Raw genomic sequence first — 72089 nt, 5'->3', positions numbered from 1 at the left:
CACTCGGACCCCAGGCCCCACAGAGCCCACGGAAGTCGTCCTCGAAGGACGTGGGTCTGGGGCTGAGCTGGTGGAGGCTGGGCCCCGTTCATAAGGGTTTACAGTTGGAGTTAGTATTCCACCGTCTGAGCCGCTGTATTCACTGGAATGGGACAAATGCACCAGTAGAGTGGAAGGAGGAATGTGTGGGACTGGGATTAGTTGGAATAGATTACACTCACGTAGACCAATCATTACTAAACTTTACAGCTGGTCTCAGGAGTGACCTCACATCATACTCACCAAATTTCGTTGAAATCTGTAAAGGCTTTACAGAGATAAAAAATTCACATATTAGCAGCACCCAATAGAGGCTAACATTCATCAAATTTGGCTCATACCCTCACAGTGACATGTTAACCAAGTACCTACTATTTGGTGTTGATAGCATTTAATTTGTCCGAGATATGTAATAGTTAACATTTTTTTCGCTAGCTACAGAAATTTATTCATCAATAATTTTCAAATTTTTTGACCGAACAAAATTCTATTGATAACTTAGTATCATGTCGATGGGAAGAGCGTACATGCTAAGATTCAAGAAGATTGGACCAAATCCCAAGTAGGAGTTTGAAAAAGTAGGTTTTCCAGTTTTCGCATTTTTGCCGGTTTAAAAGTCATCCCCCAAATCTGCCTGACCACGCCCATGTGATTCAACCCTATTCAGGGAATCTGAGGATATGAGGTTTTTTAATGTGTGATATGCAGTGTGGGAGTTATAGACCAAAATGCATATGCCTTGGTTCTATGGCCCCCTGCTGGTGGACATATATAATTGTTTGCGTCTCAGTTCCGTGCAGGGGTCTGGACCAACCCTCCAAATGTCAGCGCTCTACCATGTACGCTTTAGGCTGCAGGAACAGTTGGAGCCGGATTCCCTGCATTCACTGGAATGGGACCAATGCATTAGGAATGCAAAAGGAGGAATGTGTGGGACTGGGATTTGTTGTAATAAATTACACCCACATTGACCAATCATTACCAAACTTTACAGCTGGTCTCAGGAGTGACCCCACATCATGCTCACCGAATTTCGTGTGAATCGGACCAACTTTTTTGTGACTTGGTTTTTCTCTGCTTATAGCGCCACCTATTGTCCGATTTTCGCCAAACTTGGTACAGAGCTTCTGGTTGACCTTTAAAACAAGTATCTTAAGTTTAATGTGGATAGCATTTATTTTGACAAAGATATGCAACAATATGTGTTTTTTCGCTAGCAAAAAAATTTGTACATTTATCACTAGCGCATTTTTTACAGCAGCAAACTGATTGTAATAACTTTAGATCAGAAGCCTCTGGAGATTGTCTGTGCAAAGTTTGAAGCCAATGGGGCTTAAACCCTCATCGGAGTTTGAAAAAGTATGTTTTCGATATGTAGCAACTTAGAAAGAAAAATATGCAGTGGAAGTGGGCGTGGCCTATGTCAGAAGACTCACCTCTATCCAAGGAATACAAAGATGTAAAGTTTATGAATGTGTCATTTAAAATGTGGAAGTTAGAGGCAAAAACGCGTATTTGTCCGTTATAGCGCCACCTAGTGGAGCACATCCACAGTTTTTGCTCTGGTAGATCTGTGTCCTATTCTATAGGGTCCATAGAAATTTCACAGCCCTCAGCAGAACAGTTCAGCTGTAGGAAATGTTTGTTGTTTAACTTGTAATAAGCCACGCCCACATTGTTAAGCCACACCCATCTTCAAGATATGGCCTCAGGAAGGGCCCTTCATCATACCCACCAAATTTCATAGAAATCGGTGTTGCCGTTTAGGAGATATAAATTTTTCATATTTGCAGTGCCCCCTAGTGGCCAACATTCACCAAATTCGGCTCATACCCTCACAGTCACATGACAACCAAGGATCTAAGATCTGGTGTTGATAGCTTTTACTTTGACTGAGATATGTAAGAGTTAGCATTTTTTCAGCTAGCTACAGAAATTTGTTCTTTAATTATTTGCGCATTTTTCGACCAAAAAAAATTCTTGTGATAACTTTGGATCAGGCTTATGAGAAGAGTGTATGTGCCAAAATTCATGCAGATCGGACAAACTCCCAAGTCGGAGTTCGAAAAAGTAGGTTTTTCAGTTTTTGCCATTTTGCGGGGAAAAAAGTCATGGCGGAAATGGGCGTGGCCTAGCTCACTTGATTCAGTACTATTCAGGGAATCTGAGGATATAAGGTTTTTGAATGTGCGACATACGGTGTGGGAGTTATAGGCCAAAACGCATTGTCCTTGATTATAGCGCCCCCTGCTTGTGAATATATGTGCATTTTTGCGTCTGAGGTCCCTGCAGGGGTCTGGACCAACCCTCCAAATTGCACCACTGTACCATGTATGGTTTAGGCTGCAGTAACAGTTTTATCAACGGAAGAATAAAATAATAATATTGATGATGATGATGATGAATAAAAATCCATACAAAAACAATAGGGTTCCACAGCACCGCTGGAACTGGCATACGCGTCCCCCAGTCCCCGCGGGCTTGGCCCCCTAATAAATAATAATAAGATGACATTTACAGATGGCAAACAATTTTATATATATATATATATATATATATATATATATATACATATATATATATATATATATATATACATATATATATATGTGTGTGTGTGTGTGTATATATATATGTATATATATATATATATATATATATATATATATATATATATACACACACACACAGGGTGGGGAAGCAAAATGTACAATATTCTGAGGCAGGGATTGAAACACAGTGTATGACCAATTAGTTTATTGAAAGTCATGAGAATTTATTTGCCACAAGAAAATGTCCATAATAGAAAATGTTTTTATTCTATGTGTCCTCCTTCTTTCTCAATAACTGCCTTCACACGCTTCCTGAAACTTGTGCAAGTGTTCCTCAAATATTGGGGTGACAACTTCTCCCATTCTTCTTTAATAGTATCTTCCAGACTTTCTGGTAATAGTTTTGCTCATAGTCATTCTCTTCTTTCCATTATAAACAGTCTTTATGGACACTCCAACTATTTCTGAAATCTCCTTTGGTGTGACGAGTGCATTCAGCAAATCACACACTCTTTGACGTTTGCTTTCCTGATTACTCATATGGGCAAAAGTTTGTGAAAAGGTATGGATAATAGTGTTAGGTATGATTATGACATCAGTATATGTTTGGGTTCAAAACAACTGACGTAGTGTCTGCTGAGAAAAAACAACTAAATGTTCATTATAAATTTTGCTTCCCCACCCTGTGTACCTATATATATATATATATATATATATATATATATATATATATATATATATATATATATACAGTCCCCTCCTGATAATTTAATCCAATAGACTATACAGTCGTAGAGCAATAACACGTAAATCTCATTTCAAGTCAGAGATCTGAAAACCACACAGCTCTAATTTGACCAAACTCCATTCAAACTTTTGACAAATTCCAAACTGTTCCGAATAAACTCCCAGCAGGAGTTCAGGAGGCCTTCCATGTCTTTACCTGCTGATGAACCTGCCTTTGTCTAAAACACTGGTTGGAATTGAATGACGCAGAAGACCTGATACAGGAAGACCTGATCCAGAAGACCTGATCCAGAAGACCTGACGGAGAAGACCTGACGCAAAAGACCTGACACAGAAGACCTGACATAGAAGACCTGATACAGAAGACCTGACGCAAAAGACCTGACACAGAAGACCTGACATAGAAGACCTGATACAGAAGACCTGACGCAGAAGACCTGATACAGGAAGACCTTATCCAGAAGACCTGATACAGAAGACCTGACGCAGAAGACCTGATACAGGAAGACCTGATCCAGAAGACCTGATACAGAAGACCTGACACAGAGGACCTGACGCAGAAGACCTGATACAGAAGACCTGACGCAAAAGACCTGATACAGGAAGACCTGATCCAGAAGACCTGACACAGAGGACCTGACGCAGAAGACCTGATACAGAAGACCTGACGCAGAAGACCTGATACAGAAGATCTGACGCAAAAGACCTGACACAGAACAACTAATACAGAAGACCTGATACAGAGGACCTGACGCAGAAGACCTGATACAGAAGACCTGACGCAGAAGACCTGATACAGAAGATCTGACGCAAAAGACCTGACACAGAACAACTAATACAGAAGACCTGATACAGAAGACCTGACGCAGAAGACCTGATACAGAAGATCTGACGCAAAAGACCTGACACAGAAGACCTGATACAGAAGACCTGATACAGAAGACCTGATGCAGAAGACCTGACGCAAAAGACCTGATAAAGAAGACCTGATACAGAAGATCTGATATAGAAGACCTGACACAGCAGACCTGACGCAGAAGACCTGATACAGAAGACCTGATACAGGAGACCTGATACAGAAGACCTGGCACAGCAGACCTGAACCAGAAGACCTGATACAGAAGACCTCATACAGAAGACCTGATCCAGAAGACCTGATACAGAAGACCTAAGTAAGTAAGTAAATTTTATTTATAGAGCACTTTTCACAGAGTCACAAAGTGCTTTATCAATTCAAATCAGAATCAAATCAAATGTCGCATTAACCTGACGCAGAAGACCTGATACAGGAAGACCTGATACAGAAGACCTGATACAGAAGACCTGATGCAGAAGACCTGATCCAGAAGACCTGATCCAGAAGACCTGATCCAGAAGACCTGATGCAGAAGACCTGATACAGGAAGACCTGATCCAGAAGACCTGATACAGAAGACCTGATCCAGAAGACCTGATGCAGAAGACCTGATACAGGAAGACCTGATCCAGAAGACCTGATACAGAAGACCTGACACAGAGGACCTGACGCAGAGGACCTGACGCAGAAGACCTGATACAGAAGATCTGACGCAAAAGACCTGACACAGAAGAACTAATACAGAAGACCTGACACAGAAGACCTGACACAGAAGACCTGATACAGAAGACCTGATACAGAAGACCTGATGCAGAAGACCTGACGCAAAAGACCTGATAAAGAAGACCTGATACAGAAGACCTGATATAGAAGACCTGACACAGCAGACATGACGCAGAAGACCTGACACAGAAGACCTGACACAGAAGACCTGATTTGGAGACCTGATACAGGAGACCTGACGCAGAAGACCTGATACAGAAGACCTGACACAGCAGACCTGACACAGCAGACCTGACGCAGAAGACCTGACAAAGAAGACCTGATACAGAGGACCTGATACAGAAGACCTGGCAGAGCAGACCTGAACCAGAAGACCTGATACAGAAGACCTCATACAGAAGTCCTGATCCAGAAGACCTGACACAGAAGACCTAATACAGAAGACCTGATCCAGAAGACCTGACGCAGAAGACCTGATCCAGAAGACCTGACACAGAAGACCTGATACAGAAGACCTGATCCAGAAGACCTGACACAGAAGACCTGATCCAGAAGACCTGATCCAGAAGACCTGATACAGAAGACCTGACAGCCCAGACCAGAGTTTATACACACACTAATAAACACTGAATTAACACTACAGAGTTAATAGAGTTTACACACACACAAACAGACCGGGTTCTGAGCCCTGTGGATCCAGGCTGGGCTTCAGTGGATAAAGGGGGGCAGATGGTCCAGAGTCCTGGGGCGGGGCTTCTACGTTGGACTCACCTGGTATCAGCTGATATGACGAACACAGCCGACTGTTGACGGACGTCCAGGGCCATTCCTACAAAAGACAAACAAACATCAGCTGTTTGTTAGATGGAAACACCCGTTTATGAACACTGAACACATGGGAGGCATGTTATGTTTATTTTCATTGTGATTTGACAAGAAATACATTCAAAAAGGTTCAATAAAATGCTCTAAATCAGATTTATGTTTAGTGACATCATGTCTCCTCTAATTCTTTGGATTCCTTCTGGATTTTTCTGGAATGAGTCCGGAGTTTCACAATGAACCAGAGCCAGGAGTCGAACCCTCAACCACAGCTGGACTCACACAGGCCTTTTCCCTCCATATGGTTCAGTCCTCTGACTCACACAGACCCAAAGCTGTGGACTGTTTTTTTAATCGTCTCTGCCGCCGACTATGACAATGAGTCATCACACTGTGCAAGTGAAGGCAAGGACTAACATTTAAATATGGGGGTGGGGGTGGGGGTGGGGTGGGGGGGGGTGGGGGGGCTTGTTGGTGTAGGTGATGATGCACCCACTCACATATGTGACAAACATGATTAGCATAAATGCACAGATGCACATGCACCTTCCACTGAAGGCTAAATGCAGATTTCCCATGAGCCTCTGCTTCTGTCTGTGAGTTCCTCAGCCTTTCTCACCTGAATCCACCAGGAGACACATCATCATCATCGTCGTCGGCGTTGTCATCATCATCATCTAGGTAACTCTAACCCTAACTCCAGTAAACTGGAAAAACTGTACACACGTTATACAGAGACGGTTCTATTTTTAAAAATATTAAGACCGCTGGCATTTGTACATGTCCCACACAGCCTCCTAAGTGCTTCTTAATATTAATAGGACCCACATACCAGCTCAGTGGGTCACATGATCTAATGGGGGCGTGGACAGGCAGGAGGGGTTTTGGGTCACATGATCTAATGGGGGCGTGGAAAGGCAGGGGGGGATTTGGGTTCCACCGTTGTTCCTAATGTGGATCCATTCAGGAACAGTCCACTGTGAGGACCAAGGCTCCTGTAGTCCAACAGCATACTGAACATCACTAAAGGTCAAAGGTCATGGCACCAAATCAAAGCCCATATGTAACTCCCTATCTATTATCAACAGTAATTATATCAATATGTTCAACTGTTTTCAACTGATAACACTTTGAAATGTGTCCCATTAAAAACCAACAGGATTTGGAAAAGGCTAAAAATTCATTAAAAAAATTCAAAAAACAATATTTCACAATTCTTTGAACAAACTTGGTATATTTTACCCCAAAGATGAGGACAATAATATACTAACCCTAACCCCATACTGACAACGATAATACAGCCCATCTGGACCCAGTCTGGACCTCCAGTCCAGACTGGGTCCAGATGTTCTCTACCTGCTTCTGCCACTTCAGTTTTGTATTCTTTACTACTACAACATTCCAGCTGATTTCCTCCTAAACCCATGGAACCAGAACCAGAACACACATATCAGTGGATGTCAAAGGTCACAGGTTCAGAACACACAACAGAACATCTACAAGAACACACATTAATTCTATAAATGTGTGTGTTCTGGTTCCGGACCTCTGATCCAAACGGTCATTCTGGACCTCTGATCCACACAGTCATTCTGGACCTCTGATCCAAACGGTCATTCTGGACCTCTGATCCAAACAGTCAGTCTGGACCTCTGATCCAAACGGTCATTCTGGACCTCTGATCCAAACGGTCAGTCTGGACCTCTGATCCAAACGGTCAGTCTGGACCTCTGATCCAAACGGTCATTCTGGACCTCTGATCCAAACAGTCATTCTGGACCTCTGATCCAAATGGTCATTCTAGACCTCTGATCCAAACAGTCAGTCTGAACCTCTGATCCAAACGGTCATTCTGGGCCTCTGATCCAAACGGTCAGTCTGGGCCTCTGATCCAAACGGTCATTCTGGGCCTCTGATCCAAACAGTCATTCTTGACCTCTGATCCGAACGGTCAGTCTGGACCTCTGATCCAAACGGTCATTCTGGACCTCTGATCCAAACGGTCAGTCTGGACCGCTGATCCAAACGGTCATTCTGGACCTCTGATCCCAACGGTCATTCTGGACCTCTGATCCAAACGGTCAGTCTGGACCACTGATCCAAACGGTCATTCTGGACCTCTGATCCAAACGGTCAGTCTAGATCTCTGATCCAAACGGTCAGTCTAGATCTCTGATCCAAACGGTCATTCTGGACCTCTGATCCAAACGGTCAGTCTAGATCTCCAGATCTCTGATCCAAACGGTCATTCTGGACCGCTGATCCCTCATTTACAGAATTAAACCAACAGCGCTGATCTGGGCCAAACCCTGAGGTTCAGATTCGGGGGGGGGGGGGGGGGGTGGTCAGCTAATCCCTGACACTATCCTGACTCTGAAATGGACTACTGGAGTACTGGACCACTGGCCTAGGGTTAGGGTTCTGGACCTAAGGTTAGGGTTCTGGACCTAAGGTTAGGGTTCTGGGCCCAGGGTTAGGGTTCTGGACCTAAGGTTAGGGTTCTGGACCTAGGGTTAGGGTTCTGGACCTAAGGTTAGGGTTCTGGGCCTAGGGTTAGGGTTCTGGGCCTAGGGTTAGGGTTCTGGGCCTAGGGTTAGGGTTATGTCTTTAGGGTTAGGTCCAGAACCCTAACCCTAGCATATATGTGTGTTAGAGGGTTAACCCTAACCCTACTAATAGTCTCCTCAGGTCTACAAGGGTCCAGGTCAGACCACCTCAGTCTGCTCAGGTCTACAGGGGTCCAGGTCAGACCACCTCAGTCTCCTCAGGTCTACAGGGGTCCAGGTCAGACCCACCTCAGTCTGCTCAGGTCTACAGGGGTCCAGGTCAGACCACCTCAGTCTCTTCAGGTCTACAGGGGTCCAGGTCAGACCACTTCAGTCTGCTCAGGTCTACAGGGGTCCAGGTTGATCTGGATCTGGTTTTATTTGAATCCTTTACTTCAGTTCAGTCACATGCCTTCCACCCAGCGCAGACTCCCATCATGCATTGCATTTGACCTAAATACTGTCTGATGATTCTGCTTTTTGACAAACACACACTAATCTGTTCCAAAATGCACCGACTGTTTAATGAAGCACCGGGGGGGGGGGGGGGGGGGGGGGGGGGGGGTTGATTAGCTTCATGTGTTGGATAGAGTGGATCTGAACACCATCATAGTGGTGTGTGTGTGTGTGTGTGTGTGTGTGTGTGTGTGTGTGTGCGCAGTGGTGGGGGGTGTTCAGTCCAGGCTGTGTGTTGTTTCTTCACTTCAAAGCCTTTGTTCGCTTCAGTCTCCTGGGAACCACTGTCCTGGTTTAAGGGTTGGACTAACACACACACATGCACACACGCACACGCACACACACACACACACACACACACACACAGGGGGTTCAGGTTCAGCCTGGATCATTGGGATCCTGTTCTGGTCCTGAACTACAACCCAAACCCAAACCTGTTCTGTTCTATTCAGTTCTATGTGTTCTACCTGTTCTGTTTCTGTCTGACAGAACACACATGATCAGGACGACGACCACAGTATTGTGTGTGTGTGTGTGTGTGTGTGTGTGTGTGTGTGTGTGTGTGTGTGTGTGTGTGTGTCTAACCCTATGGATCATGGGCTTAGTGTCCATATGTGGTTTTATTTATAGCTGGTGGATCGGCTGAGGCCCAGAGGGTCAGCTGACAAGGAATTAGACAAACTAGACCAGAGTCCAGACCAGCACACACTGACACCTAACTACTGACACACAACCAGTGACACACAACTACAGACACACCTACTACTGACACACAACTACAGACACAACTACTGCTGACACACAACTATTGGCACACAACTACTACTGACACAACTACAGACCCAAATACTACTGACACACAACTACTACTGACACACAAATATAGACACAACTACTACTGACACACAACTACACACACACACAACTACTACTGACACACAACTACTACTGACATACAACTACACACACACAACTACTACTGACACACAACTACTACTGACACACAAATATAGACACAACTACTACTGACACACAACTACACACACACAACTACTACTGACACACAACTACACACACAACTACTACTGACACACAACTACTACTGACATACAACTACAGCACACAACTACTGACACACAATTACTACTGACACATAACTACTGACACACAACTACTGACACAACTACTACTGACACACAACTACTGACACACAACTACTACTGACACAACTACAGACACAAATACTACTGACACAAATATAGACACAACTACTACTGACACGCAACTACACACACACAACTACTACTGACATACAACTACAGCACACAACTACTGACACACAACTACTACTGACACATAACTACACACACAACTACTACAGACACACAGCTACTACTGACACACAACTACTGACACAAAACACACTCAATTGTTATTTAATCACAACAGGATCTAATGTTCTATCACAAAATTGTTCTAATTCTCCTCGTTTCCAGAGGAACTCCCATCTGCCTGTCAGTTAAAAGTGTTTTTAGGATGATTCAAATAATCATTATTTAATAAAACAGTGTTAAATATATATAATAAATACAATTTAAACAAGAAAGAAAAACAAGAAAACAAAAATGAAAATACACAATATGTGCATTTGAATAAATACCTAAAAATATCCATACAGTTCTTTTTAATATCCATATAGTATATGTGAAAAGAAGTGTCACCATATATTGCAGAACTGATGTTTTCGAACAGCCTTATTCGTGTCTCTGTGCAGCAGTCGGTCGGACTTATTTGTCTCCAACAGTCCGACCAAACAGCTGCGCCTCCTCCTCTTCCTCCTCCTCCCCCCTCCCCCCCCCCCCCCCCCCCCGTTTTCCATTTAATACAACTGTGATATAAGTGAATCATAACACTGACAGTTTTAAGCTGTGATTACCAGAGGATTACCAGTTTCACTGTGGCACTGCACTCAACCATGGACGCTGCTGAGGTAGATTAATGCCCCCCCCCCCCCCCCCCCAGCCCTGGCCCCTCCCAGCAGTCATCTCTAACATGACAGCAGAATATGTGTTGGAGGTTCATGCTAAGTCTATTAGGACACGGCTCTAATCCTGTGAGCCAAAGGTCATTTCTAAGTAGACAGAGAGATTAAGGACGAGGGTTCTGCCACCGCAGCGTCAAACACACACTGCACCTGCACCTGTCCGTCAAACACACTGCACCTGCACCTGTCCGTCAAACACACTGCACCTGTCCATCAAACACACTACACCTGCACCTGTCCGTCAAACACACTGCACCTGCACCGGTCTGTCAAACACACTGCACCTGCACCTGTCCATCAAACACACTGCACCTGCCCGTCAAACTCACTGCACCTGCACCTGTCCATCAAACACGCTGCACCTGTCCGTCAAACACACTGCACCTGCACCTGTCCATCAAACACACTGCACCTGCACCTGTTCGTCAAACACACTGCACCTGTCCGTCAAACACACTGCACCTGCACCTATCCATCAAACCCACTGCACCTGCACCTGTCCGTCAAACACACTGCACCTGCCCGTTAAACACACTGCACCTGCACCTGTCCATCAAACACACTGCACCTGCACCTGTCCGTCAAACACACTGCACCTGCCCGTCAAACACACTGCACTGCACCTGTCCATCAAACACACTGCACCTGCACCTGTCCATCAAACACCTGCGCCTGCACCTGTCCGTCAAACACACTGCACCTGCACCCGTACCTGCACCTGTCCGTCAAACACACTGCACCTTCACCTGCACCTGTCCGTCAAACACACTGCACCTGCAGCCATATCTGCACCTGTCCGTCAAAAACATTGCGCGTGCACCTGTCCGTCAAACACACTGCACCTGCCACTCAAACCCACTGCACCTGCATCTGTCCGTCAAACACACTGCACCTGCACCTGTCTGTCAAACACACTGCACCTGCACCTGTCCATCAAACACACTGCACCTGCCCGTCAAACTCACTGCACCTGCACCTGTCCATCAAACACACTGCACCTGTCCGTCAAACACACTGCACCTGCACCTGTCCATCAAACACACTGCACCTGCACCTGTTCGTCAAACACACTGCACCTGTCCGTCAAACACACTGCACCTGCACCTATCCATCAAACACACTGCACCTGCACCTGTCCGTCAAACACACTGCACCTGTCCGTCAAACACACTGCACCTGCCCATCAAACCCACTGCACCTGCACCTGTCCGTCAAACACACTGCACCTGCCCGTTAAACACACTGCACCTGCACCTGTCCATCAAACACACTGCACCTGTCCGTCAAACACACTGCACCTGCCCGTCAAACACACTGCACCTGCACCTGTCCATCAAACACAGTGCACCTGCACCTGTCCATCAAACACACTGCACCTGCACCTGTCCATCAAACACTGCGCCTGCACCTGTCCGTCAAACACACTGCACCTGCACCCGTACCTGCACCTGTCCGTCAAACACACTGCACCTTCAGCTGCACCTGTCCGTCAAACACACTGCACCTGCCACTCAAACCCACTGCACCTGCACCCACACATGCTCCTGTCTGTCAAACACACTGCATCTGTGCCTGCCACTCAAACCCACTGCACCTGCACCTGTCCGCCAAACACACTGCACCTGTCTATCAAACACACACTGCACCTGCACCCACACCTGTCCATCACAACCACTACACCTACACCTGCACCTGTCCGTCAAACACACTGCATCCGCACCTGTCCGTCAAACACACTGCACCTGCACCTGCACCTGTCCATCAAACACACTGTACCTGCACCTGTTCGTCAAACACACTGCACCTGCACCTGTCCATCAAACACACTGTACCTGCACCTGTCCGTCAAACACACTGCGCCTGCACCCGCACCTGTCCATCAAACCCAGTACATCTGAACCTGCAACTGTCCATCAAACCCACTGTGCCTGCACCTGCACCCGCGCCTGCACCTGTCCGTCAAACACACTGCACCCACACCTGTCACTCAAACCCACTGCACCTGCCCATCAAACACACTGCACCTGCACCTGTCCATCAAACACACTGCATCTGCACCTGTCCGTCAAACACACTGCACCTGCACCCACACCTGCACCTGTCCATCAAACACACTGTACCTGCACCTGTTCGTCAAACACACTGCACCTGCACCTGCCCATCAAACACACTGCACCTGCCCGTCACACTGCACCTGCACCCGCACCCACACCTGCACCCGCCCGTCAAACACACTGCACCTGCACCCACACCAGTCCGTCAAACACGCTGCACCTGTCTGTCAAACCCACTGCACCTGCCCGTCAAACCCACTGCACCTGCACCTGCTCGTCAAACACACTGCACCTGCCACTCAAACCCACTGTACCTGCACCTGTCCGTCAAACACAAATACCCATCAGTCCCCACTGCACCTGCCACTCAAACACAAATACCCATCAGCCCCAGCTGTGGTCATGTGACAAGTGATAGGCAGATGCACACCCATGAAAATGACAAATGAAGCCGACGCACAACTGACAGAAACTACAGCTCCTCAAATGGTCACTGAAGGCCAGTCTACGTAAACCCACACAGACCCCCCACACACACACACACACACACAGACCCCTCCCATATGAAAATGTACAACACCGGTCTAAGTAAACCCACTCAGAACCCCCACACACAGACCCCCCCCCACCCCACCCCCCATGAAAAGAATGAAGCTTATGTGGAAGTGTCCAGATCTGAACTGGGATATCTGCTGTAAACAGAACCAGTAGTACAGGGTCCAACAGTACCAGGATCCAACAGTACAGTGTCCAACAGTACAGGGTCCAACAGTACAGGGTCCAATAGTACAGGGTCCAACAGTACCAGGGTCCAACAGTACAGGGTCTAATAGTACAGGGTCCAATACTACAGGGTCCAATAGTACAGTGTCCAACAGTACAGGGTCCAACAGTAACAGAGTCCAACAGTACAGGGTCCAACGGTACAGGGTCCAACAGTACAGAGTCCAACAGTACAGAGTCCAACAGAACAGGGTCCAACAGTACAGAGTCCAACAGTACAGAGTCCAACAGAACAGGGTCCAATAGTACAGTGTCCAACAGTACAGGGTCCAACAGTAACAGAGTCCAACAGTACAGGGTCCAACGGTACAGAGTCCAACAGTAACAGAGTCCAACAGTACAGGGTCCAACAGTAACAGAGTCCAACAGTACAGGGTCCAATTGTACAGTGTCCAACAGTACAGGGTCCAGCAGTAACAGAGTCCAACAGTACAGGGTCCAACGGTACAGAGTCCAACAGTAACAGAGTCCAACAGTACAGTGTCCAACAGTAACAGAGTCCAACAGTACAGGGTCCAATAGTACAGGGTCCAACAGTACAGGGTCCAACAGAAACAGAGTCCAACAGTACAGGGTCCAACGGTACAGAGTCCAAAGGTACAGAGTCCAACGGTACAGGGTCCAACAGTACAGGGTCCAACAGTACAGAGTCCAACAGTACAGAGTCAAACAGAACAGGGTCCAACAGTACAGAGTCCAACAGTACAGAGTCCAACAGAACAGGGTCCAACAGTACAGAGTCCAACAGTAACAGAGTCCAACAGTACAGGGTCCAATAGTACAGTGTCCAACAGTACAGGGTCCAACAGTACAGAGTCCAACAGTACAGAGTCCAACAGTACAGAGTCCAACAGAACAGGGTCCAACAGTACAGGGTCCAACAGAACAGGGTCCAACAGTACAGAGTCCAACAGAACAGGGTCCAACAGTACAGAGTCCAACAGTACAGAGTCCAACTGGGTCCAGATCCATGGGGGACCGTGGGATTCAGATTCAGACTGAAATGAGGACACATGCTGGGTCCAACTGTAGTCAACTGTAAGTAATATTATTATTATTATTATTATTATTATTATTATTGTTATTATTATTGTTGTTGTTGTTGTTGTTATTGTTGTTGTTATTATTACCGTCATTATTACTGTTGTTGTTCTATTCTCAGTCCCTTTGGTTCCCACAGACAGAACCTTCTGATCCAAACCTCCAGTCCAGTTCCTCCTGGTTCCAGGACTCGGTTCTCCTCCGGTTCTTACCTGGTGTAGTCGGTGTTTCAGTCGGTGTGTCTGTCTGTTTCTGTCGCTGCTTCCGTCCGTGTTTCCGTCGGTCTGTCCGTCCGGTACTCCAGCCGGTATCACTCCCACATTAAATCCAATCGGTCGGTTCCATTTCCCTCTTCGTCGTCGCACTCACGGAGACGCCTGGATCTCGTTTCGCTTTTGCGCGTCAGAAGGCGCCGCTCCGCCGATGACAGCCCCGGTGCGGACACGTACACCGGCGAGCATCCACGGAGCATCCACCGATAATCCACCGCGTCTGAATCAGCTGCCGTTTGAGTTTGAGAAGCGGTGAGACGTGTCTGAACTTTACCGGAGTCAGACCGTAAATATCCAGATGGTCAGAAACCCGGTGCAAACCCGTAGATCCCGGTAAAATCCTGCCCACACGCGGTGACGGTGTGTGTTGGTCCGGACTGAGCGGCTGTTGTCTGCGATGGGATCTGAAACCTGCAGATACAAGACACGGACAGACACTGCGCATGCGTGGACAGAGGAGAAACAGCAAACGGAGGCAACAGAGAAAACAGACAGACAGGAGACAACAGACAGACAACAGACAGACAAAAGAAAACAGACAGACAGGAGACAACAGACAGACAAAAGAAAACAGACAGACAGGAGACAACAGACAGACAACAGACAGACAAAAGAAAACAGACAGACAGGAGACAACAGACTGACAAAAGAAAACAGACAGACGGGAGACAACAGACAGACAACAGACAGACAGACAAAAGAAAACAGACAGACAGGAGACAACAGACAGACAAAAGAAAACAGACAGACAGGAGACAACAGACAGACAACAGACAGACAAAAGAAAACAGACAGACAGGAGACAACAGACTGACAACAGACTGACAAAAGAAAACGGACAGACGGGAGACAACAGACAGACAACAGACAGACAGACAAAAGAAAACAGACAGACAGGAGACAACAGACAGACAGACAAAAGAAAACAGACAGACAGGAGACAACAGACAGACAACAGACAGACAAAAGAAAACAGACAGACAGGAGACAACAGACAGACAACAGACAGACAGACAAAAGAAAACAGACAGACAGGAGACAACAGAGATAACCCTTACCAAAAAGAAGTATACCTCAAGTATAGTTGATTAAGTATACTTAAGTTTTGAAGTATACTTCCCAAAGTATACTTTTATCTATCAAGTATCCTGATACAAATATACTATTAGTGAACTTACAAGTAAACTTTTTGGGACTAAATTGGCCCAATTTCAGTTTATAAAAGTACACTTTCAAGTATACTTAACAGTAAACTTCTAGGTTTACTATTAGTTTACTGGGAATAAACTTGTAGTCCACTTTCTAGTTCATAAAAGTACACTTTGAAGTATACTTAAAGTTAAGTTTTTGGTAAGATATTGGTATCTTGAACGCTTATGCCACGTAACTTTGCTTGAGTGTGACCTGTGAGATAAACAGAAACACACACACAAAAACAAAGAAAACATTTAAAATAATAATTCTACCCACAGCTGATATTTAAGTAAAAATGTAAAGATATCAACAACTTTGGGGCCACAATCAAAATGTAAAGTATCAAAGGTACTTAGGAAAGGATTAAGACTTCAGTTGGATATTGGTTGTATGAAGAAAACAATGAAATGAAATTGCTTCATGTGCATTACAAACAGTGGTCTGACTGTTTGTGTGGTCTGACTGTTTCTGTGGTTTGACTGTTTGTGTGGCCTGACTGTGTCTGTGGTCTGACTGTGTCTGTGGTCTGACTGTGTCTGTGGTGTGGTCTGACTGTGTCTGTGGTCTGACTGTTTGTGTGGTCTGACTGTTTGTGTGGTCTGATTGTGTCTGTGGTCTGACTGTGTCTGTGGTCTGACTGTTTGTGTGGTCTGACTGTGTCTGTGGTCTGACTGTTTCTGTGGTCTGACTGTTTGTGTGGTCTGTCTGTTTGTGTGGTCTGATTGTGTCTGTGGTCTGACTGTGTCTGTGGTCTGACTGTTTGTGTGGTCTGACTGTTTGTGTGGCCTGACTGTTTGTGTGGTCTGACTGTGTCTGTGGTCTGACTGTGTCTGTGGTCTGACTGTTTGTGTGGTCTGACTGTTTGTGTGGTCTGATTGTGTCTGTGGTCTGACTGTGTCTGTGGTCTGACTGTGTCTGTGGTTTGACTGTTTGTGTGGTCTGACTGTTTGTGTGGTCTGACTGTGTCTGTGGTCTGACTGTTTGTGTGGTCTGACTGTTTGTGTGGTCTGATTGTGTCTGTGGTCTGACTGTTTGTGTGGTCTGACTGTGTCTGTGGTCTGACTGTGTCTGTGGTCTGTCTGTTTGTGTGGTCTGACTGTGTCTGTGGTCTGACTGTTTGTGTGGTCTGATTGTGTCTGTGGTCTGACTGTTTGTGTGGTCTGACTGTTTGTGTGGTCTGATTGTGTCTGTGGTCTGACTGTGTCTGTGGTCTGACTGTGTCTGTGGTCTGACTGTTTGTGTGGTCTGACTGTGTCTGTGGTCTGACTGTTTGTGTGGTCTGATTGTGTCTGTGGTCTGTCTGTGTCTGTGGTCTGACTGTTTCTGTGGTCTGACTGTTTGTGTGGTCTGATTGTGTCTGTGGTCTGTCTGTTTGTGTGGTCTGACTGTGTCTGTGGTCTGTCTGTGTCTGTGGTCTGATTGTGTCAGTGGTCTGACTGTGTCTGTGGTCTGACTGTTTGTGTGGTCTGATTGTGTCTGTGGTCTGTCTGTGTCTGTGGTCTGATTGTGTCAGTGGTCTGACTGTGTCTGTGGTCTGACTGTTTGTGTGGTCTGATTGTGTCTGTGGTCTGTCTGTGTCTGTGGTCTGACTGTTTGTGTGGTCTGTCTGTTTGTGTGTTCTGATTGTGTCTGTGGTCTGTCTGTGTCTGTGGTCTGATTGTGTCAGTGGTCTGATTGTGTCTGTGGTCTGTCTGTGTCTGTGGTCTGATTGTGTCAGTGGTCTGATTGTGTCTGTGGTCTGTCTGTGTCTGTGGTCTGATTGTGTCAGTGGTCTGATTGTGTCTGTGGTCTGTCTGTTTGTGTGGTCTGATTGTGTCTGTGGTCTGATTGTGTCTGTGGTCTGACTGTGTCTGTGGTCTGACTGTTTGTGTGGTCTGACTGTTTCTTTGCAGCAGTGACAGTAGTTTGTAGTTTGTATTTCCTCTTGGGGATTACTACAGTAAATCTATCTATCCATCTATATCCAGATCACAGAGCCACAGGCTTTATCTGCTTTTATGGAGCGTCTGATCTGCACTAACTCTGTTCCTGTGCATTAGAACATAAGCCTTCAACAATAGAGAGGATTCAACAATAGAGAGGAGCGCACAGAGACTGAGTCTGATCCACCATCTGGGATCAGGACATCAGAAGGGCCATTAGAACCGACACAGGTGGCACCACCAAGGATTAGAACCAACACATGTGAAACCACCAAGCACTAGAACCGACACATGTGGAACCACCAAGCACTAGAACCGACACATGTGGAACCACCAAGTATTAGAACCGACACATGTGGAACCATCAAGCTTTAGATCCGACACATGTGGAACCATCAAACTTTAGATCCGACACATGTGGAACCACCAAGCATTAGAATCGACTCGTGGAACCATCAAGCTTTAGAACCGACACATGTGGAACCATCAAGCTTTAGATCCGACACATGTGGAACTACCAAGCATTAGAATCGACACGTGGAACCATCAAGCTTTAGAACTGACACATGTGGAACCACCAAGCATTAGAACCGACACATGTGGAACCACCAAGCATTAAAATTGACACGTGGAACCATCAAGCTTTAGAACCAACACATGTGGAACCACCAAGCATTAGAACCGACACATGTGGAACCACCAAGCATTAGAATCGACATGTGGAACCATCAAGCTTTAGAACCAACACATGTGGAACCACCAAGCATTAGAACCGACACATGTGGAACCACCAAGTATTAGAACCGACACATGTGGAACCACCAAGCATTAGAATTGACACGTGGAACCATCAAGCTTTAGAACCAACACATGTGGAACCACCAAGCATTAGAACCGACACATGTGGAACCACCAAGCATTAGAATCGACACGTGGAACCATCAAGCTTTAGAACCAACACATGTGGAGCCACCAAGCATTAGAACCGACACATGTGGAACCACCAAGCATTAGAACCGACACATGTGGAACCACCAAGCATTAGAACCAACACATGTGGAACCACCAAGCATTAGAACCGACACATGTGGAACCACCAAGCATTAGAACCGACACATGTGGAACCACCAAGCACTACCAGAGGAGCAGAATGTATGTCCAATACAACAGCTGATCACCAGGAGGAGATGGAGACACTGTGGGTTTACACTGACTGTAACCATGACTGCACCTGTGGTCGTCATGGTTACCATGATGCACCACAGAAAGAGGAGGAGGAGCCATAACCCTCACCTGGAGGAACCAGACAAAGAGAGGGTGGAGGAGGTAGAGGAGGAGAGGGTGGAGATGGTGGACTGAGGCGGCACCAGGAGCCAACAGCCTGGGTTTTTCTTAGTTTATTTTTTTCGTCACCCAGTTCTGAAGGTGGAAGGAGTGCAGACAGTGCAGTAAAAATAGAACAGCCTCAGTTGTTGTTCTAGTTCCAGTGTTAGTAACAGTCGACTGATGAAAGGACTGTGCATGTGGACTGTGAACACAGACAGAGGAGAGGAAACCTAGAGACTGAGAGCATTAGAATTTAAAATGAGCATGGAGTGTCCAAATGAGATGAGTGGAAATAAGGTTCAATGTGAGCAAGAAAAGACAGCAGAAGGAAAAGAAGAGAGCAAAACAGAGCAAAGACCAAACAAGGAGAGAAAAGAGACACTCAGACCAGGGTCTGGACCGAAGGAAACCAGGGTCTGGATGGACTGATGTGGACCGAAGGAAACCAGGGTCTGGACGGACTGATGTGGACCGAAGGAAACCAGGGTCTGGACAGACTATGGTGGACTGAAGGAGACCAGGGTCTGGACAGACTATGGTGGACTGAAGGAGACCAGGGTCTGGATGGACTGATGTGTGTAATAATAATAATAATAATAATAATAGTGGTGTTGGTCCGTGTGTCCTGTTCTTAATCATACTAACAGTAACCCCTCTCCTCGTCTGTATTTTCCTGTATGTGTGTGTTCATGTGCATCACCATGAGTCCAGATGATCCACTGTGACATCATCCCCAGGCTTTAATCCACTCACATAATGCATTTCCATACAGTCCAGTATAAGCCTGGACCAGGTGGACCAAGGTCAGGGGGACCAGGGTCAGGCGGACCAGGGTCAGCTGGACCAGGGTCTGAGTTGTAATGGACTGGAATCCACTGTGTGTGTGTGTGTGTGTGTGTGTGTGTGTGTGTGTGTGTGTACCATCTGTCACTGGGGTCTATACTGTTCTACTGTTCTCCGACAACCCCCCCGCCCCCCCCCAAGATAAAAGGACATAAAAGCACGTTAATGCTTCCATCCTGTTCCTGCAGCTGTGGGACATGTCCTGTTGTTTTCCTGAAAACTCCTGAATGATAGAAGATCACATGACATAAGATGACATGATATAAGATGACATGATAATGACTTCTTCATTAATACTAATAGCACACCAGACATAAGTCATAGTCTACTATGGGAATCTCTGAAGTGCTACCTGAGAGGACAAATTATTTCATATGTTTCTCTGCAAAGGAAAGTATACCTAACTTCTATTAGAAATATAACAGATAAGATCTCAGACTTAGACCAGTTATATTCTATTGCCCCATCTGATGATCTGTATAAACAGAGGCTTCTTCTCCAAACAGAATTTGATAATTATTCTACAGTTCAAGCAGAAGACATGCTCTTGAAGTCTAGACATGCCTATTATTAATTTGGGGACAAACCAAGTCAACTGCTGGCACAACAGCTGAGAAAGTCCATGGCTTCGAAAATGATACATGAAATTCAGGTGGGTGACACACTTACCTGTGACCCTGGTGAAATCAATAACGCCTTTATGTTATTTTATAATTCACTGAATTCATCTGAAGCAATCTATGATAAAGAGGAATTACAAGGCTTTTTCAAGGATCTTAAAGTTCTCCAAATTAATACTGATAAGGCTAATTTGCTGGAAAGCCCAATTACTCTTCAAGAAATTCAAAAGGCCATCTTTAAGATGCAAAGTGGGAAAAGTCCAGGTAGAGATGGGTTTTGTACTGAATTCTATAAAAAATTTTCAGACCAATTAGCTCCTCTTCTTTTGAATATGTACAGTGATTACCTCCGCCAAGGAGGTTCTGTTTTTGCCAGGGTTTGTTTGTTTGTTTGTTTGTCTGTCTGTCCGTTAGTGTGCAACATAACTCAAAAAGTTATGTACAGATTTGGATGAAATTTTCAGGGTTTGTTGGAAATGGGATAAGGAAGAAATGATTAACTTTTGGGGGTGATTCGGAAGAAATCCTGGATTCTGAAATTTAACTCAGGAATTGACAATGGGGTCCTCTATCACATTTCAAAGGCTGATCCGGATCTGATCCAGAAGGCGGATTTTATTTAAAAAAATAAATGTAGGATTTGTATCACCGATTATGTGGGGAATTTTTGCGCTTGGCGGAGGCCTGCGCTCTCCGAGTGCTTTTCTAGTTCATACTGCAATAAAAAAAACTTCCTCCCACATTACTTGAAACTCAAATATCCCTCTTACTGAAGAAAAATAAAAACTGTCAGCTCTGTACTTCCTATCGCCCTATTTCATTGCTAAATGTTGACATCAAAATACTAGCTAAAATCCTTGCTACTTGTTTGGAAACAGTAATGCCTGAAATTATATCTCCTGATCAAACTGGTTTCATTAAAAACAGGTTTTGTTTTTTTAATCTAAGACGTTTGTTCAACATAATTTATCATCCAAATAATTCTGCGGTTCCTGAAATGGTTATCTCTTTAGATGCGGAAAAAGCATTTGACCGCGTAGAATGGAACTATTTATTTTGCACACTTCAAAAATTTGGGTTTGGTACGATCTTTATTTCTTGGGTGAAACTATTATACACTGCTCCTGTCTCTTCAGTTCGCACAAATAATACTTTTTCCAGTCAATTTCCTGTCAGCAGAGGAACGAGGCAGGGCTGCCCCTTCTCACCCCTTCTTTTTGTGTTAGCTATCAAGCCGCTAGCATTAGCTCTGCGTCAAAATACTGGAATTAAAGGGATCACAAGAGAGGGCCAAGAACAACATGCGTCTCTTTATGCTGACGATTCGCTTTTGTTCATATCCGACCCACACACCAGTTTTCCACAGGTTTTTAATACTCTCAAAAAATTTGAAAGATTTTCAGGATACAAGTTAAACCTTGAGAAAAGTGAATTATTTCCAGTTAATGCTGCAGCTTGTAATTATCCACCTGACTCACTTCCTTTTAAAACAACCAACCAGTTTGATTATTTGGGCATCATTGTTACTCAAAAATATTATGATCTTTTCGCCGTTAATTTTCAAGTTTTACTAGATCAGACAAAGTCCACCCTACATCGTTGGTCCTCTCTTCCTTTATCTGTTGCTGGTCGTATAAATTCTGTCCAAATGAACATTTTACCTAAATTTACTTATCTTTTCCAATGTTTACTCGTTTTTATCCCCAAAACATTTTTCAACTAGAAGAGAGTGCAGACCTCCGCCAAGGCTGATCAGTGGCCCCCCCCCGTGGGCCCCCCCACCCCCGATCACCACCAAAATTTAATAATTTCTTCCTTATCCCATTTCCAACAAACCCTGAAAATTTCATCCAAATCTCTCCATAACTTTTTGAGTTATGTTGCACACTAACGGACAGACAAACAAACAGACAAACAAACAAACAAACAAACAAACCCTGGCAAAAACATAACCTCCTTGGCGGAGGTAATAAACTAAACGGCATCTTATCAACTTTCATTTGGAATGGCAAGCCACCACGGCTTTCATGGTCTATGCTGCAACAGCCTAAAAAGTTGGGAGGAATGGGTGCTCCAAATTTTATCTATTATTATTGGGCTGCAAATATACGACCAATTGTTTACTGGCTCTATGAACATCCGGGAGCTGATGCGCCACCATGGTTACAACTGGAGGCAGCATCTTGTCACCCATCCTCTCTTTAAGCTCTAATTTTTTTCAAATGCAGTTTCTCCAACTGATTATACTAAAAACATTATTGTAAAATGTACTGTTAAAATTTGGATTCAGTTCAAGCATCATTTTAATTGGACATCAATTTGTCTAAAAGCGCCTATCCAATCAAACCATCTCTTTAAACCAGCTCTATTGGACAAAGCCTATTCTGTTTGGAAGGACAGGAGGATCAAGACATTTGCTGATCTGTATGACAACGGCATATTCATGTCTTTTACCAATCTTATTGATAAGTATCAGATCCAAAACAGAGACTTTTTCCGCTATTTACAGATTCGTGACTTTTTGTCGAAAATGACACCTCAGTTCCCTAATGCCCCAGAAATAAATCCATGTGACTCAATTTTAGAACGTCCCCAAGCACTGAAGGGAATCATTTCAATGCTATATAATAAATTTCTAAATTTTCATTTTCATGTTCATATTAATTTTCCTCAGTTTTAAAAGGAGAATGGGAAACTGAGTTAAATTTAACAATTTGTGAAAGTCTATGGTTTAGCATTTTAAAGAGGGTTCACACATCTTCCGTCTGCGCTAAACAGTCATTTATGCAGTGTAAAATTTTACATCACTGTTTTTGGACCAATCAAAAGATGGCAAAGATTTTCTCTGATGTAAATCCGAACTTTAACCGGTGTGGTGCTGCTCCTGCTAATCATGTTCACATGTTTTGGTCTTGCTCAAAACTTAATACTTTTTGGAATGATATTTTTGCTCTGATTAGCACTGCTTTGGGTAAATCAGTGCAACCATGCCCCCTACCGGCAATTTTTGGAGTTTCCTCTCCTGCACTGGGATTATCCAAAGCCCAAAGTGACTCGATAGCTTTTTGTACGCAATTAGCCCGTCATATGATTCTGTTTAAGTGGAAGGAACCGCTGCCACCCACTTTTGTGCAATGGGTGCATGATTTACTTGTCTTTTTAAAGCTGGAAAAGATTAAGTTTTCTGTTTGTGGACAAATTAATTTGTTTTATCAACAATGGAATCCTTTTTTCTCTACTGTCAACACGAGTGTCCTGCTGTCACCTACTTCCTTTTGATGGAGAAATGTGTTGTTGGTTTGCATTGTACTGACTCAGCCCTGAGTATTGTAAAGAGGAGTTGATAATGTTATTTATCTTGTTGCTTTTTTTGGGGGGGTGGGGGGGGGGTCTGGTACGTTTGTTGTATGGTTTGTTTGTATATGTTGTGTCTGTGTAGTTCCCTGTGTATGGGTACATGTTTGTGTAAATATATAATTTGAAATAAAGGAAAAAATTAATTAATTAATTAATTTTTTTTTTAAAAATCACATGACAGAAGATCACATGATAGAAGATCACATGGTATAAGATCACATGGTATAAGATCAAATGACATAAGATCACATGATAGAAGATCACATGGTATAAGATCACATGGTATAAGATCACATGACATAAGATCACATGATAGAAGATTACATCATAAAATATCACATGACATAAGATCACATGATATAAGATCACATGGTATAAGATCAAATGACATAAGATCACATGATATAAGATCAAATGACATAAGATCACATGATAGAAGATCACATGATAGAAGATCACATGATGTAAGATCACACGATGTAAGACCACATGGTATAAGATCACATGATATAAGATCACATGACATAAGATCACATGACATAAGATCATATGATAGTGTCATAGAATTAATTCACTAGCAAAACATGTGTGCTGTCACTCAACCCAGACGAAGACGCCACTGTGTCTTTGTTTTGGTGATGGAATTATCATTTTTAACACACAGCTGTTTGCTGTCAGTCACTGAACTGCTGAAGACTGAAAAAGAATGCTGAAGAATGTATCAGTCCGTGCTCATTCTAAAGGTCAAATTAGATTTCCATCATGTAACTTGTAACCGTTGAAAACAGTATATAAGCTTTTTACAGTATTTTCATTTCTGGGCCCCTCCCCTCCTCTGCCCATGGTGTGGGCGGTTCAGCCGACTCCTCAGCCTGAACACCTGGCTCCAGTCCGCCTCTACTCTGAACGACTTCAGTTTTATTGATAACTGTAACCTGTTCTGGAACCGCTCCTACTTTTACAAGTCTGATGGTGTCCACCCCTCTAGACTGGGCAGCAGGGTCTGGGCTCAAAACATTCAACATGCTGTCCAGACTAAAACCACTCCCACACCTATGTGACTATGCCCTCCCTCTTCTGCTGCAGTCACCTGCTCCCCCTGCTGGTCATATCAAACATCACCACGTTCAGAGTCTCCTGTACAGTCTGTAGTCAGACTGAACACCACCCCAGCTGTTCTCTCCTCCTCTCCCAGCCCCTCACTAAAGACAGTTACACCCCTCACTCACACCAGCTCACCTCTGAGGAACCATCTCTCCACTGGTCACCATCCCATTCCTGTTATTTTCGGTTCGCGTATGGGGTTTCACACTGCTAAAAGGCATCGTAATATCACCAATCTCCGCCCATTAATATACACCTCAGCCACTGGTGCGTCCTTCTCTGTAGGGTTATGGAATTGCCAATCTGTGGTGAACAAAGCAGATTTTATTGCTGCCTATGTCAACCACCACGCACTGGACATCCTGGCTCTCACTGAAACCTGGATTACGCCTGAAAACAATGCAACCCCAGCCGCACTTTCTACCAACCACACATTCTCCTACACCTCTGGTCCGTCTGGACGAGGAGGTGGCGTGGGTCTGTTAATTTCCAACAAATGGAAATACAATTAACTCCTACCTTCAGTCAAATACAACTCCTTTGAACACCATGCCATCCTAGTGACAGCACCAGTCAAACTGTACATAACTGTCATTTATCGTCCACCAGGACAACTGGGTGATTTTCCTGATGAGCTGGACACTCTGCTTTCCTCCATCCCAGAGCATGACTGCCCCATGCTAGTCCTCGGTGACATGAACATCCACTTAGACAATCCCAGCTTCTCAGATTTCATGTCACTAATACTCTCTTTTGAGCTACAGCGGGTTTGCAGTCCTCCAACCCACAAAGCTGGTAAAGAGCTCGATCTCATTTTCACCTGAAACTGCATCACAGATGCCCTCACAGTCACACCTGTACACCTGTCTGACCACTATTTCATTCAGTTCAGTGTGTCTCTCCCTGAAAAACACTCTGCTCCCTCCCCCATGGTCTGTCCCCCACTCACTTCTCCACCGTCGTAACCTCCGCTCTCCCTCCCCCCAGCACTTTTTCCTCCTTAGAGGTTAATGATGCCACTGAGTCTGTGTGCTCTACACTTAGCTCCTGTCTGGATAATCTGTGCCCTCTATCTACTAGACCCGCTCCATCCTCCCAGTCCCACCCATGGCTCAATGATAACCTCCGGTCGCTGCGTACCAACCTCAGAGCCGCAGAGAGAAAATGGCACAAAACAAAAAGCTCTTCTGACCTGATCTCATTCCAGTCACTATTAGTATCCTTCTCATCCAGTGTCACTGCTGTGAAGAAGGTTTACTATAATAACAGAATTCATTCTGCCACTGACACCAGGAAACTATTCTCAACCTTTAAAACACTACTCAACCCTCCGCCTCCACCGCCCACTACCAACCTGACAGCAGACAATTTTGCTTCATTTTTCACAAATAAAGTGTCTACTATCAGCAGTCAGTTCACTGATCCACCCATAGACTGCACGCCTCCTTCTTCAACATCATCATCATCACACACTGCTTCTTCTCCCCTGACCATGGGTACTACTAACTCAACTGACAAAAGCCCAACTGCGTCATTCCCCTCATTTACTCCCCTCACAGAGAACGAGGTGTCTAAACTCCTTTCCTCTAGCCGTCCTACAACATGCCTGTTGGACCCTATTCCATCCAACCTCTTACAGTCTGTTGCCCCTACTATCACAGCACCAATCACACATGTGATGAATGCTTCACTGACATCAGGAACATTTCCTACAGTATTTAAACAAGCGCAGGTAACACCACTTCTCAAAAAACCTTCCCTCACCCCCACTCAAGTGGAGAATTATCCACCAGTCTCACTCCTCCCATACCTTTCTAAGACCATCGAAAGGGCGGTTTTCAAACAGGTCACAGAATTCCTCTCCCAAAATAACCTCCTTGACATCAACCAATCTGGCTTCAAAATCGGCCACTCCACTGAAACGGCTCTGTTGTCTGTGACAGAAGCCTTGAAAGAGGCTAGAGCAGCAGCCAAGTCCTCAGTACTCATTCTACTGGACTTATCAGCAGCATCTGACACTGTCAGTCACCATATCCTGTTATCCATACTCTGGAACATGGGCATCACAGGCCACGCCCACTCCTGGTTTCAATCTTACCTCACTGGTCGGTCCTTCAAAGTGTCCTGGCTAGGGCACACATCTGCAGTTCACCGCCTCACCACGGGGGTCCCCCAAGGCTCAGTGTTGGGCCCCCTCCTTTTTGCCATATACACCACCTCACTGGGTCAGATCATCCACTCACACGGCTTCTCATATCATTGCTATGCTGATGATACCCAGCTCTATCTGTCATTCCCACCTGATGACTCCACAGTCTCAGTGTGAATCTCAGATTGTCTCTCTGACAGATCTGCATGGATGAAAGCCCATCACCTTCAGCTGAACCTGTCCAAAACTGAACTGCTGCTCTTCCCAGCTAAGCCAACCATACAGCAGGACATCTCCATCACTATTGACTCCATACCTCTGGCTCCTACCAGTGTAGTACGTAACTTGGGAGTCATGATTGATAATCAGTTGACCTTCACAGATCATGTTGCCTCTGTCATCCGATCATGTCGTTTCACTCTGTTCAATCTAAGAAAGATCAGGCCATACCTAACCCAAAAGGCCACCCAGCTCCTGGTGCAGACTATGGTTATCTCCACCCAGCTCCTGGTGCAGACTATGGTTATCTCCACCCAGCTCCTGGTGCAGACTATGGTTATCTCCTGCCTTGACTACTGCAGTGCTCTTCTAACGGGCCTCCCAGCTTGTGTTGTCAAACCACTACAGATGGTCCAGAATGCAGCAGCGCGTCTGGTCTTCAATCACCCTAAAAGGGCACATGTCACCCCCTTACTCATTGAGTTCCACTGGTCTACCCATAGCTGCCCGCATCAAATTCAAATCCTTAATCCTAGCCTACAAAATTCTCAGTGGGTCTGCTCCTGCCTATCTAGGTGCACTAATAAAAGCTTATGTTGCTCCACGACCACTCCGCTCGTCTGGGGAACGTTGTCTGGTGGTCCCCAGACCTTGTACAAGACAATCCAAGCTCTTTTCATGGGTTGTTCCACGTTGGTGGAACGCTCTACCAAATACTCTGAGAACAGAGGCATCCCTGCCGATCTTCAAGAAGCTCCTGCAGACCCAGCTCCTCCAGGAGCACCTCCTGTCCTAGCACTGTCAGACATTCCATTTGAAATATCTTAATAAAGTTCTTCCCAGAATTATCACAGATTTTCCCAGGATTATCTCTGACCTGTTGCGGTGGTCCTGCCTCTCTCCTGCCCTCATCATCATCAATCACTTATCCTCAACTGCCTCCATGTGTCTCCCCCTACTCCCCCCTTCTCCCCCTTCTCCCCCTCTCCCCCAGTCTCTATCTCTATAGCTCTCTCTTTTTCTCTTTCTTTACTCTCTTTCTTTAACCCAAACTGGTCCTGTCACTCGTCCATCCTCCTCAGTCTGGCTCTGCTCCAGGTTTCTGCTGTTAAAGGGAGGTTTTCCCTACCACTGTCACCATCACTAGTGTTTGCTCCTGGAGGATTCTGTTGGTTTCTGTAAATTGGCTTCAGTCTGGTTTTGACCAACTCTGTATATAAAGTGTCATGAGAGAACTTTTTTGTTGTGATCTGGTACTATAGAAATAAAATTTGATTGATTGAGTGATTTAATTGGTTTCCTCTGTAAGTTGCTTTGGAAAAAAGCATCTGCCAAATGCATAAACATAAACATAAGCTGGACTTCAGCCAGCCTAGTTTAGACGAATTACGAGGTTGCTCTGAGTGCTTGTAATTGTCTCACTGTGATTCTTGCAAGAATAACAAAGTATTTTTGTGATCCCTCAAATCAGAGTGTGGTGTTTTTCTTTCTCTCAGAGTGCTAGTAAATCCATTACAATAGAAGATCACATGACATAAGATCACATGATAGAAGATCACATGACATAAGATCACATGATAGAAGATCACATGACATGACATCACATAATATAAGATCACGATATAAAATGAATGAATGAATGAATGAATGTTTATTTCAGTTAAATACAAAATACAAAACACATACATATTAAAAAAAACAACAAAACAAAACACCTACATATTAAAAAACAAACAAACAAACATAAAATTAACACATTTTGTAACTGAAAAAGGAAGAAGCTGAAGCCGGAGGCTTATTTCTGCTTCTCCTATTCACATCCTTAGTCCATGTCCACACCTTAAGTTGCAGCAGATAAATACTTAAACTTAAATTATACTACATTCAGTGTAATAAGTTATTTTGTAATCATATTACTTTCATAGCCCTTCATAATTTGACCAATTAAATTCTTTTTGAAACTCAGCAGTGAGCTACACAATTTCACTTCATCCTTCAGTTTGTTCTATAGCTTGACACCAATAACTGAAACACTGATATTTAACATTTGTTCTTACTTTACATTTTTCAAACACAAACATCCCTCTTAAATTATAATGTCCTTCTCTTAACTTAAAAATTTTCTGAATACAAAAAGGAAGGCGTTTACTTTTAACGCGAAACATAAATTCCATTGTTTTTAAATATACAATGTCAAGAAATTTTAGTAAACCAGATTCTACAAAAAGTGGATTACTTGGTTGGAGATAACCAGCTTTGTTTATGACTCTGATAGCTTTTTTTTGGAGTTTAATTATTGGGTCTAAATTAGTCTTATACACATTGCCCCATATTTCCACACAGTCTGACATATATGGCATTATAAGTGAACAATACAACATATGCAAACATTTTTTGCTTAACAAGTCTCGAGTTTTATAAAGAATCGCAACAGCTTTGGACATTTTGCGTTTGATATATTCTATTTGTGGTTTCCAACAGAGTTTATGGTCAATAATCACTCCCAAAAATTTTGTTTCATACACCCTTTCAATTTCATTAATTTTCAGTTTTATATCATCACTTCCCCTAGCACCACCAAAAACCATAAATTTTGTTTTATCTTCATTAAGTGATAACTTATTTACATCAAACCATTTTTTTTAACTTGCTCAATTCCTTTTCCACAGTTTCTAATATTTGTTTCATATTTGCTCCCGAATAAAGCAAATTAGTATCATCTGCAAATATTGTAAATTTTAACTCACTAGATGCCATAAAAGTATCATTTAAATAAAGTATAAATAACTTGGGTCCCAGAACTGAACCTTGTGGGACCCCACATGTTACTTTTCTAAGTTGTGAATTTGTATTTCCAATTGATACAAACTGAGACCTATTTTGTAAATAACTTTTTAACCAGTTTAGCGTCACACCTCTTATACCATACATTTCACATTTCCGGAGTAATATTGAGTGATCAATTGTATCAAATGCCTTCCTTAAATCAATTAAAACACCAACAGTATGTTGTTTCTGATCCACCGCTGTTGCTATAGTTTCTGCAAATTCCATTACTGCTAAAGATGTTGATCGGTTTTTCCTAAATCCGTACTGGTGATCATTTAATATCCTATATTTGTCTATGTAGTCATCTAACCTCTTTACAAACAGTTTCTCAAGAATTTTAGAAAACTGTGGTAACAGTGACACCGGTCTATAATTTGACATCATGTGCTTATCACCATTTTTATAAACTGGAATCACTTTAGCTATTGTCATATTTTCTGGAAAAGTGCCTGTTTGAAATGATTTGTTGCATACATGAGTGAATGGTTGGAGGATACTGTTTATCACTTGTTTTATGAGTGACATATCAATGGAATTTCTATCAGTAGATTTTTTTATTTTTAAACTTCCTGACCACTTCCAACACTTCACTTTCACAAACTCCACCAAGAAACACTGAATTATTGTTTTCAATAGCAAAATCAAAGTTTTTATCATCCTTTTCCCACTTGGTAATATCTTTTGCCAAATTAGGACCGACATTAACAAAAAAATCATTAAATATATTCACGATGTCCTCTATATTTTCCACCACAGTGTCACCAGATTTAACAACATAAGTAGAAAAATCCTTTTTATTACTTTTTTTAATCATATCATTTAACACTCTCCAAGTGCCTTTAATATCATTTTTGTGTATTTCTAACAACTTATCATAATAGGCTTTTTTTATGTGTTCTTATAATTGCTGTCAATCTATTTTTGTATCTTTTATATTTATTCTCTTTTTCTTTCGTTCTGTGCTTCAGAAATTCCCTATACAGCCTGTTTTTCTTCTTACAAGCCCTTTCCAATCCCTTAGTTAACCATGGTTTCTTATTCTTTTTAAAATCTTGTCTATATTCTTTCACAGGACAATGTCTGTTGTACAATGTCAGGAATCTGTCTAAGAAAGCATTATATGAATCATTAACATCATCTACATAAACGTCATGCCAGTCATAATTTATGAGTTCCTCATTTAAGGCCATAATTGCTTCTGGTGACTTTGTTCTAACCAGACAAGGTTTTTGCTTATAGTTGGGTAAAGATAATTTGTTGTTCATTTCCAGTTCTATAAAAACTGGCAAATGATCACTTATGTCAGTCAGAAATAGACCACTCCTTATTTCACCATCAATAATGTTTGTAAAAATATTATCGATCAATGTTGCGCTTTCCAATGTGATTCTACTTTGTTTTGTAATTACAGGGTGAAAACTCAAACTAAACATAGTATTTACAAATTCTGCTGTTTTTGCATGTTCATTCCATTTCAGTAGATTAATGTTAAAGTCACCACAAACCAGAATCACCTTATCACAATATTTTTCATATAACTCAGTAATCTTCTTATTGAATTTCTCAATACATGACCCCGGTGTCCTGTAAATACAACTAAGAAATATGTTTTTGTGTTTTTACATCTTAATTTCAACCGTTACACATTCCATCAGATTGTCTATAGCAATTGTCAAATCACCATTTATCTTACATTTCAAATGATTTAATACAAACAGGGCCACGCCCCCTCCTCTTTTATTGGCTCTATTTTGCCAAAACATCTCATATCCTTCTAACTCATCATGTAACTCTTTCTCATCACTCAGCCAAGTCTCTGAAATTGCTATTACACTAAATTTATGCTGGAATTTTTGCAAAGAATCTTGAATTTTATCAAAATTTCTATAGAGACTCCTGCTATTAAAGTGAATCACCAAAAAAACCCTTAATTTTAGACTTATACTTGTCTTCTGAATAATATTCACATGTTGTTTTAATGCTCTGGTAGAAGTGGGTCTCTGGATCAGTGTCATTCTCTAAAACATAGGGTTTGTGATCTTGAAAGTCAAAAGACTTAAATTCAGTGTATTCACACATTCTCATATTTCAGTCCCCAACACTAACTGACCTCATAGCTCCATCACAACAAAATCTGATATGACATATGTCCACTGGTCCACCTCTGTACTTTGTTCTTCATCTTCATTTGTATTGATCAAGCTCAGTTATGTCTCTAATAACAACAACTTTGGCCCGTTCAGGAGTACCATTCAGTCTTATCATTACCTTACAGTTTCTTACCCATGTGTCTTGGATTTTTTTTTTCCTTTTTTAAGATTCTTGTTTGTCTTGCAGTTGCAGCATTTCTCTTTGTTAAATTTTCATTTATGTACACCCCTGTGCCCTTAAGTTTTTTTGCATGCTTGAGCACTTCAATCTTCTGTTTTCTGCTCACCAAACGAATAATAATGTTTGGCCTCTTACTCAGTTTTTGGGGTAAGGTGTGACAAACAGCTGTATCTTTACGGTGTAAAGGAATGTCTTTGCTGTTTAAAAACTTAATAACTTGTTCCTCCAGAGAGTGTAATTCAGTGTTTGATGCATCCTCACCGTCCTTGTCACCTGCTGTGATGCTTGCATAAGTGCGATGGTTTGTCTTTAGTCCTGTTATCATTAGATCATCCATCCTTATGCACTGCTCCAGATCTTCAACTCTTCTTTCCAGTTCGTCTATTTTCTTGTCTTTTTCCCTGATCACGTCCTTCAGTTTCCGCATTTCCTCAATTAAATCCAGTAGTCCCGTCTGTTGTTTCGCCACCTTGCTTAGCTCCTCAGACATAAAGTTCAAAGACTTCTTAACTTCTTCCATGTCTTCTGCAAGCCTTTTCGTTGCCATGTCTCCTGTATTAGCGTGGCTCCTGGCCTAGCTTGGTGGCTTACCGCTGGTGGTGGTGGCTCCTGGCCTGGTAGCTGGCCTCTGGTGGTGGTGGCTCCTGGCCCGGTAGCTGGCCGCTGGTGGTGGTGGCTCCTGGCCTAGCCTGGTAGCTAGCCGCTGGTGGTGGTGGCTCCTGGCCCGGTAGCTGGCCGCTGGTGGTGGTGGCTCCTGGCCCGGTAGCTGGCCGCTGGTGGTGGTGGCTCCTGGCCCGGTAGCTGGCCTCTGGTGGTGGTGGCTCCTGGCCCGGTAGCTGGCCGCTGGTGGTGGGGGCTCCTGGCCTAGCCTGGTAGCTGGCCGCTGGTGGTGGTGGCTCCTGGCCCGGTAGCTGGCCGCTGGTGGTGGTGGCTCCTGGCCCGGTAGCTGGCCTCTGGTGGTGGTGGCTCCTGGCCTAGCCTGGTAGCTAGCCGCTGGTGGTGGTGGCTCCTGGCCCGGTAGCTGGCCGCTGGTGGTGGTGGCTCCTGGCCTAGCCTGGTAGCTGGCCGCTGGTGGTGGTGGCTCCTGGCCCGGTAGCTGGCCGCTGGTGGTGGTGGCTCCTGGCCCGGTAGCTGGCCTCTGGTGGTGGTGGCTCCTGGCCTAGCCTGGTAGCTAGCCGCTGGTGGTGGTGGCTCCTGGCCCGGTAGCTGGCCGCTGGTGGTGGTGGCTCCTGGCCCGGTAGCTGGCCGCTGGTGGTGGTGGCTCCTGGCCCGGTAGCTGGCCTCTGGTGGTGGTGGCTCCTGGCCCGGTAGCTGGCCGCTGGTGGTGGTGGCTCCTGGCCTAGCCTGGTAGCTGGCCGCTGGTGGTGGTGGCTCCTGGCCCGGTAGCTGGCCGCTGGTGGTGGTGGCTCCTGGCCCGGTAGCTGGCCTCTGGTGGTGGTGGCTCCTGGCCCGGTAGCTGGCCGCTGGTGGTGGTGGCTCCTGGCCCGGTAGCTGGCCTCTGGTGGTGGTGGCTCCTGGCCCGTTAGCTGGCCTCTTTAGTCTCCATGTTTCCAGGTAGAGTGGGGACCAGAAGATGACTGGAAACCACGAAAATCACATGATAGAAGATCACATGGTATAAGATCACATGACATAAGATCACATGATAAAAGATCACATGACATAAGATCACATGATATGAGATCACATGACATAAGATCACATGACATAAGATCACATGATATAAGATCACATGACATAAGATCACATGATATAAGATCCCATGACATAAGATCATATGACATAAGATCACATTATATAAGATCACATTGAACAGGACGTGGGTCCATGTGGCCCCAATAGACCTGGACGTGGACCTGGACCTGAATCTGAACCTGGATCTGGACCTAGATCTGGACCTGGATCTCGATCTGGACCTGGACCTGCTGGGAGAATGCTTTTCCATTTCCTTTCAGTCAGCTCCATCTGCTGGTGGAACACTGGTATGACAACAACAAGAACAGACAGGATTGACTTTAAACACGTTTATATGGCAAAGACTAGTATTAATACTACTACTACTACTACTACTACTACTACTACTAGTATAGTATATATATGTGTACACACACACACACACACACATACATATATATATATATATATATATATATATATATATATATACATATGTGTGTGTGTGTGTGTGTGTGTGTATATATATATATATATATATATATATATATATATATATATATATATATATATGTATATATATATATATATATATACAGGCCCGGACTGGCTAATCGGGAGGACCGGGACAATTCCCGGTGGGCCGGTATAATATTTGGGCCGCGAGGGCTGGAGTTCACTTTAAATATGTATTTAATATTTTATTTATTTATTTATTTTTTGGGGGCCGGTGTTCAGTCATAGCACTGAGTTGACCACATAATCTGCAGCTGCTGTTCCTGGGCCCCACCCCCTCTACTAGCAAACTGTTTGTTTTCTTCCTCTTTTTTTGCGGACACACCGTGACCTGGCGTAACATGTCCTTGCATACAGTTAGTAGCTCTATACTGTAGCTGTGGAGCATAAACGATCTGTGCTCTGTAGGCTGTGGATGGTCAGCTGTGTTTGCTGTTTGAAACATGGAGAATAGAAAGAGCAAGGGTGGTGTGGAGAAGGCAAGAATTAAAAAGAGGAAAGCTCTGGAAGCAAACACAGCCAAATGTGACAAAATCTGAAACTTTTTCACAAAAACCACCTCCGGTTGGAAACAACTAATGAGGACGATGAAGCGGGTAAACCACCTTTCAAGTTAGTTAATTATCGAGTCAGTGAATTGTGTGGCATTGTGGCGTGGAACATAACGTTATGTCATTTAAATAATAGTCTGATGCGACGCCACATAACTGGGAAACTTTGTCTTGTAGCTCCTCAGAGTCAGAAAGAACATTCAGCACCAGGCACCAGCCATGAGCCCACAAGTCCAGAGTGGGCAGGTAGGACTGCTCAGAGAGGAAGAGGATTAGAAGAAATAGGCTCCAATGAAGAGTATGGTGTAGGCCTGTTCAGTATGAAAGGTATCTGAGATGATTCTGCACTACATGAATGAAACTGACACCAAGGCTTTGGAAACAGAAGGTTTGTGCTGAGAATTCAGAGCATTTAAACTGTGCTTTAGTGTCAGAAGCAGAGCCAGGAGCCAGTAGTGATGAGGGGATTGTTCCTGTCAGGATGGAAGGAAAACGTGAGCTGTTGGAACAGACTGTGAACAAGCAGCAGTTCCACTAAAACCACTGTCTAGACCCAAACCATAGTCCTGACCTGTTTTAATTTTTATTATTAAAAGTGAGACAGTAAATACACAAAGCCCACAACTGAAAGGCAACAGCATAAAGTAATATTAAATAAAGCTGCATATTTAGCCAATGCAAAGATCTGAATTGGTTCAGTCAGTCCAAATGTCTGTAGATATTATTTTTTATTGTGATCCAGGTGCAGGCGAGTCTAGGGAAACTGGAGGAAGTGTGAAAGGGAGAGCAGAGTCTACTGATGACAGAGGAGCAGCTCAGCAGCACAACCCTGAACCAATAGGCACAAAGGAGACAGATGAAGATGAGTCTGTTGTTAGCTTTGACTGCTTTGCTCGCCCTCAGTCACAGGATACACGTTTTTTTCTGATCATCCCCTAACCCTAATATCACTGTACCAAAAGTTTTCAATAGCAACGATGGAACAAACCGCAAGTAAGTTGTGATGGAAATCTTTTGTTGCAGAGGATACAAAAATAATAGTTATTAGAAAGTGCAGCAAGCTTTATTTTTATTTTTTTTTTATTATTTTTTTATTTAACATTTTAAAGGTTTGAAAAATGTTAACACTTATAAGAACAAAAATATAGATTCTGTTGTTGTGTTGTGAGGAATAATAATGTTGGAGATGTGGATGTGCACTCACTGTTGAAATAAATCCACATTGTGAAGCAACCTTTACTTGCACTGAATTGGAAATATTTTAGAAAATACACTGAATTAGAAGGCTTTGCAGAACAGTGTGTAGACCTAACATGTAAGGTTAGAATTCCATGATTTTAATAATAATCGGTTGTGATCTAAAGTGGGCCGGTCTGAGGTATGAAACTCCAGGGCTGAAAATGAGTCTCAGTCCGGCCCTGTGTATATATATATATATATATATATATATATATATATATATATATATATATATATATATATATATATATATATATGTTGTTGTTGCCAGAGTAAATGGATGTGGACCTGCTCAGATCTCAGACCTGCTCAGACCTAAACTGTGTTCTGTTCCGTCCCAAACTGGGTCCGGCTCAGTCCTAAACTGGGTCCGGCTCAGACCTAAACTGGGTCCTGCTCAGTCCTAATCTGGGTCTTTTGTAGAACTCTTCTTATTTGTTCATTTGGGTTCAAACCTTAAACTGTAAATGACAGAACATGAGGAGTCGTCCGGAACCAAAGGAGTCAGTTCTTCTTTGAGTTTCTACCGGAAGAGCCGATTCGCACCGCTACGGGAACATGTACTTCCGGTTCCGGTCTCCTTCCTGTTTCCGTCCCAGTTCTGTCCCTGTCCCGGTCCAGAATGTCTTCTTCGGCTCTTCTGTCCGAACTCAAACACAGACTCGGTGTCCTCATAGACGCAGCCGAACCGAAGCTTCACGGTCTGAGCCGGGACATCTGGACCTGTCCGGAGCTGGCCTACCAGGAGACCCAGGCCCACGGTACCCTGGTGGACTTCTTCAGCCAGGAGCCCGGATGGACCGTGGACCCGCACTTCAAACTGGACACCGCCTTCCGAGCCGTCTGGGGACCCGAACTGGGCCCGGGTCCGGTGGTCAACGTGGGCTTCCTGTGTGAGTTCGACGCCCTTCCGGGTCTGGGTCACGCCTGCGGACACAACCTGATTGCAGAGGTGGGGGCTGCCGCGGCCCTGGGCCTCAAGGCGGTTCTGGAGGAGCTGCCGGACCGAAGCAGTCTGCCGGTCCGGGTCCAGGTAGGACCACAGGAGTCTGCCGGTTCTGCTCCAGGTAGGACCACAGCAGTCTGCCGGTTCTGGTCCAGGTAGGACTTAAGTTCCTGCAGGACCGGTTCTGGTCCCATTAGGGCCTTTTACAGGGCTATTATTATTATTAGAAAATAAAAGTTAAGGGGGTTCGGTTCGGTCGGCGAAACCGGAAGTATGTGTAGTCTGTACTTTTGGGGAAAACAAACCCATGTGGTCAAAAACAAACAAACAAACAAAAACATCTGGTCCCGTTCAAAAACAACAGGTTGAACATGTGTTGATGATAAACGGAGGCTGAATGTTGGTCCAACTAGACTGATGTTTCTGAAGACACAGTGTGTGTGTTTTTCACAGTGTTTGAAGGACAGTTTGTAGATCCACTGGATCTGGATCTGTCATAATGAACAGGTGTTCAACTGAGGCTGAATGCTGGTCCAATTAGACTGATGGTTCAGTTTGTTTGTGTTTTTGAGTTGTCATTATTTCTATATTATTCTGTCGTTATTGGACTGGTCCAGTTCACAGCAGACCAGATGGGACTGAATGTGGAACTGAACTAAGGAGTCTGACCCCCCACCCCCCACACAGTCTATAGCATCCAAAGTAAATAAAAAACAACAATCGGCTTAAACTGTTTATTCTGTTAGGGTTAGGTTTAGGGTTAGGTTAGGGTTAGGTCTAGGGTTAGGTTTAGGTTTAGGGTTAGGGTTAGGGTTAGGTTTAGGGTTAGGGTTAGGTTTAGGGTTAGGTTAGGGTTAGGTTTAGGTTTAGGTTTAGGTTTAGGGTTAGGTTTAGGGTTAGGTTTAGGGTTAGGGTTAGGGTTAGGTTTAGGGTTGACACAGCCCCAGTGGCTGCAGAGTGTCCACCTGTGTACCAGTGGGTCCATGCAAATGAGTGGTCAGTCAGGTGAGTGGTCACTGCTGTATGTGTGTGTGTGTGTGTGTGTGTGTGTGTGTGTGTGTGTGTGTGTGTGTTGTCAGGTGACGGTGCTGGGGACACCTGCAGAGGAGGACGGGGGAGGGAAGATCGACATGCTGCGAGAAGGGGCGTTCGAGGGTCTGGATGTGGTGTTCATGGCCCACCCATCCAAGGAGGACGCCCTGTACCTACCCTGTGTGGCAGAGCACGAGTAAGGACAGCATGAGGACGCACAGCCCCATCCAATCAGGGGTGTCCCTAATGGACCTGGACTCACCGCTAACCCTAACCTAATGTGAAGGCACGGGTCTGGTCTAATTCTGACTGATGCTGGGCTCTGTCTAATTCCAGTTGGTCTCTGTCTAATTCTAGCTGGTCTCTGTCTAATTCCAGCTGGTCTCTGTCTAATTCCAGTTAGTCTCTGCTGGTCTCAGTGTAATTCCAGCTGGTCTCTGTCTAATTCCTGTGTGGTCTCTGTCTATTTCCAGCTGGTCTCTGTCTAATTCCAGTTGGTCTGTGTTGGTCTCTGTCTAATTCCAGCTGGTCTCTGTCTAATTCCAGTCGGTCTCTGTTGGTCTCTGTCTAATTCCAGCTGGTCTCTGTCTAATTCCAGTTGGTTTCTGTCTAATTCCAGTTGGTCTCTGTCTAATTCCAGCTGGTCTCTGTCTAATTCCAGTCGGTCTGTGTTGGTCTCTGTCTAATTCCAGCTGGTCTCTGTCTAATTCCAGTCGGTCTCTGTTGGTCTCTGTCTAATTCCAGCTGGTCTCTGTCTAATTCCAGTTGGTTTCTGTCTAATTCCAGTTGGTCTCTGTCTAATTCCAGCTGGTCTCTGTCTAATTACAGTCGGTCTGTGTTGGTCTGTCTAATTCCAGTTGGTCTCTGTCTAATTCCAGTTGGTCTCTGTTGGTCTCTGTCTAATTCCAGCTGGTCTCTGTCTAATTCCAGTTGGTCTCTGTTTAATTCCAGTTGGTTTCTGTCTAATTCCAGTGTGGTCTCTGTCTAATTCTAGTGTGACCATCAGATACTATGGCAGGGCGTCCCATGCGTCCGCCTACCCCTGGGAGGGCGTCAACGCCTTGGATGCCGCCGTCCTGTGCTACAACAGCCTGTCGGTGCTCAGGCAGCAGCTGAAACCGGACTGGAGAGTCCACGGTGAACTGTCCATCCATCTGTCCACACGTCTGTGACTCCTGAAATCAACTCCGCTAAATCACTCTGTGTTCTTCAGGAATCATCAAAAACGGCGGAGTCAAACCCAACATCATCCCAGATTACACTGAGCTGGAGTTCTACCTGAGGACGCCATCCAGAGCCGAGCTGCCCGTCCTGAAGGAGAAGGCAGAGAGGTGTTTCAGATCTGCAGCTGAGGCCACAGGGTGTACGGTAGGACAACACTAGGAACAACACCAGGAACAACACTAGGAACAACACCAGGAACAACACTAACACTACTAACACCAACACCATTAACAACACCAACACCACCATGAGCAGGACAAGGCCCAGAGGTGTTTCAGATCTGCAGCTGAGGCCACAGGGTGTACGGAAGGACAACACCAGGAACAACACCATTATGTGACTGTCAAAAATCAGTTTGGTCGTTAAGTCAATAGAACGTGTCTGTGTCTTAATAGAACATGTGTCTGTGTCTTAGTAGAACATGTGTCTGTGTCTTAATAGAACATGTGTCTGTGTTTTAGTAGAACATGTGTCTGTGTTTTAGTAGAACATGTGTCTTTGTCTTAGTAGAACATGTGTCTGTGTCTTAGTAGAACATGTGTCTGTCTTAAAAGAACATGTGTCTTTGTCTGAATAGAACATGTGTCTGTGTCTTAGTAGAACATGTGTCTGTGTCTTAGCAGAACATGTGTCTGTGTCTTAGCAGAACATGTGTCTTTGTCTTAGCAGAACATGTGTCTGTGTCTTAGTAGAACATGTATCTGTGTCTTAATAGAACATGTTATTTTTTAGGTTGAAGTTGAATTCTCCAAAAACAGATTTGATAACATGCTACGGTTTTGGACTCTGGAACAGTTGTATGAGCAGAACGGTACCGCTCTGGGTATGGAGTTCACCACAGATGAAGAGGTTCTAAAGGAGTCTGGTACGTCATGCTGGTTTAACTGGGACTGATACTGGTTTAGTGGGACTGGTACTGGTTTAGTGGGACTGATACTGGTTTAGTGGGACTGGTACTGGTTTAGTGGGACTGGTACTGGTTTAGTGGGACTGGTACTGGTTTAGTGGGACTGATACTGGTTTAGTGGAACTGATACTGGTTTAGTGGGACTGATACTGGTTTAGTGGGACTGATACTGGTTTAGTGGGACTGGTACTGGTTTAGTGGGACTGGTACTGGTTTAGTGGGACTGATACTGGTTTAGTGGGACTGATACTGGTTTAGTGGGACTGATACTGGTTTAGTGGGACTAGTACTGGTTTAGTGGGACTGATACTGGTTTAGTGGGACTAGTACTGGTTTAGTGGGACTGATACTGGTTTAGTGGGACTAGTACTGGTTTAGTGGGACTAGTACTGGTTTAGTGAGACTGATACTGGTTTAGTGGGACTAGTACTGGTTTAGTGGGACTAGTACTGGTTTAGTGGGACTGATACTGGTTTAGTGAGACTGAGACTGGTTTAGTGAGACTGATACTGGTTTAGTGAGACTGAGACTGGTTTAGTGGGACTGATACTGGTTTAGTGAGACTAGTACTGGTTTAGTGGGACTGATACTGGTTTACTGGAACTGATCACCTGAAAACCACAGGTCCGTCACTCCCAGCCAATGGCTCCTCCCATAGGTTCTAACCCCGCCCATAATCCACCTCATATAAAGGTCCAGTGTGGTGCGTTTGTGGTGAATTTGGCTGAATTTGCATCTTCCTTTCTTCTAAGTCAAACATACAGGTCCACTTGAATCGGTCCTGTGTTCTTCCCTCTGGTTTGCTCTGTTTTTCATCCACACTTTAATCGGACCTGTGTTTCCTCCCTTTGGTCTTTGCTCTGTTTTTCATGCATGTTTCTTCCCTTATGTCTTTGTTCTGTTTTTCCTGCTCAGGCTCCACAGACTTTGGGAATGTGACGTTTGCCGTCCCTGGGATCCATCCATACTTCTACATCGGAGCTAATGCTCTGGTCCACACTCAGGAATACACCAGCGCTGCAGGTCGGAACCACACACAGGATATTTGCAGTCATATATGGAAATACAGCCATATATGTAAATACAGCCATATATGTAAATATAGTCATATATGTTTGTCATATATGTAAATACTGTCATATGTGTAAATACAGTTATACATGTACATACAGTCATATATGTCTGTCATGTATGTAAATACAGTCATATATGTAGACACAGCCATATATGTAAATACAGTCATATTTGTAGATACAGCCATATATGTTTGTCATATATGTAGATACAGCCATATATGTTTGTCATATATGTAAATACAGTCATATATGTAGATACAGCCATATATGTAAATACAGTCATATACGTAGATACAGCCATACATGTTTGTCATATATGTAAATACAGTCATATATGTAGATACAGCCATATATGTAAATACAGTCATATATGTAGATACAGCCATATATGTTTGTCATATATATAAATACAGTCATATATGTAGATACAGCCATATACAGTCGTCCTCAAAATCATTCATACCCCTGCCATTTTTTGTAACTTTTTGTTTTTGTGATGAAATGAATGAGTTTTGTCAAGTTTGTTTGTGACTTATATGTGATACACAAGTGAGGAAATAAGAACAAATGATACTTGGAGAAATACTTTATTTCAGGAGTATTTTATTAGAGGATTTCTAAAAAGCGCCATGTTCAAAATTATTCATACCCTAGGTTTATTAAGTCCAAAGTCTTTTCTTAATAGTCAGTAGAATAGCCTTTGTTCTTGATAATGGTTCCTGTAGGTGTCCACAGGTTCTCTTCTGTCTCCTGTGGGGTTTTGGTCCACTCTTCCTGGACCAAAGCCTCCAGCTGGGTCTGGTTGGGTGGTCTCCTACCCATCACTCTGGTCTTTAGCTCCCTCCACAGATCCTCTAAATGGTTTAGGTTAGGACTTTGACTGGGTCATGTCTTTGAACCACTACTGCACTACCTTGGTGGTATGCTTGGGGTCAGTGTCCTGCTGGGACGTCCAGTCAGGACCAGTCTAGAGTTTCTCAGCACTTTCACGCTGTCATCCAGGACGTTGATATAATTATGTTAAATTCATGATGCCTTGTAACTTCATGAGGTTTCCAGTGCCACTAGCAGAGAAGCATCCTAGCATTATAGGTTATAACCATAGCATTATGTTGCCACCAAAATAACCAAGGTATGAAGGTATCACAGACAACCATCCAGCCAGTATTGCACAAAGGAGATCTCCATGGATGCAGACACAGGAAGATGGCATGACTCAGGATGAAACATCAGGAGGCTCATCTGGCATTTCCTAGAGCTCTTCTTAACCAAGATCCAAGCTTTTGGTCATCAATCCAGTGATTTGATGAAACAAAGATGGAGTTGTTTGGCCACATGGATGTTGACTGCATCTGAAGGAAGCAAGGAGAAGAACGCTAGCTGAACACAGCCCCAACCATCAAGCATGGTGGTGGCAACATAATGCTATGGGGCTGCTTTTCTGCTAGTGGCACCGAGAACCTCATCAAGATACAGGGCATCATGAAAAAGGAGGATTATATCAACATCCTGGATGACAATGTGGATGTGTCTGCTGAGAAACTCTAGACTGGTCCTGACTGGACGTCCCAGCAGGACACTGACCCCAAGCATACCACCAAGGTAGTGCAGTAGTGGTTCAAGGACATGACCCAGTCAAAGCTCTGACCTAAATCATATAGAGGATCTGTGGAGGGAGCCAAAGACTAGCGTGATGGGTAGGAAACCATCCAACCGGACCCAGCTGGAGGCTTTGGTCCTGGAAGAGTGGACCAAAACCCCACAGGAGACAGAAGAGAACCTGTGGACACTTACAGGAACCATTATCAAGAACAAAGGCTATTCTACTGACTATTAAGAAAAGACTTTGGACTTAATAAACCTAGGGTATGAATAATTTTGAACATGGCGTTTTTTAGAAATCCTCTAATAAAATACTCCTGAAATAAAGTATTTCTCCAAGTATCATTTGTTCTTATTTCCTCACTTGTGTATCACATATAAGTCACAAACAAACTTGACAAAACTCATTCATTTCATCACAAAAACAAAAAGTTACAAAAAATGGCAGGGGTATGAATAATTTTGAGGACGACTGTATGTAAATACAGTCATATATGTAGATACAGCCATATATGTTTGTCATATATGTAAATACAGTCATATATGTAGATACAGCCATATATGTAAATACAGTCATATATGTAGATACAGTCATATATGTAAATACAGTCATATATGTAGATACAGCCATATATGTTTGTCATATATGTAAATACAGTCATATATGTAGATACAGCCATATATGTAAATACAGTCATATATGTAGATACAGTCATATATGTAAATACAGTCATATATGTAGATACAGCCATATATGTAAATACAGTCATATACGTAAATACAGTCATATACGTAGATACAGTCATATATGTAGATACAGCCATATATGTAAATACAGTCATATATGTAAATACAGCCATATATGTAGATACAGCCATATATGTAAATACAGTCATATATGTAAATACAGTCATATACGTAGATACAGTCATATATGTAGATACAGCCATATATTTAAATACAGTCATATATGTAAATACAGTCATATACGTAGATACAGTCATATATGTAAATACAGTCATAAATGTAAATACAGTCATATATGTAAATGCAATCATATATGTAGATACAGCCATATATGTAAATACAGTCATAAATGTAAATACAGTCATATATGTAAATACAATCATATATGTAGATACAGTCATATATGTAAATACAGTCATATATGTAAATACAGCCATATATGTAAATACAGTCATATATGTAAATACAGTCATATACTTAGATACAGTCATATATGTAAATACAGTCATAAATGTAAATACAGTCATATATGTAAATACAGTCATATATGTAGACACAGCCATATATGTAAATACAGTCATATATGTAAATACAGTCATATACGTAGATACAGCCATATATGTAAATACAGCCATATATGTAAATACAGTCATATATGTAGATACAGCCATATATGTAGATACAGCCATATATGTAAATACAGTCATATATGTAGATACAGCCATATATTTAAATACAGTCATATATGTAAATACAGTCATATATGTAAATACAGTCATAAATGTAAATACAGCCATATATGTAAATACAGTCATATATGTAGATACAGCCATATATGTAAATACAGTCATATATGTAGATACAGCCATATATGTAAATACAGTCATAAATGTAAATAGTCATATATGTAAATACAATCATATATGTAGATACAGTCATATATGTAAATACAGTCATATATGTAAATACAGCCATATATGTAAATACAGTCATATATGTAGATGCAGTCATATATGTAAATACAGTCATATATGTAGATACAGCCATATATGTAAATACAGTCATATATGTAAATACAGTCATAGACGTAGATACAGTCATATATGTAAATACAGTCATATATGTAAATACAGTCATATATGTAAATGCAGTCATATATGTAGATGCAGTCATATATGTAAATACAGTCATATATGTAGATACAGCCATATATGTAAATACAGTCATATATGTAAATACAGTCATAGACGTAGATACAGTCATATATGTAAATACAGTCATATACGTAAATACAGTCATATATGTAAATACAGTCATATACGTAGATACAGTCATATATGTAAATACAGTCATATATGTAAATACAGTCATATATGTAGATGCAGTCATATACAGACCTGATCAAAATCTTCAGACCAGTTGAAAAATAGCTAGAATTTACCTTTTGCACATTTGGATCTTAATGAGGTTTTAAGTAGAGCTACAATATACAAAAGCAAGAAGGGGGAGTGAGACAAAAAGCACTTTGAAAAAGTCATTTATTGAAAACAACAAGTAAACTGAAATAGGCTGTTTATCAGCTGATCAAAAGTTTAAGACCATCGCTCAAAAAATTACAAAAAACTCTCCAAACCAGAACAAAAAATGTTCTCAGTAGGACTCAGTAATGAGTAGCTCCACCGTTCTTGTTAATCACTTCATAAATTCCTTTGGCCATGCTTGATGTGAGTGTTTCCAGGAGGCTGGTGGGAACATTGCTCCAAGTGGTGAAGATGGCTTCACGAAGGGCATCAACTGTGTGGAACTGATGGCCATTTTTATAAACTTCCCTTGCCATCCATCCCCAAATGTTCTCTATGGGATTTAAATCAGGGGAACATGCGGGATGGTCCAAAAGAGTGATGTTCTTCTCCCTGAAGAAGTCCTTGGTCAAGCGAGCATTGTGAACTGCAGCGTTGTCCTGTTTTTAAACCCAGCTGTTCCCACACAGACCAGGGCCCTCAGTCATGAGGGACGCCCACTGCAACATCTGCACGTAACCAGCCGCCGTTTGACCACCCTGCACCACCTGAAGCTCCAGTGTTCCACTGAATGAAAAAGCACCTCAGATCATGATGGACCCCCCTCCACTGTGCCGGGTAGAAAACATCTCAGGTGGGATCTCCTTGTCGTGCCAGTAACGTTGGAAGCCATCTGGACCGTCAAGGTTCCATTTTTTCTCATCAGAGAATAAAACTTTTTTCCACCTTTCAGTGTCCCATGTTTGATGCTCCTGGCAAAGTCTAAACGGGCAGTTTTGTGGCGTTGGAGGAGACGAGGTCTTTGAATTCGTTTTTTGGTTTTGAAACCCTTTTCCCGCAGATGCCGTCTGATGGTTATTGCGTTGCAGTCGGCACCAGTAAGGGCCTTCATTTGGGTGGAGGACCGCCCTGTGTCCTGACGGACAGTCAATGGGATCCTCCGGCTCAGCGCAGGTGTCATTTTTTTGGGTCTACCACTTGACTTTTTTGTTCCATAATGCTCAGGATCTGTCCAAAAATGTAGAATGACTGTCTTATTGCGTCCAACCTCAGCAGCAATGGCACGCTGCCAGAGGCCTCGCTTATGCAGCTGGACGATCCGACCACGTTCAAGAAGAGAAAGCTTCTGAGCTTTAGCCATCAGGAGGGCATGACCGTGTGAATGCCCGACAGAAAAGGAGAATTTGGAGCAGATTTTGGCTTTTATAGCCTGTGGTCTTAAACTTTTGATCAGCTGATAAACAGCCTATTTCAGTTTACTTGTTTTCAATAAATGACTTTTTCAAAGTGCTTTTTGTCTCACTCCCCCTTCTTGCTTTTGTATATTGTAGCTCTACTTAAAACCTCATTAAGATCCAAATGTGCAAAAGGTCAATTCTAGCTATTTTTCAACTGGTCTGAAGATTTTGATCAGGTCTGTATGTAAATACAGTCATATATGTAGATACAGCCATATATGTAAATACAGTCATATATGTAGATAGTCATATATGTAAATACAGTCATATATGTAGATACAGTCATATATGTAAATACAGTCATATATGTAAATACAGCCATATATGTAGATACAGCCATATATGTAAATACAGTCATATATGTAGATACAGTCATATATGTAAATACAGTCATATGTAAATACAGTCATATACATAGATACAGTCATATATGTAAATACAGTCATATACGTAGATACAGTCATATATGTAAATACAGTCATATATGTAGATACAGTCATATATGTAAATACAGTCATATACGTAGATACAGTCATATATGTAGATACAGCCATATATGTCTATGTTTACATGTCAGGTGACTGTCACTGGTCCAGAACAGCTGTAATTTCACTGAACAACTGGAGAAACAACAAGAAAACTTATTGTCTAATATTCTATTCTAATGGATTCTATTCTGTTCTATTCTGTTCTGTTCTGTTCTGGTCTGTTCTACTCTACTCTGTTCTATTCTACTCTGTTCTGTTCTATTCTATTCTGTTCTATTCTATTCTACTCTGTTCTGTTCTATTCTATTCTACTCTGTTCTGTTCTATTCTGTTCTGTTCTATTCTATTCTACTCTGTTCTGTTCTATTCTGTTCTGTTCTATTCTATTCTACTCTGTTCTGTTCTATTCTGTTCTGTTCTATTCTATTCTGTTCTGTTCTATTCTATTCTACTCTGTTCTATTCTATTCTATTCTATTCTGTACAGGTGCAGTAGTAGACATGTTCATGGTACTCTTTGGTGGAATAGTGAACCTTCTGAAATCCTCCTGTTCTTTCTGTTCTTTCTGTTCCTTGTAGGTGATGCCAGGGCTCAGTTCTATTCTAATCCTTCTGTTCTTTATGTTCCTTCTGTTCCTTCGGTTCCTTCGGTTCTTTCTTTTCTTTCTGTTCCTTGTAGGTGATGCCAGGGCTCAGTTCTACGCTCTCAGGACTGCAAAGGCTCTGTCCATGACGGCACTGGACCTACTGATGAACCCACAACTACTGCAGAAGATCAAAGAGGAGTTTACAGAGGAGAAACACAAAGAGGAGGACAAGGAGACAAGACTGAGCACACAGAGAACCTGAGGAGGAGGAAGAAGAGAAGGAGGAGAAGGAAGAGGAGGAGAAACACAAAGAGGAGGACAAGGAGACAAGACTGAGCACACAGAGAACCTGAGGAGGAGGAAGAAGAGAAGGAGGAGAAGGAAGAGGAGAAACACAAAGAGGAGGACAAGGAGACAAGACTGAGCACACAGAGAACCTGAGGAAGAGGAGGAAGAAGAGAAGGAAGAGGAGGAGAAACACAAAGAGGAGGACAAGGAGACAAGACTGAGCACACAGAGAACCTGAGGAGGAGGAAGAAGAGAAGGAGGAGAAGGAAGAGGAGAAACACAAAGAGGAGGACAAGGAGACAAGACTGAGCACACAGAGAACCTGAGGAAGAGGAGGAAGAAGAGAAGGAGGAGAAGGAAGAGGAGGAGAAACACAAAGAGGAGGACAAGGAGACAAGACTGAGCACACAGAGAACCTGAGGAGGAGGAGAAGGAGGAGGAGAAGAACAGAAACGAATCAATACAACCTAAGTTTGATGAAGATGTGAAAAGATCATTATTACTGTAATCTGGGAAAGGTCTAGTCCAGTTCTCCAACTTTGTACAGTGGAGTACCCCTGAAATGAGGACTTTTTACAGCGGACTACCCCTGAAATGAGGACTTTTTACAGCGGACTACCCCTGAAATACACTTTTTTATCCAAGTATCCCCAACTGTCACTTCAGCATTTTTGATTGAATAAAATGAGTCCAAATGTGTTCCTGTGCCAAAGGTGTCAGTTTCTATTTACAAAACAACTTCTATTTAATTGTAATATATGAAAAATAACACATTTATTAATGTAAATTTGGTGTAAAATATAAACTAAAAGTGCCCTCTGTCATTGATTAGAAAAATAAATTGGTCATTAATAAATGAACTTTTCATCGACATAAAATAATTCCTTATCAAATAAACTCATTTTGAATCATGTTAAATATAAATAATCTTCAAATGTTTCCAAAGACAACCTAACTTTTAAATGAATGTATTTGTGTTTATATTTATGCATTTATTCTATTTTAATTTATATTCAGTACATATTGGTTTATTTAATGTGTTTTCACATAAACTTTCCTAGTACCCCTGGGCTTCTTCCTACTACCCCTTGGCTTCTTCCCAGTACCCCTGGGCTGCTTCCTACTACCTCTGGACTTCTTCTTAGTACCCCTGGGCTTCTTCCTTCTACCCCTGGGCTTCTTCCTAGTACCCCTGGACTTCTTCCCAGTACCCCTGGACTTCTTCCCAGTACCCCTGGGCTTCTTCCTACTACCTCTGGACTTCTTCTTAGTACCCCTGGGCTTCTTCCTAGTACCCCTGGGTTTCTTCCCAGTACCCCTGGGGTTCTTCCTAGTACCCCTGGACTTCTTCCCAGTGCCCCGGGCTTCTTCCTAGTACCCCTGGACTTCTTCCCAGTACCTCGGGCTTCTTCCTAGTACCCCTGGACTTCTTCCCAGTGCCCGAGGCTTCTTCCTAGTACCCCTGGGCTTCTTCCCAGTACCCCTGGGGTTCTTCCTAGTACCCCTGGACTTCTTCCCAGTGCCCCGGGCTTCTTCCTCGTACCCCTGGGCTTCTTACCAGTACCCCTGGGGTTCTTCCTAGTACCCCTGGACTTCTTCCCAGTGCCCGAGGCTTCTTCCTAGTACCCCTGGGCTTCTTACCAGTACCCCTGGGGTTCTTCCTAGTGTTACTGTTCTTTTGTTGGCAGCTCCAAGAATAAGTCCGGATTCTTTTTGGTCTCATTTTTATAATTTTATTGTTGACTTGATCTGATCACAAACAAAATAGAACTCAGCTGAGGAGGATCCACATTCCAAACAGGAAATGGACCCAGACATTCCAGTGCACATCACTTTTATAATCCTTTAAACTGATCTTCAAACTCTGGGCTGACCCCCTTGTGGGTTGGATCACAGAAAATGGACTGGTGTCATCTGACTCTAAAGTCAAGGAGATGAAATTCCTCAACTCAATGCAAAACCCCATAATGACCGTGTTTACTTCTTATCTGTTGTTTACGATCGTCTGTGGGCGTGTCTATTTAACAGTGTGCCTAAGGTCATGTCCTGTCATCATATATGTCCGTTTACTATGGGACCAAGATGGGACCTGTCCTAAGAAATGTACCAGACCAGTGACGCAAAGAACATCTTGTGACACAACGGACACCTGACCAATACTTATTAACACAAATACTAACACTAATACTAATACTGACTAACACTAATACTAATAATAATACTGACTAACACTAATACTGATACCAATACTGACTAACACTAATACTAATACTAATACTGACTAACACTAATACTAATAATAATACTGACTAATACTAATACTAATACTGACTAATACTAATAATAATACTGACTAACACTAATACTAATAATAATACTGACTAACACTAATACTGATACCAATACTGACTAATACTAATACTGACTAACACTAATACTAATACCAATACTGACTAACACTAATACTAATACTGATTAATACTAATACCAATAGTGACTAACACTAATACTGAGGAATACCAATACTGACTAACACTAATAAAAATACCAATACTGACTAACACTAATACTAATACTGACTAATACTAACACAAATACTAACACTAATACTAATACTGACTAACACTAATATTAATACTAATACTGACTAACACTAATATTAATACTAATACTGACTAACACTAATATTAATACTAATACTGACTAACACTAATATTAATACTAATACTGACTAACACTAATACTAATTCTAATACTGACTAACACTAATATTAATACTAATACTGACTAACACTAATATTAATACTAATACTGACTAACACTAATACTAATTCTAATACTGACTAACACTAATATTAATACTAATACTGACTAACACTAATACTAATTCTAATACTAACACTAATATTAATACTAATACTGACTAACACTAATACTAATTCTAATACTGACTAACACTAATATTAATACTAATACTGACTAACACTAATATTAATACTAATACTGACTAACACTAATACTAATTCTAATACTGACTAACACTAATATTAATACTAATACTGACTAACACTAATACTAATGCTGACTAATACCAATACTGACTAACACTAATACTAATACTACTAATACTACTCATACTAATACTGACTAACACTAATACTAACACTAATACTAATACTGACTAACACTAATACTAATACCAATACTGACTAAGACTAATACTAACACTAATACTGACTAACACTAATACTAATACTGATTAATACTAATACCAATAGTGACTAATACTAATACTGAGGAATACCAATACTGACTAACACTAATACTAATACTAATACTGACTAACACTAATACTAATACCAATACTAATACTAATATTGACTAACACTAATACTAATACCAATACTGGCTAACACTAATACTGACTAACACTAATACTACTACCAATACTGACTAACACTAATACTAATTCTAATACTGACTAACACTAATATTAATACTAATACTGACTAACACTAATACTGACTAATACCAATACTGACTAACACTAATACTAATACTACTAATACTACTCATACTAATACTGACTAACACTAATACTAACACTAATACTAATACTGACTAACACTAATACTAATACCAATACTGACTAAGACTAATACTAACACTAATACTGACTAACACTAATACTAATACTGATTAATACTAATACCAATAGTGACTAATACTAATACTGAGGAATACCAATACTGACTAACACTAATACTAATACTAATACTGACTAACACTAATACTAATACCAATACTAATACTAATATTGACTAACACTAATACTAATACCAATACTGGCTAACACTAATACTGACTAACACTAATACTACTACCAATACTGACTAACACTAATACTAATTCTAATACTGACTAACACTAATATTAATACTAATACTGACTAACACTAATACTGACTAATACCAATACTGACTAACACTAATACTAATACTACTAATACTACTCATACTAATACTGACTAACACTAATACTAACACTAATACTAATACTGACTAACACTAATACTAATACCAATACTGACTAAGACTAATACTAACACTAATACTGACTAACACTAATACTAATACTAATACTAATACTGATTAATACTAATACCAATAGTGACTAATACTAATACTAATACTGAGGAATACCAATACTGACTAACACTAATACTAATACTAATACTGACTAACACTAATACTAATACCAATACTAATACTGACTAACACTAATACTAATACCAATACTGGCTAACACTAATACTAACACTAATACTGACTAACATTAATACTAATACTGATTAATACTAATACCAATAGTGACTAATAGTAATACTAATACTAATACTGAGGAATACCAATACTGACTGACACTAATACTAATACTAATACTAATTGACTAACACTAATACTAATACCAATACTGGCTAACACTAATACTAATGCTAATACTAATACTGACTAACACTAATACTACTACCAATACTGACTAACACTAATACTAACACTAATACTGACTAACATTAATACTAATACTGATTAATACTAATACCAATAGTGACTAATAGTAATACTAATACTAATACTGAGGAATACCAATACTGACTAACACTAATACTAATACTAATAGTTTGTGGTGGCCCCATACTACTACGCTCTGCAGCAGACAGAAGGCTGTGCAGAGGATCACAACAGCTGACAGAACATCACTAACTCTCAACTCCCTGCCCTGAGGGGCATCTTCTCTTCTCGCTGCCTGCAGAAGTCCTGGAACATCCTCACAGACCCCTCCCACCTGCCCACCACCTCTTTGAACTCTTGCCATCTGGAAAGAGATACAGATCTATAAAAACACGCACCACATAATTCCGGAGCAGTTTTTACCCCACAGCCATAACTATACTAAACAATGGAATCAACCACTAAAGTACAGACATTTTTGAAATTGCACTATTTTGTACATTGCACTGTATACACCGGCACTGACGGGATGTGTGTGTGACGTACTGCTGTATGATAAAGAAGGAGGTGGATGTGTGAGGGAATGAATGTATGGATGTTGATATGTGAGTGATGCAGATTTGTTTTTATATTTTGTTTTTATTATGTTTTTATTATATATTTATATTTTATAGTTAATACTATTTATTACTATTGCTGTTGAATTTCATTGTACATTCTGTATACTGACAATAAAGTATCTCATCGTATAGTTATATGCGGGGGGGCATCAACAGCGTGTATTTCCTTTCAGTGGTATTTCAGACTGGAAGTACTCTGCTGATAAAAATAATCCCACGTCAGTGCTTCCAAGGCAAGGCAAAGGCATTATTTCTGTTTTATATCGTCTTCATTTCAAAATTCTTGTGCTAACTTTCCGGGCCCTACATGGCCAGGCCCCTGCATACATTGCTTCTCTGATCCAGCCCTACAGCTCGACTCGTAGCTTGAGGTCTTCAGGACAGCACCTGCTGATGGTTCCACACACCTGCTGATGGTTCCACACACCTGCTTTAGCACACGCGGTGACAGGTCTGTTAAAGCTGTGGACCACGTCTATGGAATGACCTGCCTCTACACCTATGGTCCATGGACTCTGTACAGAGCTTTAAGAAACACCTGAAACCCTCCTGTTCAAAAAGGCTTTTTAGTCTCCCACCTGACCCAGGACCACCACAAACTAATTACACTTTATGTATTCATCATAAAGTACTCCATGTGCCCCCCCCCCAGTCTCTCTATATCTCTATCGCTCTCTCTTTTCTCCTCCTTTACTCTCTCTCTTTAACCCCAACTGGTCAAGGCAGACGTCCATCCTTGAAGAGTCTGGGTCTGCTCCAGGTTTCTGCTGTTAAAGGGAAGTTTTTTCTTGCCACTGTCACCAATCACATGTGTTTGCTCCTGAAGGATTCTGTTGGGTCTGTAAACTGGATCTGATTGTGATTTGAATTGATAAAGCACTTTGTGACTCTGTCTGTGAAAAGTGCTCTATAAATAAAATTTACTGACTTACTTACTTTATTTGTATAGCACAAGTCATACACTGGGCAATTCGCAGTGCTTTACAAAAATGGAAAACAGATTAAAAACCCAATTATAATTAAAATATAATCAATAAAACATAAATAATAATCAATTAAAACAAAGTAAAAGAGAAGAGTGCAGATAGAACCCTTTCAGTTGTTCTATGCACAGTTGAACAGCTGTTTTCAGCCTGGACTGAAACATTGTCACAGTAGAGGCCTGTCTGACGTCATCAGGAAGACTGTTCCAGAGTTAGCTGCATAGAACTGAAACGCAGCTTCACCCTGTTTAGTCCTGACTCTGGGCACCAGCAAAAGACCTGTACCTGAGGTTCTCAGGGTCCAAGATGGTTCATATGGGACCAACATGTCACAGATGTACTTAGGTGCTAGACCATGGACAGACCTGTAGACCAGCAGAGCTGTTTTAAAGTCTATTCTCTGAGCCACAGGAAGCCAGTGCACAGATCTGAGCACAGGACTAATATGGTCGTACTTCCTGGTTCTAGTCAGGACTTGAGCAGCAGCGTTCTGGATGGACTGCAGCTGTTTTACAGCTGGTTTAGAGAGTCCAGTGAGAAGGCCATTACAGTAGTCTAACCTGCTAGAGATAAATGCGTGGATAAGTCTCTCTAAGTCTACTTTAGACAGTAAACCTTTGATTCTGGCAATGTTTTTAAGATGGTAAAAGGCTGATGATGTAACTGATTTAATGTGGCTGTTAAAGTTTAGGTCTGAGTCCATTATTACCCCTAGATTTCTAACCTGATTTTTAGCTTTTAGAGTAACAGTTTCCAAATGACTGATGACACTTTCTCTGGGTTTTTGTGGGCCAAAGACAATGACTTCAGTCTTGTCTGAATTTAGCTGGAGACAGTTGTTTTGCATCCACACAGTGATCTGTTGGAGGCAGTCACAGAGTGAGTCCACAGGCCCATGTTCACCTGCTGTCAGCGAGATGTAAATCTGAGTGTCGTCTGCATAGTTCTGGTAGGACACATTATTACTGTGTATTAACTTGCCCAGGGGCAACATGTAAAGACTGAACAAGAGGGGTCCCAGGATGGACCCCTGGGGGACCCCACAGGTCACTGCCATTTGGTTTGAAACACAGTTACCGATTTGAACAAAATACTTCCTGTCCTCAAGGTAGGACTTAAACCATTTCAGGGCAGGACCAGAGATGCCTACCCAGTCCCCTAGCCTCTGTAACAGAATCACATGATCAACTGTATAGAATGCAGCACTCAGATCCAGCAGGACTAAGACTGTTACTGTACCTTTGTCTGTGTTCAGACGGATGTCATTTGTCACTTTGATCAGAGCAGTCTCAGTGCTGTGATGAGGCCTGAAACCTGACTGGAAATCATCAAAGCAGTTGTTCAATAGAAGAAAGTCACAGAGCTGTTGGTAAACAACTCTCTCAAGGACTTTACCTAAAAATGGAAGATTTGATATGGTCCGACAGTTGTTCAGTACTGCTGCATCAAGACTATTCTTCTTTAGGGGAGGCCTAATGACAGCAGTTTTCAAGGCCCTGGGAAATGTTCCAGATTGTAATGAAATATTAACTAAGTGAGTGAGCTGGGGTAACAAACTGCTCAGCACAGAATTTAGAAATCTAGTGGGCAACTCGTCAAGGCAACATGTGTCTGAACTCAGACTAGAGATGGTCTCTTGGACTGTTTTGTCAGTGACAGGTGTGAAATGTGTCAGCTCTAGGTGTGTGGAAGGGTGCAGTGGTAAGTATGTTGTGGGATTAATTGAGTGTTTAATGCCCTGAACCTTGTCATTAAAGAATTTTGCAAACTCATTGCACTTCGATGTGGAAACTAGTTCTGAAGGCAATGGAGCAGGAGGGTTTGTGAACCTATTTGCTGTTGCAAACAGGACACAAGAGTTGTTACTGCACTTTGTAATCATTTCTGAAAAATACCTCTCCCTTGTTCTACGCAAAATCTGGTTGAAAACACACAACTGTTCTGTGTAAATCTCATAATGAACCTGAAGCTCAGACTTTTTCCATTTCCGTTTGGCCCTCCGGCACTCCTTCTTCTGTGCCCTGACTGAGTCAACATTTCTCCATGGGGCCTTCTGCCTATTTCTAACCATTTTAACCTTAACAGGAGCAATGGTGCCCAGGACATTTAGAACACAAGAAGAATATGAGTTCAACAGATCGTCAACATTAGAAAATGAGGCGTTTTCAAACCTGATCATCTCCATAACAGTGTACCTGTGCTGTCATTAATGTGTCTCTTCCGAACAACTGCAGGTCCAGCTGCTGGTTTGGGAATGACTGACAGTTTCAAAGAAGACACACAAATGATCAGATAAAGCAACATCCACCACACTGACACTTGAAATATTTACCCCCTTGGTAATGAGTAGATCAGGGATTAAAGTTCTCCATCACCACGACAGATTTCCGTCAAATGGAAAAATTGAGGAGGGAAAAAGTCATATTGAAGTAACTTCCCCACGTGTTTCGTTGAGTCCAGTCGGCATCGCGATCCTGTCCTGGGTCTGCTGTCCTGGGTCTGCTGTCCTGGGTCTGCAGGTGTTTAACACAGGCACGCCACACACAGGGGGCTGACAGGTTTAACAGTGATGATAATAAGATGACTTCTTTATTTTATGTCGGGAGGACAGATTGATGACTATTTCTCTTTGGAAGGAAACGCTGCTCATTCTGTGCCTCAGAAACACATGGACCAGTTCAGCTTTACCGAAGTTCAGCTCCAGACTAACTTTAGTTTAGTGCTAACAAGTAGCTTTCATTATGAAAGAACCACAGCGAAAAGGGAAGAAGACAGAACTGATCTACATGGACCCTCATGTTTGGGTTCATAGCTGATCTCCTCTTACCGGTATATGACTAGTGTGTGTGTGTGTGTGTGTGTGTGTGTGTGTATGTGCCCTTCCCGTGCGTGCGGCTGTGCGCCGCGGCCTTACGCGGTTACGCGCCCAACTGCATAAGTGCTTTATTTGGACCCGTTTAGCATCTTATTTCTATCTGTGTGGTACAGTACGAAGATAAAATTAAATGAATGAGTAACACCCTTGGTATTTGCAAAGCCACTGTATTTGAAATCCCCTCAGAGAGGATCTGGAACGGAATAGAATTTCTGTTTCATTTGATGTAATTTCTTCCAATCAAAAGAGAACATGATATTGGTGGGAGGGGGTTGTGGACGCAGGTTTGACCACGTACAGATTATTTTGGCTAGCATATACGACATCATGGACACGTTTGTAGAGGAAGGTGCTGAAGTGGGAACTATTGAGAGATGCGTGAAAAATAGATGGAGGTGGGCGTGGCTTGATGAGAAGGGAGACGATGGAACTGCAATTAGATCATGGTGCAAAAAAATGAAGCAGCCTGGTGCGCATGTGCGGAGTTTGCCACAAGAAAATTCTGTATGGTTCCAATGGTAAAAAAGTCCTGATCCACCATCAATCTGAGAAGCTGAAGATTAGTTGGTTAGGGTTACATTTACACAGACATTTTCCCCAAAATTCATGTGCTGTTGGAGTTGGAGTTATGTTTTAGGAGTTCCTAAATTGCTAAATAAAAAGTTTTTCAGTCATTTTTTGCAGTAAGGTTTTCTTCTAGTTATTATTTTCACTTGCTTCAAAGGTTTTCATCCCCTTTAAAATTAACCACAGAGCACCAAAATTGACCTGAAGCTTTAAAAATTTTCTGGGGGAGGACCCCCAGACCCCCCACCAATGCCACTCATGACATTTTTTCTATCCATGTTACTAATCTTCTACACCTGTACACTCTCCCATTCAGTGGGTTTTACAGTATTGCCAAATTTGACTAAATAAACTTGTACACTATAGTAGTATTGTATTGCATCATTTTTAATAGTGGACAATGATTTTGACCAGAAGAAAATTTTCAGTCAGATGAAAAATTTTTGCTTTAATCCCTGGAGTAGGTCCAGAGTGTGCCCTCTGCTGTGGGTGGGCTCACTCACATGCTGAATTAAACCAAAGGTTTCAAGGACAGCACAGAGTTCTTTTGCATTTCTGTCACACACATTCTCCACATGTCCGTTCAGATCACCTGTAATGATGATCCAGTCAAACTCTGTGCACACAACTGAAAGCATCCCAGTAAAATCATCAATAAAACTTTGACACTGTTGGGGAGGCCTGTATATGATTACATACAGTATGGAGGGAGATAAATTTAGCTCTATTTTGAAAGATACATACTCAAAGATGAAAAACCCCAAATGAGAGCTTATGGGTAATTAGATCATCTCTAAATAATGCACATACACCGCCACCTTTTTTGTTTTCTCGTATTTCTGATATAGATGCAAAGTTAGTTGGGGTGGATTCAATCAGAACTGCTTTACCCGTCTTGCTATCAAGCCATGTCTCAGTTAAAAACATAAATCAAGATTATAAGAGGAAATAAAATTATTAATTAAAAATGATTTGTTACGTAAAGATCTGACATTGAGCACAGTGAGCTTAAGATTAGCTTTAGTGGGACCAGTCATCTGATTGCAAGGAATTTGGATTAAATTTTTCTTATTGGACCATCTAGTTGTTTCTTCTTTGTTCAGTCTGTGAGACGTTAGTGTTGGTATAGCGCTTGGTGAGAGCGTCCCCTCCCTGGGCCTCAGGTTGAGAAGTGCTTTATTGTGACTAAAAGTCCTGGAAAAGCAGAGGCCTTGGGTGTCCGAGTCACTGATAGCAGACAAGAGTTTGAGTTGGGTGTCTGATGTGGGGGGGGGGGTGGCAGGGGTCTTGACAGGGGTGTTGGACATCGGCAGGTGGGGGGGGGGGGGGGGTCTTGATAGGTGAGGGGGTGGACACCGGCCGGGGGGTCGAATGGGAGGTGTCTGGGTGGGTGCCGAAGGGGAAGTGGAGTTCTTGGGGGCAACGAGGGTAATGTTTGAAGGAACGTAAAGTTCTGTAGTACCTGTGGTGACCTTGTGATATGCGGAGTGAGTGGAATCATCTTTAGTCCTGTTTTCACCAAGCACTCAAGGTGGTTAGGAAAGTCCATTGGTGAAGGAGGAGATGAAAGGGACAGTGATGAGTTTGCAGATGGTGTGAATGTGGCAGGTGGGTCCTAGCGCTGGGGTAGGGGCTCCTGCAAAGGTGTTAGAACTGAAGAAGCTGCTGGAGCTGAAGTTGTGGATGCAGTAGGTGGGGTCTTAGGCTGTGGTGAAGAAGCTGCTGCAGATGAATCTTTAGCTGGGTCTTCGACTGGCAGGGCAGAAGTACCTCTCTCATTTCCCTTTTTTCTCATTGGCTCCTTGGGATCCTGCCCAGGGTCATTCTGGTGCCTCAGAGCGTGGAGGAGGTTGTCCAACAACCATCTCACTCCACCTCTGGCCAGGTGCGGGCCCTTTCCCTTGAACAGATCATCCTGTTGCCAAAACAAATTAAAGTTATCAATGAAATGTATTCCTCTGGACTCACAGACCTTGGATAGCCATGTGTTCAGCTGCAGTAGCCGGCTGAATTTATTTATCCAAATTTATTTATTTATTCCACACACCTGTGTCCTTCTCAACCCCACCATCTGAAGACATTTAAAATGAAAATGTCCATGGAACAGACAGCTACTTTTACACATGTTTATGTCCACACATGTTTATTTCAGGTTGTGAGTGATTGACGGGAGTCTTAAGACCACCCCAAATGCTGCCATTGGTTGAAACGCATGATGATGCCGATTGTCAAACCAACTCTGATCCACATCCCCAGTTCCTGGTCCCCATGGTTTACCTACGAGTGTTCACAGAGCCACAGCAATGCACTGAAAAAAGAATATGTGATGTTCAGGTTGTTAAAACCAAGCAAAGGGGGCCCTCTAGTGGTTGGAATAAGTTGCACTAACGTATGTTTGTCCTTGCGGTGTTACCGTTGCTAGTTTGGACATAAGAAGGAACTACCAGACACGTTTCTGTCACTCTGTTTGTATGGCCCCAAAAACGTTTGCCTGTGAGTATTTTATGTTCAGTTGTTGTCAGAATGAATAGTATCAAATATCTCTGATGTGAACCTTTGTTGTTGGATAAAAAGATGCTGTAAATCTTAAATGAATCTGTAAATGCTAATCGTTAGCATGTCTATGGATTTTCCCATTCAAGTTAGCATCGAGCTAGCGATCTTTTTCCCATTCATTTAAATGTATAATGCCATGTAAATGTACTAAGGCAGTGAACAGAACTCGGACATATTTTGTTTGTATGTGTCAGTTTTACAGTGAGTCTACGGGAACAGATTTGGACACAAGTTTTGGGCATCCGTCTGTTCTTGGTAAACCTGTTGTCTATCTGCAGCTAATCGCTACATGCACACAAGCAGAAGAATAGGAGTTAGAATAAAACGGCATTAACAGGAGAGAAAAACAATTGTCAGTGTTATTTAATGAATGCGTTAATGCAGTAACAACGCTTCAACTTACGCAGCCTAAAAAAATCCCCATCAGTGTCTCAGTAAATAAAAGTATTTTCATCTGTTCAATCTGTCCAGAATGGTCTTACTGTGGTGCAGACGCTCAGCCAGTTCCTCCTGCTTCAGCCTCCGCAGGAAGTTCAGCGTTATCTTCAGAAAAGCCTTGGAGCTCCTCCTCTGCTCTTCATCCTCATCACTCAGATTCTCTAAGCACTGTGGGTAATCTGGACTCAGAACCTGCTGGAACTTCTTCAGTTCGTTCTTAACAAAAGTGCAGATGTTCTCCTCCAGCAGCTGGAACACAAAACATGATGAAAGAGCCAAAGTCCACCATGGACCAAAGCTCAGGTCCATGTTGGACACAGTGACGTCCATTGGTCTGAAACCAGCAGCAGGACGTGACTGGACAGAACAGATGGACCAGTAGATGTTGGACATGTACACACCTTAAATATGGAGTCCAGCTGAGTCTGACCCTGTAGACCAGTGGGAACCTCTGAGCTCTGCTGCGCCACTCTGTGGACCAACAGCAAATAATGAGTTCACATTATGTCTGTCCACACAGGACACCAACAGGTGGACACACCTGGACGTCAAACATGAGTCACAGACCCCCTGTAGTGGGACAGGGGTCCTGGTCCTGCTGATCCCACAGTGTGTTTGAGTTGATCCACAGATTTAGTTGAGTTCCGTTTGTCTGGATGCCCATCAGACACACCATGGCAGCAGGACTGAACTGAGTTTAGTCCCATAGAAATGTCCTTTCAGACACTGAAGAAGGGTTAAGGCTAGAGTTAGGGATAGAGTCAGGGATAGAACATTTACTGAACAGGGTTAGGTTAAGGTTAGGGTTAGGGATAGGGTTAGGGATAGAACATTTACTGAACAGAGTTAGGTTAAGGTTAGGGTTGGGGATAGGGTTAGGGATAGAACATTTAATGAACAGGGTTAGGTTAAGGTAAGGGTTGGGGATAGGGTTAGGGATAGAACATTTACTGACAGGGTTAGGTTAAGGTTAGGGTTGGGGATAGGGTTAGGGATAGAACATTTACTGAACAGGGTTAGGTTAGGTTAGGGTCAGGGATAGGGTTAGGGATAGAACATTTACTGAACAGGGTTAGGTTAAGGTTAGGGTTAGGGATAGGGTTAGGGATAGAACATTTACTGAACAGGGTTAGGTTAAGGTAAGGGTTGGGGATAGGGTTAGGGATAGAACATTTACTGAACAGGGTTAGGTTAAGGTAAGGGTTGGGGATAGGGTTAGGGATAGAACATTTACTGAACAGGGTTAGGTTAAGGTTAGGGTTGGGGATAGGGTTAGGGATAGAACATTTACTGAACAGGGTTAGGTTAGGTTAAGGTTAGGGTTAGGGCTAGAACATTTACTGAACAGGGTTAGGGTTTAAGGTTAGGGCTAGAACATTTACTGAACTGTCACTAGAAGACTAAACTAAGGGACACCTGTTAGCCAATCAGAATGCACTATGGGCAGTAACCATGGAGACACCCAATGGTGAGTTGATTAGTGAAGTTGTCCGATTCTTCCAGTGATCATGGAAACAGTCTAATCTGATGTGTTGGATCAGATCACAGCAGTAATCTGATTACAATCCTCCCATGTCTTCATGCATGTTTACAGGTTCATGGGATGGATTTAGTTCTGCTCCATCAGCACATGTGCACAAACTATTACAGTCCTACTAAACAGAAGTTACCGAGTCCAACGGGAGTTGAAGACAATAACAGGAAGTTGGATTCTATCATCACTATGTACGGACCAACTCCCAAAGACATCCCATAATGCACTGGAGCACCTAAACCAGGGTTTAGGAGTTTCCCATTGAAGTGCATTGTCGCGGAAATTTACCGTTCAACTGATAACCCACACAAAGAAAAAGGGAGAAAGTAGAGTTAAAATAATAAATGCATTTATTGAGAATCAATCACAGACAGAGCTCTGTAAATGAAGTCTGATTAAACAAGAGAAAACTAAAGATTATATCGAACCAAATCCAACCCCCTCAAACTATGATGTCATTCCTTACGTACATCGTACCACCCCATACTACTCCTTCTCTGCTCCGTGAAGAGGTCATGAGGACCTCTTCACTCTAACCTTGCTTGAATCCTATCTGAAGTACAGGCGCCATCCTCTATCTACACATTCAGACATTTAGGTGTTTGGGTTTTAACTCAAGGTAAGAACTTCGTCCCCAAGTCGGGGTTGCTACAGAGTGGTAAACATCACACATAACAATGACTCAGCATGCACTTAACAGTGTAACATATTAAAAGAGTATAAAATATAAAAAGTAAATTTTTCCACCACAGCATGTAAAGGCCTCAGGTCTGGTTCTTCCAATGATCTGATCACTGATAGTTATTGGATTTTTCTGCTCATGGAAACAGACTCACTGATGTGAAGAATCAGCTGAAAATGAACACGTTCTAAACTTTCAAGTCAATGTTTAAAATCCATTTAATAAACAGTCAACACATCAGACATTTACATCACACTTACATTTCTGTGGAAAACCATGGGGGGTCATCCTTGGACCGGTTACTCCTGAAGGACACACAACTGGATCCAGGTCCAGGATCAGGTCCAGAGGACTGTGGTCTGTGGTGGATCCTGGTCATCAGGAAACAAAGTGTTCAGTTTTTAAACAAACTGTGGAAACCATAAGAAAATGATCAATACACTGAAGATCAATAAAGTGTAAATCTGATCCAAAAACTCACAGATCAATGAAAGTTACTGAACCATTCGATCTGGATCATTGAGTTCATTCTACATTCATCAGGTGATCAATAATTCTACAGTATAAATCAATAATGTAGTTCCTGTGTTTGTTCGTCAGATGTTCTTGAGTTCAACCAGGTGGATCTAACAACAGACTGTTTGGACCAAGGTTATAATCGTTAACGAAAACTAACCAAATGACAAAAACTAGGACCGAAAAACATATTCATTAACTGAAATACATAAAAACCATAATTAAAAGAAAAAAAACATAACTAACAGAAACTGTATTGTGTGTTAACAAAACTAACTAAAACAGATAAAATGATGGATAAAATTCCCTTCGTTTTTGTCTTTGTCAATGTCAGATTGATATGAAATCGATTTCTTTGTCTCTCTCAGTTTTCTGTGCTGTCTCCATACGACACTTTTTGCTCCGTCACTTGTGTTCACTTGTGGTTTCCAGTCGCTTCTGGTCCCCACTCTACCTGGAAACATGGAGACTAAAGCAGCAGAGTCCTGTCTGGGATTGATTTGAATACGACGACAGAGAAGAAGAGAAACAAGACGACAAAACTAAAACTAAACTAAAACTAAGCATTTAGAAAAAAAGAAAACTGATAAAAACTATCAAACCTGCTCTAAAAACAAATTAAAATTAACTGAATTACAAAAAAAAAAAGGCAAAACTATCCATCCATTCTCTTCCTCTTATCCAGGGCTGGGTCGCCGGGGCAACAGTCTTCTCATGGATGCCCAGACTCCTCCTTCTCCTCAGACTCCTCCCTCTCCTCAGACTCCTCCTCCAGCTCTTCTGGGGGGACCCCGAGGTGTTCCCAGTCCAGTCCACAGACATAGTCTCTCCAGTGTGTCCTAGATCTTCCCTTAGACTCTTCCTCCCAGTGGGACATGCCCAGAACACCTCCCCAAGGAGGAGTCCAGGAGGATCTGAACCAGATGTCTGATCCACTTCAGCTGGTTCCTCTGGATGTGGAGGAGCAGTGGCTCTACTCTGAGCTCCTCCCCCTATCCCTAAGGGTGGACCCACCCACCCTGCAGAGGAAATTCATTTGGACCGCTTGTATCCGGGATCTGGTCCTTTCGGTCCTGACCCAAAGCTCATGACCATAGGTGAGGGTAGGAACGTAGACTGACCAGTAAATCCAGAGCTTCTCCTCTTGGCTCAGCTCCTTCTGAACCACAACAGACCGGTACAATGACTGCATCACTGCAGACGCTGCACCCATCCACCTGTCAATCTGACACTCCATCCTTCCCTCACTGTGAACCAGACCCAGATACTGGAACTCCTCCACTTGGGGCAAAGACTCTCCACCGACCCAGAGAGGGCAGACCACCTTTTTCCGGTCAAGAACCATGGCCTCAGATTTGGAGGTGCTGATCCTCATCCCACTCGCTTCACTCTCGGCTGCAAACCGCCCCAGGGCACGCTGAAGGTCCAGGCTCGATGAGGCCAACAGGACATCATCTGCAAAAAGCAAAGATGAAATCCTATGGTTCCCAAACCGGACCCCCTCCGGCCCCTGGCTGCGCCTAGAAATTCTGTCCATAAAAATTATGAACAGAACCGGTGACAAAGGGCAGCAAAGCTAAATTAAACTAAACTATAATGAAAAATCCAAAACTATTATAACCTTGGTTTGGACCCGTGTGTCCACAGCCAACCATCAGATGTCCACCCAGCTGATGGACAGACCTACTACTGTATGGAAACTGAACCGGAACACACACAACTCTACATCACAGGAGGGAACCCAGACCCAGGTTCCTGGTGAGTCCTGGAGGATCCGTTCATCCACAGAGTCTGTGGTTGGATCTACTTTTACATACAAGTGGTCTACAGGTCTTGATGAGGACCACCTACGCTGACTCTGAGGAACGCTCCTGTTGGAAGGTCACAAAGGACTTCTTGGAGTCAGTACTTCTTCATGGACACACAGCTGGGTCCTGGTCCTGGTTCAGGTCCTGGTCTGTGAATAGAGATGTCAGTGGTTTTAGTGCCGAGCTCTGACATGGAGAACAGTGGAGGACAGATCCAGTTGATGGTCTCACCTCTGAGCTTTGGGGGGTCTGTCGGGTCCAGGTCCAGGTCCTGGGGGTGTCCTGTCGGTGGTCTTTGGGGGAGGGGCTCCCTCCTCTCTGTCCTCACGCTGATCCGTTCTGCTGATTCCACATCACTCACACGACAAAGAGTGAAAACAGCAGAGTTTGAGACGTGGTTCTATGATGGAGAAGAGTCCGATGTGGACCAGCGGGTCCAATGTGGATCAGCGGGTCTGATGTGGACAAGCAGATCAGACATAAACCAGACTCAGCGTTTTGGACCAAGACTTGTGTCCCACATCTCATATAGTGTGTTGAATGTAGATGGGAGGACTTCATGAAGGGGTTTGTGGTGTGTGTGAGCTGTAATGGCTGATCCATGTGTGTGTGTTGGTTCTGCTGTAGTTCTACTGTCAGACCACTAGATGGAGCTGGTGTGTGTGTGTGTGTGTGTGTGTTGGTTCTGCTGTAGTTCTACTGTCAGACCACTAGATGGAGCTGGTGTGTGTGTGTGTGTTGGTTCTGCTGTAGTTCTACTGTCAGACCACTAGGTGGAGCTGGTGTGTGTGTGTGTGTGTGTGTGTGTGTGTGTGGTGTGTGTGTGTGTGTGTGGGTTCTGCTGTAGTTCTACTGTCAGACCACTAGGTGGAGCTGGTGTGTGTGTGTGTGTGTGTGTGTGGGTGTGTGGGTTCTGCTGTAGTTCTAGTGGTTATCTACTGTGATGACCTGAAGCTGACACCTCGGTCTGTACCTGAGGTGTCATCATTTGAATTCCTGGCTTTTTCATCCAAACCTCCTTCTCAAATCCATATTCTTCTGATCTACCACCCACCGAAACCTCATCCAGCCTTCATCACTGACATACATGATCTCCTCACCCTACTTGGTTCCTCATCCTCCAATAACCTCATACTTGGTGACCTCAACGTCCACATCGATAATCCCTCCTCCCCCTTGGCTGCCGACTTCATTCGTACACTGGACTGTCTTAACCTGTCCCGGCTCGTTGACTCCCCCACTCACTCCAGGGGTCACACCTTGGACCTAGTCATCACCGACCATATCGCCATTAAAAATTTGCTGGTCTATGACATGGGTGTCTCCGATCACAGCATCATCTCTGTGGAAGTACCCTGGTCTCCTCCCACTCACAGACCCAAACGCCTCATTCATTTCCACAACACCAACATCAACTCAGAAGACCCATATCCTGACCTTCAACTCCTGGCCTCTGCTAACTTTTCCTCAGTCACTGATTTGGTGGATCACTACAACACCTCCCTTCGCTGCCTCCTGGATGTCCACGCCCCCCTAAAAACAAGAACTGTTTCTTTGTCACGCACAGCCCCCTGGTTCACCAAAGACCTCCACAAGCTGAAAGCCACTGGCCATGCAATTGAGAGAAGAGCTAAATCTTCGGGTCTCCTAGTCCATAAGCTCACATTCAAGGAGCACCAAAAGGCGTATGCTAGGTCTCTCAAGGATGCTAAATCCAAATTCTACTCAAACATTATAAATCACAATCCCAGAAACTCCAAACAGCTTTTTTTCAGTAATCAACCATCTCCTCAACCCCAGAAGCCAAAGCCACATCAATCCAACGGCTGAGCAGTGTAACAAATTTCTTTTATCCTTCAAAGATAAGATCAGCACCATCCGGTCTCAGTTTTCAAACTGCACCCCCCCTCCTCTGCCATCTATTCGCAAACCACCTGCCACTTTCAGTGTCTTTGCGGAGGTCACACAAACTGAAGTCGAAATTCTCATCAAAAACATGAAACCATCCACCTGCTCCCTGGACCCGTTCTCTACAGCTCTTATCCAGTCTAACCTCCCAGCCTTAAGCCCTTTTATTTCACAGATCATAAATCAGTCCCTACAGACTGGCCATGTTCCATCTTCACTTCAAACTGCCATCATCAAACCTGTCCTAAAAAAAAACAATCTGGATCCTGGTCTCCTCTCAAACTACAGGCCCATCTCCCATCTCCCCTTCCTGTCCACAGTGTTGGATAAAGCCGTTGCCTCTCAGCTTCATGACCATCTCCAACTCCACTCCCTCTATGAAAAACTTCAATCTGGATTCCGGCCTGCCCACAGCACAGAGACTGCATTAGTCAGGGTCATAAATGACATCCATATGGCCGCTGATGCTGGTTCCCCCTCCCTGCTCGTTCTTCTTGACATCACAGCAGCATTCAATACCGCTGACCACCACATCCTCCTCGACCGCCTTCATAATGAAACCGGTCTCTGCCAAACCACCATCGACTGGTTTTCATCATTTCTTTTGGGTAGATGGAGTACGTCAGTCTGGGAAACGCCAAGTCCCAAACAGCCCCAGTCACCTGTGGGGTCCCCCAGGGTTCTGTCCTCGGCCCGCTCCTCTTCATCACATACATCCTTCCACTGGGCTGTCATCAGCCGTCAATGGTGTCTCTTTTCACTCTTATACTGATAACACACAACTCTACCTCCAGACCCCTCCAACCCTTCCTCCTCCTTACCATCTGCACCATGGTCCTCCACATCCCTCCCCTCACTCTCCACCCTCACCACCTGCATAGATGAATCACAACTTCCTTCCATTCTGCTGAATGAAAAGTGCTTTATAAATGCAATTTATTATTATTATTATTATTATTATTATTATTATTATTATTATTATTATTATTATTCTGTCAGACCACTAGATGTCCTCCTGGAGCTGATGATGGGACCTGAAGGGAAGGACAAGCACAGCTGATCCTCAAAGTCTAGGAAGAAAATACAGAGGTGATGATGAACGATGACCATGTGATGAGGGTTTCTCAGATTTCCATTCAAACCTGAAGGACTAACCCAGTCCAGAGCAGAGGTCACATGACCAGAGGTCATTGAATCCCCTGTAAAGTCCACCCCAGCAGCTTGTGGTTCTGGTCTGTGTTCACTGGGTCCAGTGCAGGTCTACATGTGTTCACTGGTCCACTGCAGGTCCTACATGTGTTCACTGGTCCAGTGCAGGTCTGCATGTGTTCACTGGTCCACTGGTCCAGCACAGGTCTACATGTGTTCACTGGTCCACTGGTCCACTGCAGGTCTACATGTGTTCACTGGTCCAGTGCAGGTCTGCATGTGTTCACTGGTCCACTGCAGGTCTGCATGTGTTCACTGGTCCAGTGCAGGTCTGCAGTGTTTCACTGTCCACTGGTCCAGCGCAGGTCTACATGTGTTCACTGGTCCACTGGTCCAGCGCAGGTCTACATGTGTTCACTGGTCCAGTGCAGGTCTACATGTGTTCACTGGTCCACTGGTCCAGTGCAGGTCTACATGTGTTCACTGGTCCACTGGTCCAGCACAGGTCTACCTGGTGTTCACTGGTCCAGTGCAGGTCTGCATGTGTTCACTGGTCCACTGGTCCAGTGCAGGTCTACATGTGTTCACTGGTCCAGTGCAGGTCTACATGTGTTCACTGGTCCACTGGTCCAGCGCAGGTCTACATGTGTTCACTGGTCCAGTGCAGGTCTACCTGTGTTCACTGGTCCACTGGTCCAGCGCAGGTCTGCATGTGTTCACTGGTCCACTGGTCCAGCGCAGGTCTACATGTGTTCACTGGTCCAGTGCAGGTCTACATGTGTTCACTGGTCCACTGGTCCAGCGCAGGTCTACATGTGTTCACTGGTCCAGTGCAGGTCTGCATGTGTTCACTGGTCCACTGGTCCAGTGCAGGTCTACATGTGTTCACTGGTCCACTGGTCCAGCGCAGGTCTACATGTGTTCACTGGTCCAGTGCAGGTCTACCTGTGTTCACTGGTCCACTGGTCCAGTGCAGGTCTACATGTGTTCACTGGTCCACTGGTCCAGCACAGGTCTACCTGGTGTTCACTGGTCCAGTGCAGGTCTGCATGTGTTCACTGGTCCACTGGTCCAGTGCAGGTCTACATGTGTTCACTGGTCCAGTGCAGGTCTACATGTGTTCACTGGTCCACTGGTCCAGCGCAGGTCTACATGTGTTCACTGGTCCACTGGTCCAGCGCAGGTCTACATGTGTTCACTGGTCCAGTGCAGGTCTACATGTGTTCACTGGTCCAGCGCAGGTCTACATGTGTTCACTGGTCCAGTGCAGGTCTACCTGTGTTCACTGGTCCACTGGTCCAGCGCAGGTCTACATGTGTTCACTGGTCCAGTGCAGGTCTACATGTGTTCACTGGTCCACTGGTCCAGCGCAGGTCTACATGTGTTCACTGGTCCACTGGTTCAGCGCAGGTCTACATGTGTGTTCACTGGTCCAGTGCAGGTCTACATGTGTTCACTGGTCCACTGGTCCAGTGCAGGTCTACATGTGTTCACTGGTCCACTGGTCCAGCACAGGTCTACCTGGTGTTCACTGGTCCAGTGCAGGTCTGCATGTGTTCACTGGTCCACTGGTCCAGTGCAGGTCTACATGTGTTCACTGGTCCAGTGCAGTCCTACATGTGTTCACTGGTCCACTGGTCCAGCGCAGGTCTACATGTGTTCACTGGTCCAGTGCAGGTCTACCTGTGTTCACTGGTCCACTGGTCCAGCGCAGGTCTACATGTGTTCACTGGTCCAGTGCAGGGTCTGCATGTGTTCACTGGTCCACTGGTCCAGCGCAGGTCTACATGTGTTCACTGGTCCAGTGCAGGTCTACATGTGTTCACTGGTCCACTGGTCCAGCGCAGGTCTACATGTGTTCACTGGTCCAGTGCAGGTCTGCAATGTGTTCACTGGTCCACTGGTCCAGCGCAGGTCTACATGTGTTCACTGGTCCACTGGTCCAGCGCAGGTCTACATGTGTTCACTGGTCCAGTGCAGGTCTACATGTGTTCACTGGTCCACTGGTCCAGTGCAGGTCTACATGTGTTCACTGGTCCACTGGTCCAGCACAGGTCTACATGTGTTCACTGGTCCAGTGCAGGTCTGCATGTGTTCACTGGTCCACTGGTCCAGCGCAGGTCTACATGTGTTCACTGGTCCAGTGCAGGTCTGCATGTGTTCACTGGTCCACTGGTCCAGTGCAGGTCTACATGTGTTCACTGGTCCACTGGTCCAGCGCAGGTCTACATGTGTTCACTGGTCCAGTGCAGGTCTACATGTGTTCACTGGTCCACTGGTCCAGTGCAGGTCTACATGTGTTCACTGGTCCACTGGTCCAGCACAGGTCTACCTGGTGTTCACTGGTCCAGTGCAGGTCTGCATGTGTTTCACTGGTCCACTGGTCCAGTGCAGGTCTACATGTGTTCACTGGTCCAGTGCAGGTCTACATGTGTTCACTGGTCCACTGGTCCAGCGCAGGTCTACATGTGTTCACTGGTCCAGTGCAGGTCTGCATGTGTTCACTGGTCCACTGGTCCAGTGCAGGTCTACATGTGTTCACTGGTCCAGTGCAGGTCTACATGTGTTCACTGGTCCACTGGTCCAGCACAGGTCTACATGTGTTCACTGGTCCAGTGCAGGTCTGCATGTGTTCACTGGTCCACTGGTCCAGCGCAGGTCTACATGTGTTCACTGGTCCAGTGCAGGTCTGCATGTGTTCACTGGTCCACTGGTCCAGTGCAGGTCTACATGTGTTCACTGGTCCACTGGTCCAGCGCAGGTCTACATGTGTTCACTGGTCCAGTGCAGGTCTACATGTGTTCACTGGTCCACTGGTCCAGTGCAGGTCTACATGTGTTCACTGGTCCACTGGTCCAGCACAGGTCTACCTGGTGTTCACTGGTCCAGTGCAGGTCTGCATGTGTTCACTGGTCCACTGGTCCAGTGCAGGTCTACATGTGTTCACTGGTCCAGTGCAGGTCTACATGTGTTCACTGGTCCACTGGTCCAGCGCAGGTCTACATGTGTTCACTGGTCCAGTGCAGGTCTGCATGTGTTCACTGGTCCACTGGTCCAGCGCAGGTCTACCTGTGTTCACTGGTCCAGTGCAGGTCTACATGTGTTCACTGGTCCACTGGTCCAGTGCAGGTCTACATGTGTTCACTGGTCCACTGGCCCAGTGCAGGTCTACATGTGTTCACTGGTCCACTGGTCCAGTGCAGGTCTACATGTGGTCTCAAACAGACCCTGTTCAGCTCAGTTTAAGCTCATTTATTCTAGATTTTGGATGGTTTTGGTTTTGGAAAATTCCTGCTGATAAAACAGTTCCATCTAGATCTGATCTAAAGCACATCTGGGAAAAGCAGTTTACTCCTGGTTTGGAAACACTGTAAAGATTTGACAGATGGAATATATAAAGTGATATATAAAGTGTTTTTTTTTTTTTCCATATTTTCCTATCTATTCTGTGTGTCCAACAAACTGTGGTCACATTTCTG

At 43.5% G+C, this 72089-nt stretch overlaps 1 protein-coding gene and 2 long non-coding RNA genes across 5 annotated transcripts in view; 1 reads left to right on the top strand and 2 right to left on the bottom strand.

The window, feature by feature from the left end:
- Nucleotides 1-15327, bottom strand: part of LOC115415748 (uncharacterized) — a 33531-nt gene extending 18204 nt beyond the window's left edge. The window contains exons 1-2 of the long non-coding RNA XR_003934865.1: nt 14876-15327; nt 5689-5746 (exon numbers count right to left, since the gene is read on the bottom strand). This is a non-coding gene — a long non-coding RNA (uncharacterized LOC115415748). The remainder of the gene's footprint in view (nt 1-5688; nt 5747-14875) is intronic.
- A 22051-nt stretch (nt 15328-37378) lies between these two features.
- Nucleotides 37379-49073, top strand: LOC115415763 (peptidase M20 domain-containing protein 2-like). Of its 3 annotated transcripts, XM_030129407.1 has the most exons (8): nt 37379-37842; nt 38835-38983; nt 39782-39924; nt 40001-40155; nt 40744-40876; nt 41834-41941; nt 48076-48163; nt 48268-48386. In XM_030129407.1, the coding sequence occupies exons 1-8, from the start codon at nt 37432-37434 to the stop codon at nt 48269-48271; spliced, it is 1191 nt and encodes a 396-aa protein (XP_029985267.1). In that variant the 5' UTR covers nt 37379-37431; the 3' UTR covers nt 48272-48386. The 3 variants fall into 3 exon arrangements, with proteins under 3 accessions (XP_029985267.1, XP_029985265.1, XP_029985266.1); XM_030129405.1 differs by lacking the exon at nt 48076-48163 and having other exon boundaries at nt 48268-49073; XM_030129406.1 differs by lacking the exon at nt 48076-48163 and having other exon boundaries at nt 48168-48410.
- A 14437-nt stretch (nt 49074-63510) lies between these two features.
- Nucleotides 63511-65896, bottom strand: LOC115415764 (uncharacterized). The gene is made up of 3 exons (XR_003934869.1): nt 65785-65896; nt 65597-65702; nt 63511-63600 (listed from the first exon to the last, which is right to left on the bottom strand). It is a non-coding gene; the product is annotated as an uncharacterized LOC115415764 (long non-coding RNA).
- Between the last annotated feature and the right edge of the window lie 6193 nt (nt 65897-72089).

This window comes from Sphaeramia orbicularis, unplaced genomic scaffold, assembly GCF_902148855.1.
Source record: "Sphaeramia orbicularis unplaced genomic scaffold, fSphaOr1.1, whole genome shotgun sequence".
In the NCBI taxonomy this organism is placed as follows: domain Eukaryota; kingdom Metazoa; phylum Chordata; class Actinopteri; order Kurtiformes; family Apogonidae; genus Sphaeramia; species Sphaeramia orbicularis.
This window is presented reverse-complemented; position numbering and strand designations above follow the sequence as displayed.

Excerpts from the sequence above, each read along its gene's own strand:
- LOC115415763 (XM_030129405.1), top strand. The coding sequence starts at position 37,432 with ATGTCTTCTTCGGCTCTTCTGTCCGAACTCAAACACAGACTCGGTGTC. Across the intron at positions 39,925-40,000 it reads ACCGGACTGGAGAGTCCACG|GAATCATCAAAAACGGCGGA; the intron begins GTGAACTGTCCA and ends TGTGTTCTTCAG. Across the intron at positions 41,942-48,267 it reads GGAATACACCAGCGCTGCAG|GTGATGCCAGGGCTCAGTTC; the intron begins GTCGGAACCACA and ends TGTTCCTTGTAG.